Below are 72,089 nucleotides of genomic sequence, written 5' to 3'. Positions count from 1 at the left end.
TACACACAGACACATCCTTTGACAAAAAGTGAAAGTCTGTTCAGCTGTTTCATTCTTCAAACAAGGACACCATAACCAATATACACACAAATACAGTCTCAGTATATGCTATATGCACAATACATGCTGATATATAAAGACACTGATCTGACTGCAGCAGTCACACACTCACACTGGTAATACTAATCAATAATACCATACCAGTACCATGTCATTATGCATCTTCTACCTGCCATGGAAAACATATACAAATGCCAATAAAGCCATATGATATGGTAGAGAAACCACTTCACTTTACATGCTACCCCTTTGGATCCTTCCCTTTCATTGCAATGTTGCCAGAATGTACAGCTTCACCTGTTTGTCCAACTCTCTGATCTCAATACAGTTTCTCTTCAGCATCAGGGTGATTTAAAATGATGGATCTCCTTCATTTACCACCTGACAACACTGCGACTTGAATTAACTCTGCTACTACTATATCTACTATATATATGAAAAAAGGTTGAGTGTATAGATGAACAAGGAATGGACACAATAACATTTGCACAATGTGATGCAAACCAGGACAATAAATACTGCCTTTGTGAGGCGTAAAAGCTCTCACAAGTTGTGTTTGTAGATCAAGAGATCTAATATTTGAGGCAGGAGTGGTGTAGTTGTACTAGATTGTACTGTTTTGTAAAGCAAACCTGTTATTTTGTATCAGATACAATGTAAAGTTTGGTACTACATTGTGTTCAATACTTCTACCAGGACAATCCCGTGAAGATGTTAACCACTTTTTTCAACAATAACACACACTTTGTTTGGCTCTATTCCAAATGGGACCCCTGAAGTGTCCAGGATACACATTACTGAATGAACAAACATATGTGCAGAAGGAGGTTGTAGAGGTGCAGTTAGTGCTGCAACTAACGATTGTTTTCAATATTGATTAATCTGCCACTTTTCTTGATTAACCGATTAATAATTTTGTATATAAAATGTCAGAAAACAGTGAGAAATTCCCTTTGCAATTTCTCACAGTCCAAGGTGTCTTAAAATGTCTCGTTTTGTCCAACCAATAGTCCAAAGCCCAAAGATATTCAGTTTACTGTCATGTAAGACAAGCACAAGCATAAAATTATGACATTTAATTGATTATCAAAATAGAAGCAGATTAAGGTTCTGTCTATCAACTAATCGATTAATCAACTAATCGTTGCAGCTCTAGTACTGACTAGTTGAGAGGTCATACATTTTTAGAAGGTGTTTGAAACATGATACTTTAAGACAACTTCTGTGCCTGTCTGAACTACTTCAAAGCATCCAGGCTGCTTCCTTTACAGGAAAAATAATGTTTGACTGGGCAGAGGAACGAAAGCGTCATATTGATATTGTATTACCAATAGAACCCAGTGTTCCTTGGCACAAAGGTCAGTTGTCAAGGGGCACGAAAATAAAGGAAATGGAAGACATATGTTTTGCATCAACTGTCACAGATGTCTCAATGTGAAACCTAAATGGTGACTGGAAGGACGGACAGAAATATAAAATTACTGAAACTCTGTCAAAAAACGGTAATAACAAAAATGAAAGCAAGGCAAAGGATGAAAACAGCACCAACAGAAACAAAGCAGAAGGATGAAGACACAGGTCAGGAGTAGCCATATTGTGGAGATGTAGCAATGCTCAGCTTCAGATAAAGATGGACTGAGACATTCCACGCACTCATACACAAAGATCATCAAAGTCAAGTTGAAGCCAGACATCAAATTTCCTGAGCAAGGGGTTGCTTTCATGATGGTGTATTTGAATGTGTGTCAGATCACTCAACACAACACAAACTAAGTACTGACAACTAAGAAAACTTCCTGTTGTATCCCAAGGCTAAAACACAGAAATGTACTGTACATATAGACTGAGCAGCAAAGTTGACAGACAACGCCCTACAAACCCCACTTTTGCTGCAGGGTGTGTGGACTGTACAGTAAGTTGTGTGACCAATAAAAACACTCAGGTGTGCAACTTCTTTCAGTTTCTGTAGTCTTTTATTCTGGATTTTTTTTTTTGTAATTAGGCTTCCAGCTTTGTTTTTCTCAAAAAAAATTATCTGTTTGTAGTGTTTGTTGCCCTGTGACAAAGTGGGTGAGAATTCTGCCCATTATCATTTTCTACATGTGTTTATTTTGCTATAATTTACCATTGCTTTTGTAACATTACCTTTATTGAGTTGCAAGTTTGAACATGGTTTAACTGTTTGGTCCTTTATTTGGGCCCAGCATGCAGGACTAGTGTTTAAGGAGAGCCTGCCCAGAATTACCTGATTTTTATAGTGTTGGTGATGTCATGGCTGACATCATTGGGTCAAACCAAATGGAGGGGTTTTCTTTTCTGTAGAAAGGTTTTCTTTTGTTTTTCTTATACAGTCTAAGTAATGTTTTAGGAATTATTTACCATCAAAGAGCCATTCGGAAGGGTTAATGAGCTGAGGTGTAAGCTTGTGAATGGTGTTTGATTTTCTGATTATAAGGTCACACACTTTGGGGGTTGCTGGGGGATTGAGATTTGAGGCCTTGCTGCCATTCAGATGTGCTGTTAGTTTGAGTTGCAATGAGCTAATTTTCTTAGTTTTCATTCTATTTTTTTTCCTATTTTTTTGAGTTGCATGTAAATGGAAAGCACTGTCAATAAAAAAAATTGCCTCTGGGAAATCCTCATGTCTGCTGAGTCTGCCTACCTACCACCTTCCTAGACACTTGAGCCAAACTATCTCACATGCCCCAAGACTGTGATTTGATCAATGATGAACAATATCATAGGAATAATATATATAAATATATGTTTTAGAGTGGACACATATTCTCTTGTAGCAGAATATATCTTACATTTTACATTATGGCCCATCAAATCTTTGTTTTTAATATGACTCCACCTGCACTTAAATTCCACGGTCACAGGAGGGATGGGGGAATACAGAAGACTGCAAGAGAACAAAGCTACTCATTTACTGCACAAGACATAAATCAATGTGATGTGGTTGAATGTTGACATCCACATGTGCACACACAGAAGGTATTGTAGGAATAGCATTCCTGCAGTTTTTTGTTTTGTTTTGATGTTTTGACATGGATGCTATTTCCTCAATAAGGACAAGAATGCCCACTCATCATTCAGAATCAATCGCACACACAAACATATAGTAAGACCTGGAGAAAAAGACATCCAGACAGATATGAAAACAGAACTTTTACCATTTCTGCCCTCGTCTTCAAAGAAAACTAACTTCTCTTCTGTTTGGTGTATTTTCACAATGTATTTCTGTACTGTGCTCTTCTCTTTTTCTGTGCTCCCTCTCTCAACTGCTCTATCAATATTAGGTGTGAATGTTATATGCATGATTAGTCTACTCAACTGGCTTGTATTGCAACTCACGAGCACTGTCACTTATTCTACAGTGGCACACTCTGAATTTGGACTAGCACGCTTTTCTTTGATGATTTTCAGCTCATATATGTCTTGTCATATAAGCCTTGTGCTACACGTGATATGTTGGATTTGAAAGCTGTAATGTGCTTGCTGAAAACAAGATAAATGGCACACACACACATCACTTGTTTCATGAATTCTTGCAGCACACAGTGGAATTTGTGTCACCACCTCCAAAATGTTGACGGGACCAATATTATCTTATTGAAATGAACTGAATAATGACAAAGCCATACCTGCTGCAATACTTTTGAATTGTTACCAAGACATCCCAAATATTGTCCCTTTTACGTAACTTTTTTTCCCTGTCTTTTAATTAAAATTTTTTAAATGTTGTTGTTGTTCTTGAGAAATGGACCCAACCGCTTTTACTGGCATCATCTTGACCTCTGGAATTCAGCAGAAAAACTTCTCAAACTCAACTTTGGCCTGGTGGTGGTGCAAGAGAGATTATTCAGACTTGGGTGTCTTCTAAGTAACACTAATTCTGAATGAGGGCGGCGATGATGAGATATGGCTCACTTCCTGTTGCGCTGTCACCACCAAATTTTTATGAACAAGCAAAGAAAGTAATTCATTCAGTTACGCCCCACCTTTGGGTGGCTCTACGGGGCAAACAAACACTCCACCACTAACCCAATCAACCACAGAGTAGACACCTTTAAAGCAATAGCAAATGTATTAACATAAAGACATACAAACAACCAAGACACTAAATCAAGACTACCAAAAAGTCAAAACACAACAGCCACACTATATCCCAGGATGAGAGGCAGCAACACCAGCAGTCGCCACGCCAGAAGCTTCCCCTTCTGATGCTGGCGCAGGAGCTTTACAGCGCTTCATTCCCAGGCCAGGTGCACTCCTTTGAGCAGTCAAGATGTAGCACACCTGGGCAGAGCCAGAGGGGACAGTAGAGGACAAGGGACAAACAGCATAGGGAACACATACAGCCGTAACACACTCGCCAAGCCATTGAAAGCAACCCTGGTGTGAAAAATGTGTTTTGATATTTGAAAGGGTTCAAAATGTACAGGTCAAAACTCAAAATATGTACCTTAATTTCTTAAAACAAACGCTTAAAACTGAATCGTTTTTTATATTACAAGCATCTTGGTGCCATTTGTGTTCTGTTTCCTGTTGTGTTACAACAACTGCAACACTGTACTGAGAGCAGGGGAAATAATCACAAAGAAATGTGAATAAAATCTGAGATTTTTCCCTTAAAACTACAATTGAATTAATCCCAGCAATGATAAAAGCTATTGATATTGTTACTTTTTACATTAGCCCCTTGATGATTAAGTTCATGCTAAAATCTGAAGTCAGATGGAAAATGACCCAAAAGCAGTGTGTAATTTAGATGAAAAAAAATCAGTGTATGAAAAGGGGAAAATAATGAGAAAATATGGGCAAAGACAGCAAAACTAGACAAATTGTAACTTACAAAAAGGAAGGAAATTGTTTATAGGAAAATACAGAGTGAGAGTTACTGTACAGTCACTGAACCAACAGTCACTATTTGCACACCTTGGCACAGAACAGCATGGTCATATAACTATTCATAGTGAGAGTAATAGTGAGGAGGGATTGCATCATTGGGACTAGAGTGCAAAAATAAAATCCAAGACCCCAGTGAAGACCCCAGTAAAGAAAAGCATTTACTTCCATATGAAGTCATGCTTGTTGACACAGATATATAAATATCACACTGGAGAGTTATCATTATTAGTTACATTTTATTTTATATTTGCAATGTGGCAGCTTGGCATGCAGTTTTGGTAGTGAGTGCAACAGCAGATGCTTTGGTTGGTTTGGTTTGTGTGAGCTTTGTTGGAGCGAGGTTTCCTGTTTGTGTTTTGAGTATTGGGACGACTTGGTTGGCTAGTGGGCCTTTTGTTTAGAGTTTATTTATGTGTTAATTCCAGTTTTGAGCATATTTGGTAGCTGGAGTTGCTGTGAAAACACGAGTATTGTGAATTTTGTTGCCTTGTTTACACACCTTGTCAGACACGTGTGATGAGCTTTGGGGCTCATTTTGAGCTCAGCATTGTGTGAACTTGGTTATAGAGGTTGACCTTTGCTTGTTCTGATCATACTTCTCCTATTTCTGTATTCCTGCAAGAACCAAAGCAGGTTCCAAGGTTGCTGGGTGGAGGAATTAGAGCTTGTAAGATCTCACTTTCTTTTGGTTTGCACCATAGACCACCTACTATACTAGCAGTGCGTACTGATTTGGCCAAAATGTAACATATAGTATGTAGTATGCAGACAAAGGCAAAATATGCAGGATGAAAAAAACACCTGGACGTCGTATTGATTTGGAAAAAATCTCAAGTATGCATCGGGCCAGTCTACCTCGCATACTGTGTCGTACAATGCAAAGGGCTGGCGGTGGATTGCCATTAATGTTGGATAAATGTTAACTCATTTCACCTTAGCAGTCCACCAAAACCTATTTCTGAACAAATTTGAGGCAAGAAATAAGCAACCCAATTCCTGAATCTTCACTCATATTAGATCTACAAAGCCTAATTTAAAGGTTTGTGGTACATACTGCATATTGCATTTGTTAATAGTATGTAGTAGAATACAGCCTACGGTTTGTACCTTCAACATCTCCAAAGCAAAACTGCAATTGAATCCTGGTAATGATAAAAGCTAATGAAGAAGCCACTTACGATAGCCCCTTGATGATGATCATGTTCACTCAACGTGTATTTTAGATGAAAAAAATGAAATGGCCAAATAATGAGAAAATATGGACAAAGACAGCCAAACGAGACATATTGAAACTTACAAAAACTAAAGAACTTGTTTATGGGGAAAATAGTGTGCGAGAGCCCTGGAACATCCCTAAATTAAATCATCATTTGAAACAGCCACAAGAAAAACAGTGATGAGTCAACAGAAGACATTTTAAAACTTACAAAAGAGAAAGAAAAACATATAAATCTGGAGGAAAATACGTGCAGAAGGATGTAGGAGTCAAGCAAAACCTGTATTAGAGATCAGAGCTCAGGACAGAGTGAGAGTCACTGTGCAGTCACTGAACCAACAGTCCCTAGCACAGAATAGCACGATCATACAACTATTCATAGTAAGAGTAATCGTTTGGAAGGATTGCATCATTGGGACTAGAGTGCAAAAATAAAATCTGACCCCAGTGAAGATCCCAATAAAGGAAAACATTTACTTCCATGAAGTCATGCTTGTCGATAGAGTAGGCAGAATGTCAAAAATATCACATACTGTAGAGTTATGGGGTGCCAAGCAGGTGCAGACTGTGTTTCCATTACGTGAGTGCACATGCTTTTGACTGCACCTGCTAACATCCCACGTGCTGGGTGTGTTTTCAACACTGTGTACATGTGCATGCTTGCGATCTGTACAATCCAGCAAAACATGGAGACAGAAGTTTGCAGGAAGCTCCACAAAGAGCACCATTCACATAGAGTAGTTTTGCCCTCTGGTGGTTAACACTTGATACTGCAGGAACAATTACACCTAAACTGCGGTGAGGGATAAATGCCACATGGTGGAGATATTTGCCATGTAGCTGTCTGAACCTCTGCTAACAATCACTGCGTGCTGCAGGGAAAGGCAGTCAGATACAAATAATTTAATAAATCATGATGGTTAATGCTCCTGAAAAGGTACTAAAGAATCCTGGAGTCATTTAAATATTTAGCCAATACGACAGATACACCATTACAGGAAAGACACACCACTCAACTTTGGTCTCTGCAGCAAATGTATGAGGCTCCTCATCTTACGTCTCCCTTGTTATTACTAGAGAGTCTGAGCATTGGAGTCAGGTGCATAATCAATAGGATGTTTTCCGTTTTCCCAGAATTGATCTGGTACATTTTTGATTGCACAGAATGATGGCTATGATTAGCGCTGGCTATCCAACCTCAGTATTGTTTTGGTACAGACAGAAATGTGTCTCAAGTACTGAAAGCTGGCATTTAATGTCTGTACAGATCCGTGTTCTTCAGTCAGATACAGTAGTTCCTGATTTGCATCAAAGTTTTAGCCAATTTTAGACCAATTTGTTTTTAGACATTTAAGAAGTTTGGCCCCTTTCATTAAAAAAATATAGATTCAAATGTTTCTCAAAGTCAGGCATGGAAGAAGTTTTGTTTGTAGTATTGATACCAAAATTCGGGTATCATATCAGAGCTAGTATTGAAAAGCATATATTTTAAAATACTTGAACAAACCACCTCACACACAGGGCCACATTGTGTAGGGACTAACATCAGGCATTAAACAGAAGCATGTTAGTCTCACAGGTGACATTCGAATTCCTTTTGAACTATGACAAAGTGTCTTGTATAGTTCATATTTCAGGTCCAGGAGTGTGCAAAGTAGAGGAGGAAGTTTGAAGGGTGCTCCGAAACAGCAGCCAGAGTCACAAGGTGCATTGTCTCTGTGTACAAACGTACACAGAGACAAGACTGTTCCACTGAGGGGATTCACCACACTGAGAACGTTTGTTTATGTGTGTAAACACACTAATGAACACCATCTGTGTTTCTGTGCCAGTGTCAGTGTACTTTGAGGGACCATTTATTTTAGCAGTCTGTTGTGTTGCACTGGCATGAGGGTGATTACTGAACAGGTCAGGGTGACATGCATGTTAAATCTTCTTTTTGTGTGTGTGTGTGTGTGTCCACATTTGTGTACAAACTAAACTGTCTTTGCTTTTATTATCTGTCAGTCTCACAGTCTATTGGTGGAGAGATAAGAGGAGAGCAAATATTGGACTTATATATGTCAGGTGGCTAAAAAGACGACTCCAATGGAATGATAATGTTTAAATAGGGTAGTGTCAGCCACCAAGTTAGCATTAGCTAAAACAGCTTCATAACAAAATATAATGGGCTGTGTATCTATCAGCTTATTTTGGAGCTCTTCTGCCCCCTAGTGACCAGAATACTGTTAGTGCAGCTTTGATGTCATAAAGTTAAATTTCTTTGGTGCTTTGGGGAATATTTATGTATCAAGTATATATGTACATCAATGCATGTAGCCTGTCATGCGCTGTACAAAGTTAGCTACACGCTTAAACAAAGATCGAGCCCAAATTGTTCTATCATTCAAGTTAATCTAAATTTTAACCTCTCCTTAACAATCATGTGTTGTAGAGCTTCTGAATGATCACCCTCCATGTGCAGTTCAAAGGCTACTGAAAACATTTGCAGTAAGTTTTCCAAAACTCTGCTGGTTCAAACATCTCGACTGTGGTGCTTCATCATTTCAATCTGACCTTGAATCCAACACAATCCCGTGGATTTATGCTATCCAATTTATCCTACTTTTTGTCCAGACCTATGTACTAAGTACTCTAATCTGTGGTTGGTGAGCAACCCAAAGCATTCTTGTACTTGTCTTTGTATTGGTAGTCTTTTTATCAACTATATCAGTCTGGAGGAATCAAAAGCACAGCGAGGGAAGCAATGAATGTGTAATCCAGCAGCAGAGAAAAGCAGGCATTGTTCTTTGTGTTCATATCTCTCCCATTCCTTCTGATACTGAGGTTCATATCACACTGAAGCAAACATTGATTAGCAGAAAATGAAACCACCACAGCGAGGGTTTGATGAACTTTTATAAACCCTTCTTAAATCAGGCACACTCAGGTTGATGATTTGACTTCAATCATTCACTCTGTAATGAAGAGCCTAGCAAGCTCTTCGTTACCATTTACATTATGAGTCAAAATGGCAAATTTAATTGTATCTGTTGTCAGATAAATGCAGTCACACACAGGTGCCATCTGTGTTTAAGTTCTTGAGAACACCCACATGTCTTGTTTTTTACCTTGAAAAATAGGTCTCTACATCTTGTAGTGTTTGAGACCACTGGACATCTACGAGTGCTTTATGTACATGCTGTTCATTTTCAGGGTACTTAATGAACAATTTGAGCCAGAAAATCATCTTTTATGGCAGCATTTGGTCATTATGATGTTCAACATGCCTCCTGCTAAGTGTTTCTGTGTGCTGCACAATGTCACAAAGCACAAGATTTATAAATGACCATAAAGTCAGGAGATCACTGCTGTAATTTAAAACTAACTTGGTGCTTTGATTTGTTTTTGCTCTTGATTTGATGTACTTTCCTTCAAATTTTGGTAAGCTGATAATTCTTCTTCTTTAAGGGGCTGTCAATGTTTGTTTTAGCCTCATGTCATGTCTAAATAGACTTGGTTTCTGATATTCACAGTATATGCTCTGCCTTTAGTTTACTGTATTTTGATCCCTCATGTAGCATTAAATTTAATTTTGAAAATGTGTCTGGTGCTGCTCTCTGTCTCCCTCGCTGAATAAAACTGGGATTTAACTAATTTTCCCCACTAAATCAATTACAAATTCTTTGTGTACAAACACAAACAGGTTTTAATTAAATACAAATAATAAAAAGAAAATAGGCAAACAATTTCCATTTGTTCTCATTGTTTTAGTTTCTATTGCATTTGAATGACCATATTATCCACAGCATAAAGGCATTAATCTACATTTTTAGTTATATTTTTTTTCTATCATTCACACATGGCATTTCAAACAATAAAGTGCTTTTTCAAATAACCTTCTCTTCTTTAACCAATCTAAAAACACACTGAGACAATACCTGCGAACCTCTTTGAGACAGTGGAAATTGTCACATACATGTGCAAGTACACATTTACACACAAATACTCGATCCCACACACGAGCAGACAGTAGTTTGACCCTGTAGTTCCCATACAGTGTGTGCTTAACTCAGTGCTTTATACTGTAAATGGTCTTAGTGTACAGGTGTGTGGCAGAAGGTTTGTCTGACAGTGTCCACACTGGTGATACATACTGTTTCCATCTTGTTAAGAACAGGAGTCAAACTGGATGTGCATACAGGTTAATGAGCACACACACACACACACACACACACACACACACACACACACACACACACACACACACACACACACACACACACGGAAAACACACTCTGTTTCATCAAACCCTGTTTCGACCCCTGTCACCGGACAGCTTGCCTCTTGTCTCAAGTGTGAGTTGTGTATTTCAGTCATACAGAGAACACTACACATCAGTTATATAGAAAAGCTTTGTGTACTCTAGGTGCAGTCTTAAAAATCTGTTTCACACATTGCAACTGCTTAAAAAAATGAAATGTCCATGCTGGAGTCTTCAGAATTTGTCGCACTAACATTTTCAGGCTGCTGCAAAAGATTTTTTAGTCTTTCTTTTTAGCTTTTTTAGCCAGTTATTGTAAAAATTAAAAATTAAAAAAAGTACTAGAATACTTCCTGAACTCTACTTGGTGTGCTATACAGATTAAAACTACAGTTTAAAATTGTCCTCATGCAAGTCTTAAGTAACGTCCCTGTAATGTTTAGTTTTAGTGCTTGAGCCAGGACTGACTGAATGAGTGCCATAGGGCAACCTTCCACTGTATCATGGCCGACAACCACTTGCCTTTTCAGTGCCTCTGTCTTAACACTGACCACACATACACACTTGCCCACATCATGAGACAAGGGGACCACATCATGAAACAAAGGGATATAAGGAATATCAGGGACGACGCCACTGATTTGTACTCCTTGTTCCTCTTTTTCCCCACTGATTCATCATTTATGCTCCTTGAGTTTGAATTGAAAATGACACCAGAGCAGAGTAAAACAATGATTTCTCAATATATCACAACATCACTGTTAACTGAACAGGCAAAACTGCAACAAAATAAAATCAAGGAGTTCGTTTTTTGTTTTTTTTGTCAATTTCTTGTCTTCTTACATGATTCAGTGAGACGTCGAAGTTACTTTCCTCTTCTTTTGCCACGCTGCGTAATCCTGACCTCACCTTTTGCCACACAATCCAGTCCGTTGTGCTCTATATCTGCCACGTCTTTGATCAGCAGCCCAATCATGTGGCAGAAAAACATTACCACACAGCCCGTGACATGAATCTGACAGCTGACACTGTAGACGTGGCACGGAGCTGCGGCGATGACTGACAGTTTAATGGTGTCTCCCCTCTGTGATCACGACGTCCATTAGCAGTTCAGGAAGGCACATAATACTTTCGGAGTGCTCTCCAGTGATTAGATGAGATTTACGTCCTGCTGTTTTGAGTGACAGGCACTTGAACACCTTTCTGTCCTGTTGCTATGGACACAAGCAATAGAGAAAGAGCACGTTAATCACGTACAATATCAAGTTGCGCCAGAGGTGATACAGTGCATAAACCAGCTAGGAAAGTGAGTGAAACTGACATTGAACTGCGACTGCAAAGAAGCTCACCCAATCTGTACTTCTCTTTAGCTTCAGCTCTCTCTTTGGCATCAAAGTACCAAACTGTGATGGCATAGCTGTAAGACACAAGAAGGACAAATAGATCTTAATAACACAAACGACAAGAGCTAATCTCTTTTATCAGTACAATATATAACCCTGGTGAAAAAAATGAGCTGAAGTTTAAGCAAAATTGCCAAGGAAAGGTCCATGGCTGTGACATTAATAAATAAAGTCCCTAAAATCATAAATAAAAACACTGTTTATTTCCAGTTCAATTTGGTCAAACGTTTCTGTTTAACGGTCGTATATTCACACATAAATGTAACTTAAAAACTGTCTGGGATAAAGACAAAATTGCCCTCAAAGAATCAGATCAAAAGGGTAAAACTTGGTCTTTGAAAGATATATTTTTTAATCAACTTGAGACAACAGATTACGCATTAAAAATTGTCTCGTATGACATGTATTACTAAGTGAACAGCAGACTGCCCTGGGCAGCAGAGGGTTAATTCCTACAGCTTCTAGTCTCTCCTGTGGGGCTGTGTTGTTTATTCCTGTCTCTCATGTCTGTGCCTCTCCAGCACGAGTCCTGCAATCGAACCTTCCTCTCCTCTCCCTCCCACCGACCCCCTCAGGAAACACATACTTCCTGCCTCCGGCTCCACCTCGCCCCCCAGCAGTCAGATGGAGAGGAGAGGAGCGGAGGAAATGCAGCACGAGTGAAAGGGCATGTGTCATGTGCCCTCGCTGGATACGCAACCATTTGATGCTACGATGTAAATGACAGTACGTGTGCAAGTGCCTACACGAGTCTGTTTATGTACTAAGTGGGTCTATCTCACATGAGCAAATGTGGATCCTGGTTTCTTTCTTCATTAGAAAACAAGCATCCCTGACAAAGTTCTTGACTTAAGGAGAGCAGGAAAGAGGAAATAGAAGAGGCTAGAGAACAAATAGATCTCTTTCTGTCTGTGTGGGCATCTTTGTGCTATTTATTTTAGTAAAAATCATGATAAATCTACTTTTGTTTTCAGTATGAGATAATTAATAATAATCAACTCATTTGCAGTTTGTTTACATTAAAAGTACATGTATTTAAAGTATGCTGTATTGCTGTATGAGTGCTGGATATTCACAAATGGCAACATTGGCAGTGTACCCCGTCTCTTCCCATACAATATAAAATCATGGCATAATATGAGTGTGAGTGCGTGTGTATGGTATACACAAGACCCCAGCATGTTTAAGAGTTTCTAACCGAGTGGCGTAGGCCGGCTTGACTTCGTGTGGGTTCCTGCGGTCAGACCAGAAGATGAGCAGCCGGTCAAACTGAGGTTCGATGTTGGCTACCACATTTTTGCCTTCAGGGTAGATCTGCAGCAACCCTCCTTGTTCCTGCAAATGCACATGCACAAAGCACACAACACAGTCACACACGTTATTAAAAACAATTAAAAACAGGGCCTTTACAAAGCAGTCTCACTGAAAGAGATCCAGTATTATGATACCAGATGGACATTTTAGCCTAAATACATTCTTTTTGTGATGATCCTCAATTAGTCTGACATGTACTCCTGTTCTTCAAAAGTAAATTAAATTTTCATTTTTCAAAATAAATTATTTTCTAAATGAAACTAATATTGATCTTATATATGTACCTTGACATCCCAGTTCTTGTTGAGATAGTAGATACACGTGATGCAGCGTCCATCACCGTTAGGGTTGTCAACATGGCGGACGTACCCTGCCCCGTTACCTGGGTAACAGGCAACCATGGCCTAAAAGCAGAAGAAATGGGATCGTTATTTGTGCATTTGTGTCCACCTTAAAAAAAAGGTTTGACAACACGACAACATGACAACTAGCTTTTTTTATGTAGCTGGTGTTCAAAAGTGAATTGTGTCATGGATTATTTGAAAAGCAGAGGCAGGGGAGGGGATGAGTCCACCTCTCTTGAATGGCTACAGTTTGAGGAACTACAGGTGACCAATCAGCATTTAGAAATTTCAGCCAGCGCAAGTAAGATGCAAAAGACACCTTTCCGTCTGCTCTACCTTCAACTTTCCCACTGCTCCACAATAAACTGTTTCCCAGGCGGACTATTGGCATACTTAATATAACACTCCATTATGTAATTTGTGAAACACACACAGTCACGAGAGGGAGAAGGCCCAGAGAAATGTGTCAGAGTTCAGCTGCTGTTCCCAGCTACAAAATGATCTGCAGATAGAGTATCCACGTTCAAACAATGGCCTTGCGCTGGTATTTCCCCTGCTTGACGTCTATGTGTTGGGAGGCTGTGAAGCAGGAGAGCGCTGCTTTCTCTGGGGAGTCCAAGGGAACCGGGACCTGCGTAAGAGCTCTTCAGTCAATGCGCATTTCAGACCAGGGCCACTGCAGGACCATGTGCCTTTAAATGTACTGCACCAGGGTGAAAATGAGCTGAGCTGTCACCATGACATATCAGTCTGAACCACAGAAACATGCTCATGTTTCAGGCCGGAGTCGTGTGAATAGTTTCCAAACTGTCTCCACTGTGTAGCAAGCGCTCAGTCTTTACTACTGATTCACATACTGACTGACATCAGCCTATGCTGGCAGGGAGAGATTCTAGATGCTGATAGCTGGCTCTCTCTCTCTCTCACTACAAAAGGAAGATACTGTCACTGTCTTGACTTATATTGTTCTGAATGGGACGCAAAAGTTACACTGCATCGCTTCAGCTCAGTTCTGGGACACTATCATTCATGGCATTCAACAAGTTCTGCATTGCTGCAGGATCAACTTAACCTGCCTGGCGCTATCATTTAAGCTCTCGTACTACAGTGTTAGAGGAGGACATCAAACAGCGCTCACGTAGATTTCAAATAAAACTCAAACAAAAGTGACGTTTTATGTAGGAAGGCTCCTGTCAGAGAGCAAGCTGCCCCCCTCATCCTCCTCCTCCTCCTCCTCCTCTTGTGGTGTTTCCCTCCTCATTCACAGCCAAGTGAGTTTGGTTGAGCTGTGTATGACTCTGTTCAGCTGCCATTGTCCGCTCTCATTACTGACCCACGCTCGCAGTCAGAGCTCATTAACCTCCGGACCTTTTGCTCCGGGCTCCAACTGACAACCAGACCTGCTGCGTCAAAAGGAGCACATGAAATGTATGAAAAGACAAATACGTGTGTAGACATAATGACCATTAGAAACATTAATGTAATCCCGATGTGATTTAGAGTAATTAGAAGTTGTCACAGGAGATCAGCTGATTATCTGATTTGTCAATGATGGGGTTATGAAGACTGTAGGAGAAACACTGTGAAGTTCCTTTAATTTTAGCAAACATTTGTCATTTGGTCTCTTCATTTATGTGTTTTTTTCACATTACAGCAAGATTTCAGTTAAAGGTACCGTGTGGAGTTTTTAACCACTTGCTGGAGCAATGTTTTTAAGAGCGGTTCTCGTTTGTATCTGAAGCATGCACACCAGGAACGCACATGCACGCATGTGTGCATACAGGCAACATGATAGACAGTCCTGACTCTTGTTTTATATTATCCCACTGACTGACAGCTGGTGGCGGTAACCTGCATAGAAATGTAGCAATGCGCCAACAAAGGCAAGGAAGAAGACGACTGCTAGCAAACAATGTAAACAATGGAGGTTTTAAATTCTCCAAAAGTCGTCTTTGCAAAAACCTCTGCAGGGACCTTTAATATCAGTCCAATTAATCACCTGACCAGAATTTCAGATGACAAAGAACATAAACTTATCCCCTGATACCCCTACTTGCTAACTCTGCAATGTCATCACAAGTGGTGGCAAGAACAAGTCTACTCTGAGAGTACTCTGCTTTTAGCGCACTGCTGTCAGGGTCAAGTTCAAATTTGACCTGCTGTTGCGGATCTTGTATAAAAACTGATAACAGCTGATACTCTCTTGTAGGGATAGTTGCCCTTTTGTGCAGACAGGAACTTGTTTTGACCATTTCTGTTTTATGAAAATGTATGTCGGTGTTCATGCTCAATATTTAAGAATCACATTCAAAACACACAAGGAAAAACATCCTCTCTGTTCCAATGATTGTTACTTTAGTATTATAAGGTTGTTAGATTATTGTAACCCTACTACATTAGAAAATGTCAATACTGAGGGTTAAAGGGTTTTATTTTCATGACAGCAATCACTGATTGCTTGAACAGTGTTCAAGGATGGGTGTGCATGCATTCAAAGAAGTGTGCTTTCCCAGCAAATAGCTTTTTTTCAAGCTGGTAACAGACTTAAAAGCTGTAATTAACCACAATTAACATGTAATATGCCACACCAGACAACTCAGCCCTAGCCTGCAGCATAAACACATCACACACACAAACACACACACATAAACACACCCAATGTCTATATTGGAGCTTACACAAGACATGCATATAATTTAGGAGGCGGGTTATGTTATTTATTCTCAACCAACCCCAGGTATTTAAAAAAAATAGGTGTGAATTCATCACACATCGCTTGTATTCTAAACAGTTTCACATACATTCACATGGTTTCAATCGCCTTCTGTGAGCTTACGCACTCACACACACACACACACACACACAAAAGGTTCACACAGCGTGACACAGCACGTCTCGATCCTATCTGTCACTTCTGCCCTCCTCGCTCCTTCATCTCTGCCGAGATCTGTGCCCACAGCAAGTTAAAGTCTAATTGGCACCAACCACCTGTCTGCCAGGCACCAGCAGTAATGGCCTAATGGCATCACTGGGTAGATCCCGGGCTGTCAAGGTGACGGCCAGGCAGGAAGAACAGACTGTTCTTGACAAGAACAAAAATAAACTCCGATGCTGCACGCATATTCTGATAAGAGGGATGATGGCAGAGAGAGGAGTGAGGAGGGGAGAGGGGCTAGATAAGCTTGAACAAATACCTCCATTATTGCTTGTCAAGGAGAAAGAGTGAGGGGAAGAACATATGTACGTTTGTGGGGAGGGTAGTAGGAGTTAAAAAGTACCTAGAATGCTGCAGTTTAAAAAGTCTCTTATTTGAATCTTTATATCATACGAAATACTGAAATAGAGATGTCAGATGTTAACCTGCTTGTAAGCTATAGGCTGTTTAAGAGGCTAAATTGATACTACATTAAAAATCACTGTAGTGTGGTCTTTTGTTGGGCTGAGCTCTTCTCTACTGTGGTGTGTGAGGACTGTGCTCAGCTTTAAAAAGAACCTACGGATGGTAAGATAGTCAAGACTCACACTTAAGTGAGCCGAACTGGTTCTATTTGAGGGCCACTAGATAACAGTTCAGACAATCTAGGGACAAGAGAAAGATATTTTTAATTAGGGAACCAATCCGACTTTTTTCTCTCTCTATACCAATTCCAATACCTCAACATCCTCTCATCTCATTTTTATGCAAGGTAAGATGAAGCCACGAACTGCTGTGCTGCTAAAAAAAATGCGTTGGCAGCCCGCCATGACTTAATTAATGTAACTGATAGTGGAATAGCGGATAACGGATCAATTCTGTAATAACAATGATGAAGAAACTATATTTAATGTACCTAGATCACGTGTGCTACTTTTGCATGTGTGAGGACTTGTCAGGCCATATGGTTCCCCTCCATGGACATACTATTTTAAATGTTGCCACACTATAACCTCCATAGGTGGCCTACATTCTCTTCTACTTGACCCCGTATGTCAGGCTAGAGTGCAGGGTCAGCTACAGACCAGCAGCTCTGGAGCTGGTAGAGATCCACTGGTCCAGTCCCAGTGTCCACCATGACCCTACTGAATCTTAACAGAACTAAATTAACATTACCTGCATGATCAGCAGAAATGTGAGAGTACAGAAAGACTGTTCAAAGGCTTCACGAGGGCCGAGAAAGAAAGCTTGTTACCTGGGCAGAAGCATCTCTGTGTCAGAAAAGTGTGGAGCTTAAGTGGTTTAAGAGTGTTTACTAACCACTAATGCGTAAAATAGTTTGATCAAATTAGATGAAAACAAATCAATGTGACCGTGCCATCACAGAATAAAGAAGTAGACAAAATGACAACTTCTTCAAGCAAACTCTGCTACATTGCAAACTTATGAAAAGTGTGTGTTAACAGGCTCAAAAGGTCTGTGAGAGAGTCCTCCAGCTCCTCCCAAGTTCACAGTGGGACAGCCCTGAGTCCTTGTTGGTTATCGGAAACACGCATCAAAGTCCCTGAGGGTGATCGTTGGGAGTGTGCCAGTGTCTTGTGCAAGGATACTTCAGCACGACAGATGTTTGCCATTTCCGGGGATTGAAACCACTTGACTCACTAACTGTCAAGCAGCACTGCCATCTTGCTTAATTTCCACAGCTGATTACTCACAAGTGGCGTGAGTGACACAGGGCATGATATAAATCAGGATCAGCTATTATTAATAAGTTGCTAACAGATTGGATTTGAGAAAAGTGAAGGAAATGATTCAGACAATGAAGGTCAAAGAGTGATATCTGCTTGTGTGTGTTTATGTAATGTCCATAGGTTGGTAGTGCATGGTTTGCACAGATTCAAAAGGAAAAGAGGCTGAAGTACTTTGAAGTTACTGCTCTGTTTGCTGTTTTTGGCAGTCACCATATTTGGAGAAGGCGCTGGTATCTGTACCTTTAATGAGGGATAGATGGTGGAATTAGAAACACGATCAAATATTCAAGCGTTGCCTGTATTTTTTATGTGAACATGAAACAAAACAAAAAGTGGGAAAGTGAGTCAGTCATGCTATGGCCCCAGAGGCACTCATTATGCATGAGTCACCATCAGTGTTAGAATGGTGAAACGCAGTGTGTGTGTTTCTGTGGGTTGAGTGTATGCATGTACACAATAAGTTTGCATTCGCCTTGAGATGTTCAATAATGCTTCAAATGATGCACATACTGTAAATGTATTTTGACATATACCAACAGCAAAACACAATGGAAACAAATATGACATCAAAAGGAATTTGGGGTATCAAGGACCATACTTTATACTGATTCTAACCACGTTTGAATTGAAATTGCAGGTGGAGTCAGAAAACATTTGGCATTTTTGCTTGAAAGACAATGGACACAATTCATTTCTTTATCAAAATAGTTAATTTTCTGTCAATCAACTGATATATCAACTAATCATCATGCATTTAGACTGTAAAAAATTAAGTTTACTCAAAAACACAAACTGATCCAATTTTTGATTGTAATACTGATTGACACGAATGTCCCACAATGCCATGCATGACAAAAATTGAGGCGCTGTTCACAGATTATTAAAATGTTCAAAATATCACAAGGCGGTGCAACCGTTTCTTGGCACTGCACCAAGGGAATACCCAGATAAACACAAATGATGTCATTAATACCATCTTGACACTGGTTCAAATGTATCTGTCTGTCTCTCCATCATCCATCCTAACAAGCTAGCTAGGAGGTCTTTAGCTGCATTGTGTGTGTGTGTGTGTGTGTGTGTGTGTGTGTTAGCGTATGACGTCTAGCTCCTGCCTGCATGGTGGCACCGCTGCGCTCTAGGAGGGGCATGTGAGGATACGTCGCTGCAGCAGACATTCCCGTTGTGCCGAAGCTTCTGCTGCATCGCCCCTTCTCACTTGCTCAACACTATCCACCCACTCCTTACGCTCTCACTTCCAGTCTATCCCCTCCCCCTTCATGTGTCTCGTTCCCTGCGCTGAGTTGTTTCTCTCTTCCCCTTGATACAAGACTTTCCCCGCTTCACCTTCCACTGTATTAACTGAATTGTCATCCCATAGTTAACCCTCTCATGCTTCCTACTGTATGTCTCACAGGCAGCATAACCTGGCTCCTGCTGACTAACTAAGGAGATATTACCCACTGCTGGTGAGGCATTATTTCGGGCATTGCCAGCCCCTCTCCTTCTCTCTCCATCTCTTTTGTACACAATGCAGAGCTCCACTCTGTATGGGCCTGTTACCAAGGTAACGGCTAGGAAATATTTTGTCCAAGTAGTGAACAAGGGGGTTGATAAGATGAAGGAGAAAGGGGGTGAAGTAAAGGACAAATGAAAAAAGAAGGAGGTAAATAAAAGAAATGACGAAACGGGTATAAAATGAATAAGGTTTTGAGGATAACTGTCGCTTGATGAAGACGAAGAGGATGGAAAAGATGCAGTGACCTTCTATCTCTGGATGTACTCTTCCCTGATCCTCCTCTTTTCTTTTCCTATCACTTCTTCTCTCTCTTTCTTGTGCACTCCATCATTGAACGTACCGCTACGCTGTCCCCCTCACTTCTCTACAGGAACGCCCAGCCAGGACATTTTGTACTGTGCAGCACTGAACTTTTTTTTTTAATGTACTAAGGGCAAACGGACATATCTGATATTTTTTTACCAGGCAATCACTCAGTTAGTCATCGCCATGCCAAACGAGAGAATGTGAATAACTTAGTGAGCAATCCTAATACGCTTCTGGAAGATAAAGACAGACATATAAACATAGAAAACAATCTAACAGAAGGTCCTTAGATTCTGCACTCTAAACTACAGGTTTGCTGCAGAACTAGAGTATAAAAACGATCTTGAAAAATGAAACATATGTTAGCTCACACGCTCCATTAATGTCACTTCACATTCCTGCTTTGCTGTCTTTTTGTCAGACAAAAGACATAGGCATGACTTTGAACACAGCTCAGTCAGCCCATACACAAGAGAGCAAAGGGTGCTGATGTGAGGTATGCCCAACCAGCTGCTGTTTAAACACTACCTCGAGCTTATGTAAATGACTAGACGTGCACAGAGGGCAAGGTGCTACTTGTGGGATGGGATGAATGAGGTTGTGGGGCAAATACACTGAGAAGAGAGGGGAACATACTGTGGATGGGTACAGAGGACGACACAAGCCACACATGACTGATCATATGGTTTCAGACAAATTCTCACATCTGTGTGTTCATTCAGACGAAGTTATTTAATTTGAATAATGGCCACTTTGCTACTAAAATGCTGTGTGTATATTTCTAAACATTTACTCAACAGTCTCATTGATAGCTCTGTTGATTGAGGAAAGACTACAGCCGTTAACCTGGGGTGGCCAGCTTGCAGGTTTCACAGCTTTCACCTACTTTCCCCATGGGGAGCGCTACTGTTGTGTCTTCTTCTCAGATCAGATCAGACGTCGAGAGCCCTCCTGGATGCATTTTCCACATGGGACATAACCGCATACCTGCGTTTAACCTGTGTAAAACTGACCTGTTCTGAAAGTAAAGCATTATAATACTAATATATATATTCTAATAACTCACTTTTTTATCATTCAATGTTGATTTTTGAATCAACATTTATCAAGACCTGATACTAACAAATGTTTCAAACCACACAAATCTGCATTGTCTAAATCTGTTGGACTGTAAATCTTTACTGAACTAAGGGGGGCTTCTAAAACCCCGAGAACGTGTTGGGTAACAGTCTCGACTGACATGTAATGGTTAACCCAGAGCTGATAGGGAAAAAGACAGTGATAGTTAGAGAATAATGAGAGCGAGAGAGACAAACAGGTGGAGAGACTGATGATCAGGTTACTTAATCTGAGGGTATTGCACTGTTTTTCCATGTTACACTGGAAAACATTAACGCAGGAGAGTGTAAAAATAGATTCAGGATGGGGAATAAACCTTCACTTAGAATGGGCCTCTGACATTACCTGGGACAGACAACCCAGGACTGCGTCACTACAGGGTGGAAAGTGTGGGGTTTCTCTGTCCTGCACGCAATGCACAATGTCGACGGCTTTGTGCAGAACAGAGAAAACGACTGCCTGCCAGGCCTTCAGTGGACTTTGACGAAGAGGAATTAAAATAGTTATAGGCTGTTTAGTCCTTTAGCGTTTAGAGCACTATCTTAAGTAGCGTGCATGGCATTTGAAAAATATCAATGGAAAAGAGAAACTGAGGCATGCAGTGCAGTCACGGTAAAATAAAGAGAAAACATGACAACAACGTGAAAGTGGTGATAGAAGAAGTTGTCTTCAAAGGCAGAGATATAGTGATGGCAGAGGAGATACAGCCCCGGAGAGATTTTCTTCTGGCTACCTGTGGTATGAAGGCAGGGACAGGGGCAAACTTAGGCAGGCCTCAACCCAGGCACAGGGCCAGTTTAAGAGGAAGGCTCAGCCCCGCAGCCCCCCTTATCAAGCTCATATGTGCCAGAAACACAGCAGGGATCATCCTGACATCCTACCTGACGCTCAGCTTGCTCTCCCACTGTGGTGCGAGTGTGTGTGTGTGTGTGTGTGTGTGTGTGTTTGCCTGTCTGCATGTCGGCATTAGAGAAGCACAGATAGAGCAGAGCAGACAACCAACTACTTGCTCAAAACGTAATGATGTCATCAGACTAGGCTTTGTTTTCTCTGGTATATAGATGGAAAACATACCCCTGACACCACCTGTCCCCACCCTCTTACCTTAGTGCGTCCATTGATGACACAGTCCCCCAGCTGTCCACTGGCAGCGCTGTACATGACGGCCTCGTCAATGTGAGCCATCAGTGCCCCGATGCTCTCGCACCCGGGCTCTCTTCCCTCCACCCAGGCGATCTGGTCGCCCCGGATGCTCCGAGAGGGAATGCTCTTCTGGCTCACCAGCTGCCCACCCCGAAATTTCCCGCTGCGGTTTAGGACCTCCACCTCCTCCAGGACCCTGTCGCCCAGCTGAGGACCCAGGAAGTTGTCCTTCACACAGATGCCATAGTATTTCATGCAGGGGACGATATACTGCTGGGCTATGCGCTCTGCTGACCAGGCAGCCCCTGCAGAAGGCGGTGGGGTCGGGATGCAGTTACCCTCGACCGGGGGGGTCTGGCTGGGTGCAACTGGCGGGCCTGGGGATGCCACATTATGTCCGTTGTGCTGGTTAGTATGAGGGGCAGGATGGGTGAAGGGAGATTGGGGAGTGACACAGTGCACATGATTGATGGTCATTTGGTTGCTATGGGAACTGTTGCTGCAGTTGACTGTGACCGAGAGCGGGGCGACAGCTCGGGCCACTCTGGAGGCCTCTGAAGATTTGTGAGCGACACTCCCATCTGCCAACCTTCTCCGCTTAAAGTCTGAGTCTCCCGAAGCAAAAAGCGGGTCCACAGAACCCCCTAACCCCGGTGACCCTATTATGAGGACATTAAGAGTTCCTGACCCCATGTCCCGGTTCTCCCCACCTCTCCGTTTTTGTTGTTGCACCTGTCTGGCTCTCAGGTCACCATTGATCCTCCTCATCACTACAGGGCACTTCTCATGAGCTGTCCGGTCCCCGTTCTCTACCAGACAGGCTCTGCTGGTGAGGGGGTACATGGGGCCGCCTGTTGCCCCCTCCACCCCCTTTATTTGTGCGGGGTAACCGTTTGGTGTGTGAGCCAAAACGCCTGCGTGGCTCCCCTCCACGGTGGCAGATGGAGACACCACCCCGCCGTTGTAGAGAGGCACGCCGGTTTTGGAGTGCTTCGTCGGGGTTGTGATTGCAGGGGAGTCGGTCTGAGAGGCCAGACCCGCGAGCAACTCCGCCGCCGTTGGACTCCCGACCGGCGCCGCGCAGAAGCCGTTGAGCCCCATGTCCGCTCGGTACGTGTGGTGAATCTCTGCCGCTCCACAGACGAGCTGCTGGCCGCTCGTCCTTCTCTCCTGCGAGGGCGAAACAGCGACTGATCCGCGGGAAGGGCTTGGGTTTAAAAGGTCCGTGTGTCCCAAGCTCTCCATTTCATCTCGTCATCTGCTGGATGCGCACGTAGCTCACGTCCTCGCTTCATTTTCTAGCTGAGCCACTGCTTTCTCTGATGGAGAGGATCGCTGCCACGGCCACTACAAGTTTCATGTCCAAGTCCTCTTCTGCCGGCTTTTAATTTTTACTCCTCACTCTCATTTAATGCTCTCGAGCTGCGTATTTGTTTGGATCCGTTGTTGGAACATTTTGAGGCTGTGGAGGATATCTGTGGAGAGTGAAATTATATACTTTAGGTCTATTAATAGCACAGTGCAGACCACTTGTCACAGTGAGCTGAAGTAAACAAATCGACAGTATTTATAAAGGTGTCACAAACGTCCTATAGGCCTTCAGTATTTATATAGGTCTACTGAAAACACTTTAAAGTGGGGCAAGAAAACAGTGCCACATAACAGCCTGTATAATCAATCAAAATGAAGTGCACAGGCTACATTATTTAGGCTATTACAGATGATTTTAATCATTAATAAGAATGAGAAATGCCGAGGAATGAAACAAAAACTCACTTTTACTGACAGCCATACTATTGAAATTAGAGACTGGTCATCACATACAACATTGCTGCTGTAAACAGGCTTCTACAATTAGCATTCATATTCTACTGCTGGGAAACACCCATTAAAAGACTTAATATTTCGTCTTTATTGATTACCAACTTAGCTGTGATCAGGTCGCTCCTTACCAAAAAAATGAGCATAATATGACACCAACGTATTCATTCAGTTGTACCACATACTATTGAGTGTAAAATGCGTCAAATGTGCAGATATAGCGTCTCTCCAGGAGACCGCAGTCCGCTGCTCACCTACGGCAGCCTACAGCAATGCAAATCCACAGTGAGCGTACGTGACAGGCTGAGAGTACGCATGTTATTTCCGGGATTGTCTTGCCCGTGTGTGCGTCCCATCCAATTTACTTGTCGGTTATAAATAATGTTGAGGGGGTGACGGCCGGCCTCACACATAAAACTCACCCGCGGGACGGAGGGAGGATGCTCGCAGCCACACAAGGTCCCCTCGTTCTCCAGAAAAAAAAAAAAAAGTGCTCTCCGTTGTGTCGGCGAGTGCCCCCACTTTCTGTCTGTCTCCCCCACCCCCTGCTCCTCCTCCCCCTCCTCCTCCTCCTCCCGCAGCCCGCTCTCTCTCTCTCTCTCCACACCCTCCCGTCAGTTACGTGCACACAGGCCGTGTGACCACGTGCTACTACGGCCGACCTTCAGCTGCACTGCGAGAAGCCGCCCTGCAACATTATAGAAAACAACCTTTTATAACGACACCGAACTGCAAAGACTGTCATTCTTGAACATTACTTACTGACTGACTTACAGTGGTGGAATGAAACTAAGTACATTTACTCTTAAGTACTGTACTCTACTTGAGTATTTCCACTGTATGTTACTTTATACTTATATTGTACTTTTTACTCCACTAAATGTATTTGACAACATCAGTTACTTTGCAGATTCAAATGATTATTACAAAATATTAATCAGTATATAATAAATCACCAGCTGCAACATTAGTGATTCTTACACATGAATGAATTACTAATTATAATCCAGTCATATAATGTACATTATTCTGAAATGGGCCATTCTGCATAATGAGTACTTTTACTTTTGGTACTTTAAGTACGTTTTGATGCTAATACTTACGTAGATTTTGAATGCAGTACTTTTACTTCAGCAAAATATCTGAGTACTTCTTCCACCACTGATTACTTACATATAGTTTTAACACAAGTATAAATTAACCTAAGTATCTGTGTATCATAAAGAGCTCCCTCCATGTTTCTGCAAATTTAATTTATACACATGTGAATATCGTAAAAGCAACCATTGCAATGCAGTCCCCCACAATAAAAACATTCTTTTATTTATGCCACACTGTGAAAATACTTTTTGAAATACATGATATTGTACAGGTGTTGATTTTATTGTGTCTACTTATTGTAGTTTAGGAATTGTAATATTATTATTGTAGATGTTTCAAAAGATGTTTGTTGTTTAAAATGATCCATTGTCTTTTCTCTTGGCTTTATGATCCAAAGGATCATGGCATCATTAGTAACAACAGGCTGAGTGCAAACATGAGCACAGCATGTCGCCATACTGTGTGACATGGACAAAATCTTCTCTCACAGAAGTGAAACAGTGGCTCAAACAACAACAATCATGGAAACACTTAATACATTTTGTATGAATTCACTAGTCACATGCACGTGCACCTTCATATACATATATTCACACTCACACACATACACACTCTTTCATCTTTATACCACATGTCAGTGCAGACACAGTCATGTACATATACTGTATACATATGCACAAAGTCTGTTCTGCTGTTTGTATTTTTAGTCTGTCTTGTCCATTTGATTGTTTAGCTGTTTTAACCAGAATTTAAAAGTGTAACCAGGGATGTGGGCTGCAAATTAGTTAAAACTAGCCAATACGTATATACTGTATATACATATTTAATCTGTCTGTTATCATTTCTTCTTCCTATGTAACATTTTTTATCTTTATTGTTCCTTGTTAGATTAACAAAAGTTCCTTGTTTGACAGAAAAAATAATTCAGTGAATGCCTGACAAATCAACATACTTCCTCACACTGAAGCAAAAATCCTGTTTATCTGATATTGCAATTAATCAGTCCTGCTCATTCATTTTCAGCTCTGCCCATAATGGTCTGATACAACATGAGATATTAAAAGGAAAACTACCTTGTTAGTTTTAGCTAAATATCTACCAGTTTCTATTGTCTCACAATATATATTGACATATTGCCCTATAGGACGTGTTTATTAGAGGGCCCTCTGTTGTGTAGTGTGTAGTCATTTATGTCATTATTGGGAGTGAGTGATTTTTGATTTGTCTGTTGCCGAACCCATGAAGTCAGGCTTTCTCTGACCTCAGCACCAAACTGAGCCACTTAACTCTGCTCACATTTGACATTATTGTCCCACCTATATATTTGTGTGGCAGGAGGAAGTGAGGCAATGTGCTGTTATAAAGCCAGGCCTGGGGTTAGGATGCTGGATTAGCGCCTCACCCTGAGGGATTAGAGGCAGAGAGTATTGCCTCAACACTGGCATGCCACATCCGTCTGTTGCTACCAGTGCAGCCCTGTCTCAGCCTATACAGTGCATCCGGAAAGTATTCACGGCGCTTCACTTTTTCCACATTTTGTTATGTTACACCCTTATTCCAAAATGGATTAAATAAATTTTTTTCCTCAAAATTCTACACACAACACCCCATAATGACAATGTGAAAAAAGTTTTTTTGAAATTTTTGCAAATTTATTAAAAATAAAAAACTAAGAAATCACATGTACATAAGTATTCACAGCCTTTGCCATGAAGCTCAAAATTGAGCTCAGGTGCATGCTGTTTCCACTGATCATCCTTGAGATGTTTCTGCAGCTTAATTGGAGTCCACCTGTGGTAAATTCAGTTGATTGGACATGATTTGGAAAGGCACACACCTGTCTATATAAGGTCCCACAGTTGACAGTGCATGTCAGAGCACAAACCAAGCATGAAGTCAAAGGAATTGTCTGTAGACCTCCGAGACAGGATTGTCTCGAGGCACAAATCTGGGGAAGGTTACAGAAAAATTTCTGCTGCTTTGAAGGTCCCAATGAGCACAGTGGCCTCCATCATCCGTAAGTGGAAGAAGTTCGGAACCACCAGGACTCTTCCTAGAGCTGGCCGGCCATCTAAACTGAGTAATCGGGGGAGAAGGGCCTTAGTCAGGGAGGTGACCAAGAACCCGATGGTCACTCTGTCAGAGCTCCAGAGTTCCTCTGTGGAGAGAGGAGAACCTTCCAGAAGGACAACCATCTCTGCAGCAATCCACCAATCAGGCCTGTATGGTAGAGTGGCCAGACGGAAGCCACTCCTTAGTAAAAGGCACATAGCAGCCCGCCTGGAGTTTGCCAAAAGGCACCTGAAGGACTCTCAGACCATGAGAAACAAAATTCTCTGGTCTGATGAGACAAAGATTGAACTCTTTGGTGTGAATGCCAGGCGTCACGTTTGGAGGAAACCAGGCACCGCTCATCACCAGGCCAATACCATCCCTACAGTGAAGCATGGTGGTGGCAGCATCATGCTGTGGGGATGTTTTTCAGCGGCAGGAACTGGGAGACTAGTCAGGATAGAGGGAAAGATGAATGCAGCAAAGTACAGAGACATCCTGGATGAAAACCTGCTCCAGAGCGCTCTTGACCTCAGACTGGGGCGACGGTTTATCTTTCAGCAGGACAACGACCCTAAGCACCCAGCCAAGATATCAAAGGAGTGGCTTCAGGACAACTCTGTGAATGTCCTTGAGTGGCCCAGCCAGAGCCCAGACTTGAATCCGATTGAACATCTCTGGAGAGATCTGAAAATGGCTGTGCACCGACGCTTCCCATCCAACCTGATGGAGCTTGAGAGGTGCTGCAAAGAGGAATGGGTGAAACTGCCCAAAGATAGGTGTGCCAAGCTTGTGGCATCATATTCAAAAAGACTTGAGGCTGTAATTGCTGCCAAAGGTGCATCAACAAAGTATTGAGCAAAGGCTGTGAATACTTATGTACATGTGATTTCTCAGGTTTTTTATTTTTAATAAATTTGCAAAAATCTCAAATAAACTTTTTTCACGTTGTCATTATGGGGTGTTGTGTGTAGAATTTTGAGGAAAAAAATGAATTTAATCCATTTTGGTATAAGGCTGCAACATAACAAAATGTGGAAAAAGTGAAGCGCTGTGAATACTTTCCGGATGCACTGTACATGGACCTGGAGAGCAGCCACATGAAGAGCTGGGGGGGCCTACCACACATCATCAGGTGTGCATACAAGTATGCTGTCTGTGCAAATGCACATACAAACACATACAATGGCAGGTTAATTAAAATGCAAATAGAGAGGTCATCATCTTCAGCAAAGGCAGTCACCCACAATGAGGCTTTAGAACATATAATAGACTATAAACACAGCATTCACAGGCATTTACAGACATGTAAGTAAAGTGGTGCAACAAATACTTATACTGTAAACTGTACACATCAAGATATATACATGTATAACAATGTACATCACATGCATGCACAATAAAAACACAGTGACTATCAGGTGAACTCAAAGGAATAGCTCTAGTAATTTGGGGAAATACGTTCAGCCGCTTTCTTGCTAAGAGATAGATACATGTCTGATACATCTCTCATGTCTGTACTGAAGTCTTGTCGTTACTGTGAGGTTGCCAGGAAACCAGTGGAGACACCAGGAAGTCACTGCACTCAGCCAAGAAATAGTGTGGCACATAAGCCCAAAACCAAAAATGGTCATTTTTCCACTTTGTTTTTTGAAAAGATTAATGATACAAGATTAAACTTGTTAATTAATGAGCTTTCGAGGTGCTGGTCGGCAGAATTTGTTACCTTTGGACAGAACCAGGCTATCTGTTTCCCCCTGTTTCCAGTCTTTGTGCTAAGCTAATCTAACCGGCATCTAACTCTCAGCAAGAAAGCAAATAAATGTACTTCCCAAAATGTTGAATTATTCCTTTGAGCATTCTTCATAAGGAGGAGGACGAACAACATGGAGTGGTAGTGAAGCTGAAGAGAAGTTGGGGTTAAATATGTCGAGGTTTATAACAGACCCATCAGGATTTGGATCGAATGTGTCTGACTGCATGTCTGCCGAGTCATTGAACTCAACCAAGCAAAGAACACTTTGCAGTCGGAGATCAAAACGTGATTCTTTTATTGCACCTGTGTAGGTGAAAATATCATCATTTGGCCAAGATGCTGGTCATAACTAGATGATATAACAGCAGGGGGATTTTCATACTCACTATAGCAGCACAGAATAAATATACAACTAACACATGATAACGTAAAATCAGCCAGCGAGCAATTCTTCATGACATGTGTATCTGATGAGTTAACTTAGTAAAGTAAAACTCTAAATTGGTAAAGAAATCACACAGGAAACTAACAAAGATTCATCAGTCATTGAAAAGCTGTCACGCTGTGTAAATACTTTTACGTTTGTGGTTTGCGGGTGGGCACAAGAAAAAGGAACAAATATTTTAGGACCAACATGAAAAATAACACATTGTTTGGCTTCAGGGAATAGGGAACTTGTTCTTTGTTGTTTCTGTTAATCACCTCAGCACATGACCACAACAGGTAACCTTAATGATGGCTGCAATCACCATGCAATTCTACCAGTGTGCAGATCAAAGCTCATTTTATTAGCATTTTATTGGAAATGGAGCTCATGTGCCCGTGAGTGCTGTATGTTTTATTGTTGGAAATGTGACATTTTTATTGGTGTTGACTTGGGAAAGTGACCAGTAGTGTGACTTTAGCTTTTCCTCCAGAACACAGTTGGCCAAAGGTTGACCCTAATTAAGGAAAGGTAGCGTGCTTAAAGGGACAAAGGAAATTCTTACCACCAATGTTTGCCAGAATGAGTTCATTTTCAAGTCACACAGCCTACACAGTGAGCAAAGTTGACAGGAAATAACACAATCTCTCCATGTTTTTCCACTGCCAGGCAACCAGAACAGTTAGATACTGATACTGTAAGAATGATGATTCATTATTTGGTTTTGATCATAGTGGAGAATCAGTACAAAGTTTCCTGCATTGCCCGAGGTGGTGTTTGAACAGCCCACAAAATATTAAGTCAGGCACAGATCTTAACGTCAACTTGATCACAGCAGACATAGGTGGTGATACAACTCACGCAGACAAGCCCACACATGTGCAAACTATTAGCCCGAGATGTAGGCTCCAACTATGTCATCGCACACAAGAGTTATGGTCAGAGAAAGAGTCAGAGTTGCCTCAAAATAAATCAGGGCTCCCATGTACCAGGAGATCAAAGGGGAAGCTGTACCATAATTAAAGGAAAAAACAAGCTTGGAAACACACACCTGCAACATTAAATAACCCCGACAGCTTCCCATCCTGTATCCTGTAGCGTTGGTACATTATGATATTTCCCCTCAAAATAACTTACAATGCAGTTTACATAATGAAATATGACATAATTACATATTTTAGATTTTAAAAAAAACCCAGTATACTTGTGTATTCATAAAAGTTTTTTGTTTGATTTAAATTTGTATTCAGGCAGTTCACTGACTTGTTAAGCAGTAACTTCTTTCCTTTAATTAATGTCAGTAAATAATTTGTCTGCTGACCAGTTGACACTTGTGTCCAACACTTGTTTGTCCCAGAGACTGAAAAACAGTGTACTCTTTGCCAAGGTCAGTGCTCCCAACGCAGCTGGCTGGAATCCCCCAGACTGTGTAACACAGAGCTGTGCAGCTCTGCACGTATACACATCTCCTCCTCCTCCTCCTCCTCCTCCTCCTCCTCCTCCTCTCTATCCCTCTCTGTCTATCTGTCCCTCTCTCTCTTTCCTTTTTTCTGTTGACGCCACAGGAATCAAGCGGAGAGGATAACAAAGGGTTAACAGACAGTTGAGGCCTATAAGCAGATTCGCTTACTTTGTCTTTAGCTGAGCTGTCTGACTTTTGAAAATACAGCTTAAAAACATTCAACAATTGTGGTCTAAATGTTTTATTCACGAAACTATTATTGTAAACAAAATATTTGGATCCTCAACTTAAATTGTGTGTGTGTTTTTACTGTTTTATGATGTTATCCTGTGTGTGTGTGGGTGTGTGTGGGTGTGTGTGTGTGTATGTGTGTGTGTGCGTGTGTGTCAAAAGTCTGCACATTCAGGTTATGTGCTATAAGTAGACCATTACAAATGTATGGACGTTTGTCCATTTAACATATGATACCAAGATTAAGAATGAAATCGCTGCTGCTGGATGCATGACAACGCAAATAAGAAATATCATGCCAGTCAGATGACCATTTTAAAAATAAGCCGCAGCACTTGGGTGTCATGGATAATTTGTTTTTTATTTATTTAAGAAGAAGTGGGATGGGGAAAGCAGCAGTGTGTTTGTGTGTTAAAGCGAAAAGAAGAAAGGATGATAATGGGAGAGCATCAATAATTGAGTTGATCTCAAAGAGACAGATTTTCAAAACACAAAAAGGTGAGATTGGAAAAGGTGAGTTGGGAATTTGATTGATAAACGCTCCGCAGACAGTTTCTATCCAGTATTATCACCATATCACCATGCCCCCCTTTTGTTTGAACAAAATAATCAATAAAATCCCACAAAAAACACCACCATGCTGATGAAATCCAGTCATCCAGGCAAGAGAAAGGCAGGAGGAAGGGTTTGTTGAGTAAAACTGAGGAAATGAGAGCAAAGGGAAAAGAAAGTGAGTGACTGAGAGTGATACGGGTTAGTGAAGTGGTAAGACGGGGGAATTTAAGGATCAACTGTGCCGCTAACCTTCCTTAAAATAGCTCACAGAGATATAGAGGAAGTCTTCTGTCTGCAGTTAAAATGCATAAACTGTTCTGTCCACACTGCTGTTTATTAAAGCATCAAAAGCAACCATGAAATACATCAAATCATCATTAGTATCAACAGGATCTTATAAAAGAGTCGGTAAAACAGGTAAAATGCCAAAGGACACCGATTCAGAATGTGGTTTGAGTCTGTAATGTTTATAACCTCTTTAAGATGTGATTCCACCATCTGTTTGTAGGTGCATTACATTTGTACTTATGCTAATATCTGTTTGTTCATCAATCCACATGTTAAAATATCCACCTGTTTTATTGGTGACATTCAAAACATTGTGCCTAAACACACCGAACAAAGTCATGTTATAGGTATCTGGAATGTTTTTATCTTTTTGGATGCGTGTAGATACACTCCCATGGGTGCACGAGAACGCAGGATAACATGCTTGTGTTTAAGATAAACACACTGTTTAGGACACAGGTTGAACCATAGACGGTATAAAAGAGGGTTGAAGCTACACTGCCACATGTGCACAGTAAACATTCCCCACCTCCCTTCACAGAGACACACACATATACCCTTTACATTATCAGGAAATATCGTTTGTCCTGGACAGCATCCTGTTAAGCCTGGACCACACCCAGTAAACCTGTGTGTGTGTGTGTGTGTGTGTGTGTGTGTGTGTGTGTGTGTGTGTGTGTGTGCGTATGTATGTGTGCAGACAAACTTCAGTCTCCCATTGTGTTGGGGACAGTAGCGTGAGAGCGACCAGAGGGTCAGCTGCGCATCACATCAAAGATTTGGCTGTCTGTAAAAGACCCCACTGTCAACACACACACACACACACACACAAAAATACAAACTCCCCTCTGAGACCCCCGTGCAGCTCTCTGTGCTCCTCACACTAAACAATCAGGTATGACAGGCGTGGTCTTTCTGCATCCCAGCGGGCCGAAAAAGACAAAAGACCCTCAGGAAGAGGCCGTCCACTCATCCTCACTGAGGACGCAGATCTCAAACACACACACACACACACACACACACATCCACACAGGTTCACTGGGTATGAACACGGGGTTATACAGTATCAGTGTTTGTGCTTATTTGACATGATTTGCAAAGAAAAGGAGGAGGATAATAGATGTGAAAAGCTGAATCTCGCTGAAGCTTGATGGCCTTCCAAAACTCAGTGATTAAAGTTATGTTTTGTATTTCCTTAGTCTGGTAGACATGAACAAAGCCCATTTAATGAATCTAATTTCATTTGCCCATTGTTGCAGCTGGAAGGATCAATGTCCTTAAATCTCTCTGTTCTCTCATGATTTTTCAAATGTGTCTAAAGTCCCTAAGAAAAATGTGTCAAAGAAACTTTAAATTAAAAAAAGATTAATAACATATTGTAGTACCTACCTTTTTGAAAGTGTCCTCTCTATGACTAGACCATTTAAAGATGAAATCAGATGTGCATGTGCTCCATTTTATTATTTGTTTGACTTTATTCTTATTTTTAAGCCTTGCCAATCCCTTGTCAATGTTTACTATATATATATATATATATATATATATATATATATATATATATATATATATATATATATATATATATAGTTTATGTTGAAGTTGAAGGTATTTTATTTCCTTGTTTTCTGTCTGTAATGCACTGTTTGAAAGTTGCACTAATATAAATAAATAACTGTGAACATGTCAGAAACGATAGCCTTGTACTCTGGCGCCCTCATGTGGCGTAGATATGGTATTGCATGTCATTTTACTTGCTTCAGTGGGCAAATGTCAATATAAGCAAACGCACATGACAAAAAAAGAAAGAAAAATCAGCCGTGGTTTAAAATAATCTTAATTAGACTGTTCTATAATTCCGCTGTGTTTATTTCTCGTCAGTCGCATGATGGCGCTGTATTAATCCCGTTTACCTTCTCGCAGTATCTGCTTCACGGGAGACTCTTCCGGGTTGTCGTTGACCAGGTGAGAGTTCACAGGGCATGCAGAGGTCGTGTTGTGCTTGTGCTTTAGTTGTTGTTTTTTGTAGCTAGCCGGGACTAGTGATGTGATGGCTTTCCTGAGTTTGTTCATAAGAAGGCAGCTGCCGCCGGCCGTGTGTCACTTCGCCCGGACAGTGAAGCTGCTCCGGCCTCCCGGTGGCGGAGCCCCGCTGAGGAGGCTGCACGGCTCGACCCGGCTGCGGCTCGTGGAGAAGGGACCGTGGGGGAAGAGCCGGGGGCCGGAGCAGCAGTACCAGGTCACAGACCTCGACAAGGCGGACGCTTTGGTAGGTTCAGTCCGGGAGGAAAATGCTGTATATTCACATCATGGAGTGCGCCAGCTGCCTTTGCTTTTATTTCTCCTTAACTCTTGAGATAAATAACTACAGAGTTTGTCTCACTATCATTGTAAATCCACTATATACACGATGTTTTCTATAAGAAAACTTAAGATACTGACTAAATTAGAGGTTGATGTTCCTAATACCGTTCTTCTCTATTTTTTTGCAGATGCTGAGAAAGTCCCACGAGACAGGTAACCAGACTCAAGTCATGCAGGAAATGTAACTTTTGTGTTTTATTAAACCCCCAATCTCCTGAGGTGATATACACCTTCAAGAGTAACCTCTTCTGTTGTCTTTCTGGACACATCCCAGTTGGTGGTGACACATGTTCTGCCTGTGACAGCAGGTGCTTGATTTGACATCATTATTTGGGTGCAGCCCAGAGATTGAGCTCTTCCTGAAGCTTTTAAGTAGGTGTCTGTATTGAGTTAGGCATTTAGTTCAGACCAATAAAAAAAACAGGTCGTACTTTATAAGAAACCAATAGGAAGGAACAGGGCTGTGTGATGTGGTTGAAATCAATTTCACAAAATGAAACTGCAGATTATCCAATGTTGATATAAATATTAAACTGATTGCACTGATGTTGTTTGCAATGATCTGAGTTCCACTTCTGTGTGTTTCGTTGCACACATGTAAAACATAAATAACACGACTAATTTGATCACGTCATCACATTACAATTGCACTGAAAGTCCATTAACGGTAATATTGATTTATATTGGTAATATTTATTGCCCAGCCCTGGTGAGTACAAAGGTCAGGAGGGGGCCAAAACTATAAAATACCCAGAAAGATCTTGCTGCACACCTACAAAAACAAATCTATCAACACAACAAACGAATCTATCACACCTTTCTTTATCTATCAACATCTGAAAGCTCCTCCACGTCGTCTGTGCTGTGCATTGTGGATCAACAGCATACTGTCACTTTTCTAGTGTGAACACACCATTTACTCCAAACCTGCCTAGAAATAGAATGAAGTACGGATATCGTTTGCATGTAAACAGTGTGATTGCTTCTGGTCGCTGCACAGTTTTCTGGTCAGTTTGTAACGTGTCGGCTGTTTGACTGTTTTTGCAGGATTCCTCTCGTGGTTCAGGAACGGGATGCTGGCGACTGGGATCGGAGTGATCGCATTTGTGCAGAGTGAAGTGGGACGAGAAGCAGGATATGGTAGGTGCTCCAGCACTCTGTGCTGTGTACAGTAGAGCTGCACACCAGCTCACCTGTAGCTTAAGCTCTATGGTGGAGTAATAACAAACAGTAGCTTGTTATTCAGGTTAAGTAACAAATGGTTGCTGTCGTCCTAAATTCTTTAAAACTATTGGATTTCAGAAAAATAAAATAAGGCTGTGAATGCTTTCGAAAATCAATGAATGTCCATGAAATAACAAGATTTGTTTTTTCAACTGTAGCATCCAAATGCGTCAATATACCTCAGATATTTTTGTCCTAAAATCAATGCCTTTCTTAGAGAACCTTGATTTTATTTTTTGAAGTTTTAAAATGAATAATTTCACAAGGATCCCTGCAATTGACTTGAGTGAGCAAATAAGGAGCCGAGATCCTTGAGATGTAGTTGTAACCGATGTCATGGTTACCTGAAATGCCTTTTTTGAGTGTTACATTTTTTATTAAGTCATTAAAATTGAGTTTGATGCACATTAATGTGTGAGAAACAAAACTTACCAGCCATGGTGCTAAATTAAGTCATGAAGTTGACATTATTTATGTCAGAATAAAAGCATGTTATTTCTTACATTGACGATCAATCATGGGCACACCAGAAGAGATGAGGGCTCATACACTTGTATTCTGTTTAAATCATTTTGTAGACTCGGAAATATTCTGTTTTATCTTTTACTTTCACTCAAACAGTTAAGAGAACATGCAGACCCAACCTGCCGACCACTAATTACAGTGAGCTATGACGAATTGGGTCTCTACAATAATACCATGTCAATCTGTTTTTCCTCAGCCTTCTTTATCCTGGGAGGTGTGTGCGTGTCGTTTGGCGGTGCCTCGTACATTGGCAGCCTCTTTGCCTTTCGGAGGATGATGCTGCTGTCTGTGCCGGCGCTGCTGCTCCAAAGCGCCGTGGTGGGCAGCGTCGCCCTCTTCTGGCTCTGCGCGGTATCCCTCTATATCGGCCGCCTGGAGGTGGAGATCATCCACGAGGACGAGGAGGGAGAGGATGAGGAAGAGTGCCGGGAGTGCCGGGAGAGGCGCGAACACCGGGGCTACCGTGGCTCCCATGACAGCAGACACCATGACAGTGAGGACAATGACGGCAAGGGGCCGAACAAGTAGACACGTCGGATGGAGAGTGGAGAGGGTGTGTGTGCTGCTTTGATTCAGGGTTTCTCCTCATTTGTGTGTGTGTGTGTGTGTGTGTGTGTGTGTGTGTGTGTGTGTGTGTGTGTGTGTGTGTGTGTGTGTGTGTGTGTGTGTGTTTATGATGATGAAGATTATTGTTAAGGTGAAGAAAGACTTTTAGACCTTTTGGAAAACTGGTCAGAAAATTCTGACATTTTGGTAGTTTGACTACATTCACTTCTGGTGAATAAATCTGCTTTTCTTTTTTGTAAGATTTCTTATTATCAGATACATTCAAAGCTGCTTCACTTACATTATCAATCTGTCTGAAAATTATATTGCTTTTTTTTTTTTAATTATAATTATTATTTACCTCCTCACATTCACAGGCCCACCACAAAGAGAACCATCATACATTTCAGTTCAGTTTTACTTTTCACTGCACTGTATGCAGTCATTTTTAGGCCATTTCATTCACGATTAACTGTGATTGACTACTTGAAGTTTTCATTAAAGTCTTGAAATAAAAGAAGCTGGTTGTGATATGCTGTGAGATCTAGACAGAATCTAGGTACTATGTGCGTGTTTCAGGTCTTTTTTTATTGCAAATAAATGAGGGCTTACAATATATTTTTACAGAGGTTTAAGTTACCCTGTGAAGTTAATTTTTAATTTTCTTTTGTAAGGACAATAGCACTTTTGTCAGGTTTTGTTTGTCATTAACTCTAGACTTTCGGAAACAATATTTTTCACAGCTTTCTCTGTTTTGCTCTGTGTTGTTGATATACACGTACAGTACCTAAATGTAAACCATATTTACTATTGTACCTTTTTGAGTGAATTTCACACCATCTGGTGATCACTATAATTGCTGTCTTAATGGGTGTAAAGAATAGTTCATAGTATGGAAACTGAGATGATATTGAGTGTGTGGAAATGAGGTTCACTATTGTTTACTTTTGTTTGTGTGTGCACCACTTTCAGTGCACCCTACTACACATACAGTAATAAAGCGAGAAGAAATCTGCTGAAACAGAGTTAAAATTTCAGTGTGTTTTTTTTTGTTTGTTTTTTTACTTTCACATATTACATTTAAATAGACGAGTGGTCCCGAAACGATTCATGACCCGTCCAAGAAGTCACCAGATAAATGTGAGGGTTATCAGCAGAATAAAGGAACAGTTCTGCCCCACAAAATGATATATTATATATCTATAACTTTTCTCTAATATTATATATATATATATAAAACCACTTAAATAGACAAATACTGTTTTTTGGTAATTACATTAAATCCAAATTTAACAGGGACCACTAAAGCACAACTGAGGTGAGTCCTGATCTTAATTATTTGCTTACATGGTGCATATTCCTAAATAAATGAAATTACCACAAATTAACTGACACACAAAACCAGGGGCCATGTAGTATTCTTCCATTCTTTCTTGATCTCTGAGCACGTAAAGAAACTGCTGTTTGTAGCGAGCTGTGCGCACCGTGCATGATGGGAGCTTTGAGGTGAAAGAGAACGTACATAATGGACAGAAAGGCACCCCCTCCGGCCATGGAGACACCAAGAGATGGTTGTCCAAAGGTAGTCTACAGTCAGTCAAAAAATAGTGGAATTGGCCTATAAAATACTCACCACATGCACATGTTTAAATAAAGGAATGTCAACTCCCCCAAGTTTGAGGAAACTGATAAATTCCCAGAAGAAGTACAGAGGACGTGACCTCAGTGTCCTCACTTAGCTATTTGAAAGCAGCCGTACGGAGAACGCACACTCCATAATTAAATACCTGCATGCACACCTTCAAAAGCCGCCAATTATCAGCACAAACACAGACCTCTACCTGTAACCCAGTGCCTCATAAGAAGTTGTCATATTTTTTTGGATTATGCAAACAAGGTCCAATTGAATGTGTAAGTGCTGTCAGAGTCAGTAGTAACTCTCCCTACAGTCGGAGTCAAAAGATGTACAAACTGTCCACACACACGCTGTACATGCATAATTTTTATAATGAGCTGCTCATCTGCGAGCATGTATGAATATATGAACTGAACTGAGCAGCATGTGGTTGTGTGTGTGTGTGTGTGTGTGGGAGTGTTGGTGATGGGGGGGGGGGCTTTGTCTGTGATAACTATCACTGACTGGGTTAGGGCGAAGGTCTGTGATATCTCCCGGCCATCGACACACAGTGTTGCTGTTGAGACTCACCTCAGAGTCACCCTCTCTTCCTCTCTTCCTCCCCTCCTCTCCTCCTCTCCTCCTCTCCTCCTTCCCTCTCACTCTCCTCTCCTCCCACCTCTCCTTCGATGATTCCCAGGGCGTCTCAGTGCAGTTGTGTTTCACATGCAGGGTGTGTCGAGATGGCTGCTGCAGTGTGACCAGCACCCCACCTCCTCCCCTCGAGCCCCCCTCCACCCTCCTCTACTCTCTCCCTTCAGATCCTCTTCCACCCTTTCGCCCTCCAGTCCTTTCTTTCTGGACTCCTCCTCACGTTCGCTTCTCCTCCCCTCCCTCCTAGCCTCTCCTCTCCTCCGCGGCTGCATCTGACTGCACAGGTCTGTTTGGCATGCAGGAGGCTCCTGAGGCCTGGCGCGTCTAAAGGGCAGGGCGCCCAGAGGCAGGAGACGCGCCCTCACTGACAAACACCATCTACCCCGGACCCAGAACAACTACGGAAACCACAACACCAGCCGCAGCTCCAAGTACAGGTCTAGACACATGCAACTCCAAACCTGAGCTGCACATCTACGCTCCTCCGCTTATTTTGAGTGCAGATTGCTCATCTGCTCTCAGGTGTTAAATGCCATGCGTATGGATCAAAGGATCTGCCTTGAGAAGTGCATTAAGAATGGACTGGCCTTCTCCCGGATGAGGGGAGCAAGAGGAGATTGTTGGAAAACAATGACAAAGATGAAAATAGTAGAGGTGGCGGTGGAGGGATGGAGGAAAGAGAGTTGTGGAGGTGCAGTGAGCCCATGTCAGGTGAAAGCTGTCTGGGTGTCTCCCTCCATTGCTCACTCTATTATTCCTCCCCATATTTTTACTCTTTCAAATGCATTTACATGTGCTAAGGTATTTCCCTCGGGAGCACGACTCCAATTCAGGGGGTAAGATAAGCCATCAAAGTCAGTGACAGAGAGGGCATGTGGGTGACTCAATGACAGGCTGAGTAGAAGACAGTCAGGAGAGCTGCCATGATTTGCGCACACACACACACACACACACACACACACACACACACACACACACACACACACACATGCACATCAACATAAACAGTGCACAATGACTTCGACTATACAAGCCGCACCTTTGCTTCTCTATATTAAGACTGTTCACAGAAAAGAAGATATAAAGAATAAAGCAGAGGTTATTGTGCAGCTCCGTTCACACACACACACACACACACACACTTATACAGTACATACGGTTTTGCACGTACAATGGCATTTTCTCCCCAACAACTGCTCTTGTTTAGTATGCGCTTCCTTTGGTCTTGAGGAGGAATGATCCTCACTCTAATGAACTGGGGCCTGCCACTTGAATGTAAAACAGGATTTAACCCGTCTTCAATGTCAGAGCCCCTCCCTGGGGCTGCTTCAGACAACACACACACACACACACACACATTCGCAAATTCATGGAGATGCACACACACACACACATACACACACACACACACATTCGCAAATTCATGGAGATGCACACACACACACACAAGCAAACCACCAATGTACACACACACACACACACACACACACAGACGGTGATGCATGCCCGCATATAGTCTCTCATAAGTGAGACACTCTCCATGTTCTCTCTGTGCTCACAGACAAATTCAAGTCTTTGCTTGTCCTGCTTTGCGCCAGGGTCGCGCTCACCTGCTTTTTTTTAATTGAGGATCAATATTATTGTGTTTTATTATATTTTGTGAACTCCAAGATATATGCAAGATCACCGGCTTTGTTCATGACACATAATTTGCAGCAGCGCAGACATCTTTTATATATATATCCTACCACTGATTTGTCCCTTGTGTTTGTTATTCTTGGCTGTGTGTCGTTTGAATTTAAGTTAGGCTCGCACATATAGTGAAAGACTATACATAAACGTCTGTTATATGCCTGAAATATTGATGTTTCGTGAAGGAGAACAAAAGTAACGTATGCAAATGTAGCGTAGAACAAACTTGTTTACCTTAATGATCTATTTGAGTCACATATGAAACCTTATTCAACTACGTAAAACAGAAATTCAATCATGCCATTCCATATATCTTAATTGTTGAATTTATGTGCTGCACGAAAGCAAGAAAGAAACAACAAAGCCTTGAGTTGTGCTCCTCTACTGGAATATTTTATTGTTATCGTCATCTGTATCACTGTTTCTTTTTACATTTGTTCATTTTATTTGATGAGCGGGTGGAGTATTCACAAAGATGGGAGGATAAACGTTAGCTTCACAGTGATGGGCAAGGGGTTAGCTATTTAATTCAACCAAAAAAACAAAACAAAACATACACACTTGTACAAGCGAGCGCACACGCACACAATCATACACACACATTATACCGTCAAACACCCGAGAATATGCGCGCTCACACGTGTTTGTATGTGACAGCTACAGTATGGGTGTGTAGTGCAACGATTAGAAATGTTTTTTTTTTTTTTTTTTTTTTTTCTGTCAGACATCAGAACATCAGTAACTGAGCCCTCAGATCACACAGTCAACCATAATCTCAATCTGGAAGCAAAACAAAAACAGCGCACATACAGTGACGGGCATTGTGGCATCATTTTGAAGACTTGGTTTTCAACAGATTATATGACTTTAGATGTATTTTGATCACGATAGATCAATTTAAAGGACTTTAAGTGCTAGAGAATTATCTGATGTTTCTTTCTGAGTGTTTACATCATTTATTATTATCAAAATAATATGTGCTTGGCTGTATTGATACCAACGTTTTGTCAAAAAGGGTCCCATTTTTAAATGTTAAATATTACATTTTGGAATGAAGATTCTCAGTTGTTTGAGTATCTTTTCAACAACCAACAAATTGTTTGTGACAAAATGGGAGATGAAATATTCTGAGCACTAATATCATTTTCTTTTCATATAAAAATTGTTTTGTAATTGTTTTTGTTTTTTTCAGACCTGAGAGGAAATCCAACCAATCAGTGTGAAACGGACATTTAAAGAGTTTTATATTTCCACTTTTTGATTTAAAACTTTATTTCCAGTTGACTGAATTGAACTGACACCAAAGAATAAATGGTTGTTTTTATTGACCTTTAATGGTCGCCTTTTAATGACCGCGTATGGTCTGTTTACTTATCTGCCTTTTTAAATGACCAGTCATCCCCTCCACTACACTGTGGTCAGGCTATGATATTAGTGACCTCTCTTGCATTGTTTTCTGTTTTAACAGGATCACACAGCGAGTGTTAAGTGATGAAGTGCTTTGAGTTCACACCAGAACAAATTTCAGTAAGTGCTCAGAAAAAACACAGAGGTTTAAATGATAACAAACACTTCTGCCCAGCACCATTTCTCCTCCTAAAAACATTTTCAGAAATATCTTTTTTAGAGAACAATTAAAAAAAAACATATTTAGATGATATTGTACATTCAATAAAACAATATTATTTTGTCTGTCTAGACACATTTTTCACACCATCCTTCCATCTGTTTTATCTGGTGAAAAAAAAATCAGAAATCAATAAAAACCTTAAAAAAAACAAAAAAACAAACAAGAATATGGCTTTCATACACAAACACAACTGCAGCTTCATACACAATATACTATAATTAATTCTTATTAAACAAATGACCTTCCTATGATCAAACAACAGAAATAGCGTCCTGTCTGCATTGCATTTCCTTCCCTTATACATAATGGAATGTCTGGGACTACATTATTCATATTTTTGTCCCAACAGTGTGCTTTAAGTATGGCTGACTGATGAATACTTGGACCTTTTTTTTTTATTATTATAATTATTATTTTGAATCTCAATACAAAAACACCAGAGGGCTGTCTCCATCTATTTTAAGGGAAACCCTATAATCAAATTCTCACCTGGATCCCAGTGTAAGAGATTATTTGTATAATACTGCAATAATAAAAATGTATATTCCAAAGTCACTTTCATTCCTACAGACGAGTGTCCATCTCTTTCTACTGGCTTTAGGGTTAATTGGGTTAATTGGAGTGACAGTGAGGAGGATGTGAGCTGAGGGTCTTTATGGTTTTGTCTCTATATACAATATGGCTTCTCTGAGTGGAAGAGACACAGAAATCAACACAGTCATCTAGAGAAAGACACAGAGCAGAGTTCGTTATTGTTGTAAGAGACGGAAAGTCTTGAGGGACAACCAGTCAAAAGTTTCCATGTCCCGTTTTCTCTGAGTCACTGTCACTTGTCCACAACGGGCAGACACAATAATTCCCCGTGGCAGCGACTTGTCACATATTTTAGATTGCAGTTATTCAACTCATTGTCCAATTAGTAACGTCCTTAGAGGCTTAATGTCCTGCCACTTCTGTCTCTCCTGCCCTTTTCAATGTCTCTCTTTCTGGTCTGTCACTCTGCTCCGTCCTTCATTTTTGTCTTCTCCTCTCACCTCCTCCCCTCTGAGTCTCAGTCCTCCTCGGAGCCTGCAGCCCCCCTCAGTCCATTCATACAGAAGGGCAGGCCGGAGGAGAAAGGGCTGTCAGACGGGGAGAAACCGCTGAAGGGTGGCAAGCCGGCCAACCGCTGTAGGTGGGGGAAGAAGGCTGGCGGGGGTCCCTTGTGGTGGTCCGAGCGTAGCTGCAGGCCATCACTGTGTCCCGCGCTGTGGTGGTGGGAGGGGGGCAGCTCAGGTGGAGCGTAGCGGATAGTGCTGGGAGCGTAGAGGCTCTGAGGGCCCTGCGGGCCGAGGGCAAGGGGGTGGAAGAGGACCCGACCCGCTGCGCCGCCTGCAGCCAGTCTCTGGAGCAGCTCAAAGTCAGGACCGCCACCTGCACCACCACTGCTCCGACTGACCGACACAGCCCTCTCATCACGGGGCAGCGGGGAGGACACGGACATGGCGGGGGACAGAGCCGGGGACGGGGGAGTGAACAACCCTTTTGGGGGGGCCTCGCTGCTGGAAGAAGAGTCGGGGATCGGGGTAGTGGGGCTGTCACCATTGAGGCTGCTGGAGGGTGTGTGTGCATGTGAGGGTTGGTGCTGGGTGGTGTGTGTGTGCGAGGTGGAGGTTTGCGTGTGTGACCCCCAGCGCCCCCCGGTGGTCAGGGCTTCGTGTTCAGTCTTGATGCTGGGGCTGCTGGGCAGGGGAGACGGGGTCACTACGCTCTTCAGCTGCTGGATTACAGCCCGGCCGTTGTGCACCCTGCCCCCTCTCTCCCCTCTAGTCGGGGTGTCTCCCCCCCTACTCTGTTTACCTCCTCCCCCGCCGTCTTCCTGTTTCAATCTGTCACTGTCCCCTCCCTGATCCCACTCCGTCTCTTCCTCCTCCTCCCCCTCGCTTTCACTCGCCAGGTCAGAGGACGCAGATACGCTCTCCTCTGTGTGACGGAGCTCCTCCAGTCTGCGACGGGTTTCAGGAGGAGCGCCTTCGGGGTCGGACCTCAGCAGGCGCTTCCTCCTGTCCTCTGATTGGATGGCAGTAGCGCTGAATTTGTCTCTGCCTTTAGTGTCTGGGTCACTCTTCCCCACTGAGCTCTTCAGTGGCTGCGAGCCTGAGGAGGAGGAGAGATTTGTATGATAAGAAGAGGCGCAAGCAGGTGTTTCTGTGTGTCAGTGGGCATCATGGGAAGGTAGTAATGAGTGTGTGGCGTCCTACCTCGGGCCTGTGGGGAGCTGTCAGTGGGGGTCGAGCTGACTCGAAGTCGCTCTGCTCTTACGTTCTCTGGTAGCTGCAGTAGATCCAGGGGAGTGTCGGGCATCTCTACTCGACTGGATGGATGGATGTGAAAATGGAAAAAGGAGAAAAGTGGACGTATACACAAATGATCATCTACCACTTAAAACCACTTACAGCTTTAAAAAACACACACACACACACACACACACACACACACACACACACACACACACACACACACACTAGTGCTGCACTGATTTGAGTGAATACTTAGAGATGGAAACAACATATAATCAGCCTAATAACAACCTCCAATAGCCAAACTGCCTCACACCCTTCTAACCTCCACCTAACACATACCCAATTCTCCAAACAACAGCCCTTATCACACACACACACACAAGCACTGACATGCAAACAGACAGATAGGCAGACCCCGCCCTTCAAGACACACACACACACACACAGAAACACACACACACACTATGCCCCACTCAGCAGCCCACCTATACACAGTTAAGCTCAGACAAGGAGGAGGCTGTTGGAGAAGTTAATGAGCTCTTGTAATTACAGCACTAATTAACTAAAACACCATTCAGCCCCAAAATTCTGACATCCATTTGTTGTAATTATATAGCTTCAGTCCAATTAGCATTGAAATTCAGCCTACTCCTCTTGTTTTTTTTGTCTGACTGCTCCGTCGCTGTGCACGCATTTTTATCATGCACTGTGTGTGTGTATAATGTGTGCATGTATCTTCTGAGTATATTTGCATCGGTGTCTTGGTGACTACGCGTGTGTGCATACAAGAGGGAATACGGGAAAAGCATATTTTGACGAGGTGCCTGCAGTTGTTCTGTCTGTGTTGTAAATAAATAAAAGCCTATCACAATAGTGATACTGCATTTGAAAGGTCATTTAAACTGAAACAGAAACCAAGGTGCAGACTCTTTGATTTTGATCACGTCTGCCAGAGTAGTGACATTAAATAGTGAGACTCTTCAAGAGTAAGGATTTAAGTTTGATGAGTAATTTTCACTGCTCAAACATGAATAAATAAATATTATAATATAAGACATTTTAACTGGAAAAACAGTCGGAAATCAAACAAAAAGGGATTCACTAACTATATCTGTTTTTAAGGCAAAACTATCTCAAATTAATCTAAAATATATAAAACATAAGATGACTTAAGATAACTACAATTTTTGTCATCTTATACTATATCTAAAAGTTTAGTTATCTTCAATATTAATATAGAATGTAAAATAACTATTAGCTTTTTAACTATTTACATTAACTGGTAACGTACTTTGCTTTGATGTCACTATTTTAAAAGAAGTTTCCACACAAGTTGGAGGGAGTGAAACTTTTCCAATAATCTCCCTGCATTTCATCATCTATCCCTTCAAAGGATCTGTACACAGTATGGTGCCTGCATGTATAAACTCGGTTCACGTCAGCAGTCTTGGAGTAAAAAGCGTGGCTCTGCCGGGGTGTGTGCTGACCTCAGGACGTAGTTGACCCAGATGACGTTGCGTTCGTGGGGGGCTTTGTGGTTGATGGAGACAGTGGCGGAGGACTGGATCCACAGGTAGCCTCCTCTTCTCTGGAGCCAGCGGTAGTAACTGGTCACCACCTGGCCTTTCCTCAGCACTGGGAGGAGACGGGTGGATGGTGGAAAGAGAGGATGTATAACAGGACACGGGAGAGAGGGAGGAGAGAAGAACAGAAGAGTTTTTGGTTTGGCAGTTTCATGATGATGGCAGCAGAGGGCGCCTTTCATAACAGGACAGACTGAGATTTCAACAGGCTCTCCTTGATTCATCAAGCCCCCAAGTTCAGACACACTGTTCAAGACACTGTGTAGAATAATGGGGGTGAGGGTGAATTTCATATACTACATATGCATATGTGTTTGACTCACAGTCCTCATGGCTCTGCCGGAGGTTTTCCAGGTCTTCTACATAGATGAAGTGGTAACAGGTATGTCCCACCACCTCTGCTGGGGTCAGATCCATATACTCTGAGATCCTATAAAGAAATGCAACAAAAGAAAACACAAATTTGTCTACTAAGCAGGAGCAGATGTGTCTTCTAAAACCACCAACTGGCAGGCTACTCTGCCAACTACTCATGAAAAAACATGAAAGTGGGAGTGCTCCGAAAAGCAATACAAAATATATATATATGTAGAGACGCTTATTTGTATGTATTCAATGTCCTTACTGCTAAACTTCAAAACACAGACAAAACCCTCACCTGTTCTCACAATATGTGACCTGTAGGTCCATGTTCACTCGGAAGACAAACATTTGGCTCTCCATACGGACTTCATTAAGCGTGGAGGGCGGGAGCGTGTGCGCCAGTGCAACCAAACCCATCGGCCGACGCACTGAGCGTGCGGAGCCCGGCACGAGTGCAGGGCGGCAGCGGATTCGTCCCGTCACATGGATTACCTGACAAACAGAAGACAACAGTGTGTATTCCTCTCACACAAGGGCCATTTTCTTAAACAATCCAGGAAGAAGAAAATAACAACAAAGAGATTAACTCAGAAATAACATTCATCAATATACTTTTAACATAAACACAATACAAAGTCAGATTCTGAGCTAAAGAATGCAGCACTGGTATTACAGCAGAGAGTGCAGTAAACTGTTATGTGCAGCGGTCCAGTGTGAAATAAGGTCACAGCCATAAAACTCACTGAAAACGACCAACTTGACAGTGCTATGAAACACTGGCCGTGCAAAACTAAATGACAAGGGTCTGCTTGTTATTTTACCATCCCAGGAACAAGCGGGTAAATAGGAAACGTGTGCACAATACAAGGTGTGTTTTCAAATGATGGTAAATGATTTCCTCTGGCATTTCTACCTTGTATCCAGAAGACTTGACGTGCAGGCCTCTTTTGGTGAGCGTGGACTTCATGCGGATGAAGAAGCCGCGATCAGGGGGATCGTCAGCAGGAGAATGAGGACTAGATGGAGCTGTTGAGGATGAGAGAAGAAGAGGTAAAACTAATAAATTAAATTATCTTTCCTCTTGTTTTTGTTGTTTTTATGATGCAAATTGAGTTCAGTGAATGTTATATATAAATAATCTTTTTACTCTCTGTCTATGAAATGACAGTATAATCAATACCGGGTTCAGGCGTTCCAGCCAGGGAGGACGTGGATGCGGAGCTGGAAGCGCTCTCAGGGGTCGTGAGGCAGCCGGCCTCGGCCCTCAGGTGCGGCCTGATCCCCAGACGCTCGGCCATTTCGACGTGGTCCGCCGGGTGGATGTAGTCAAACACGCTGCTGCCGGTCAGCTCCACCTGAAGAGAAACACATACGCTGATCAAAAAAACAGAAGAGCACGAATACCTTCACATGTGTGAGTACACACACACACACACACAGAGGAAAAATCAATATACGTTATGACAGGAAAATGAAAGCACTGCTCTGGGTTACAACTCAACAAGGAGTGTGGAGGTTGTAAGACATTCCCACACAAGCACGCACACACACACACACACACACACACATACATTAAAGACCAGTCTCAGAGGACCAAGTGACTACAGTATTACACAAATAAAACCAGGGGAGATAAAAATCAATTGTATTTGCTGATTAAAAACAGGTGAACTCAAAGTATCTCCAAAGGTCACATTGCTATTCTTCTTACTCCTTCATTCAGTTACAGTCTATCCCGGCAGGCATAAAAGGTAACGCAACAGCTCATACAGCTCTATATGATCCTATCATCATAATGCATCATAGTCGCATCTCTAATCATTTAAAGGTGATAATGGCGCTGCTCTTGCATGGCATCCATAAAAGCAGCACAATCGGAGCAGATGTGATTCCATCTGAAGCTGTATAAATGAGTGTGTGAGCGTGAGAGAGCATGCATGCTTACACACATGTATGCAGCTTCTATTACATCTGTGAATGTGTGTGTCTGTGCATGTGTGCGCCAATACCATTCCATCTGATAAAGCCGTGGCTGCAGCAGCCTCACACCCTTGTCTGTAGGACACAGCCATTTATTACCGGATTAGAGCCATTTACTGCAAGCTTTATGGGAGCTTCAGCCCGGCCCTCAAGGACATCACAGCCGGGGAGAGGTGGGAACAGGGAAGGCGGGGAGCGGAGGAATGAGAGCGGTGGACGATGAGCGAACAGAGAGGGGTAAAGATGGAGGAAACCCCACAGAGTGAGGGAGGATAAGAGAGGGGATAGAGGTTCTTAGTCCCAGACGGGGGACGATGAATCTCTTGGGGGATGCCCTGTGTTTTGGAATTGTGCCACCTGTAATAAACATATTAAAATACTAGATTTGATAGGCACCATATGGAGTAATTTCCATGCACACTGAAAAAATGTGCTTCTACCAGACTTTGAAGACACGTGAAAATGGCTACCTACAGACATGTGTACTTTTCTCTAGGTCTATTTAGGTATTTTAAAGCCCAATATATAAAAAAGATTTTTTTTTTTGCCTTTATTTGATAGTGACAGTAGAGACGAAGACAAGAAAGGCAGGGAAAGAGAAGTGTGCAACATGAAAAAAAGGTCCCCTGCCGCAAATTATCCACGGAAGTTGCAGTCATAACGTATGCATCTAACCCGCTACACCACTGGTATACAAGTTTTAAAGGCATCAATTAAAATACTAAACTCAGTATGAAATGTGCAGACTTGCATGCATGCATATAGTGATTTAATTTCTAAGTTCTAATCCTATCTTCCTGTGTTCATTGTTGCGGGCTGGACAGCTAATGAATGAGCTGAAACTATTATTATAAGAATATTGATTATAGTTGCTTTTAAGATGCATTTAAGTTGTTTGGGCTGTTATTGCAGTGATTAATCATAGATAGCATTATCAAACAAAAGTAGTGCTGCTGCTCTCTCTTAAGAAGTATTACCGCAAATACAAAACTTTAAATGTAATCCATAATGTTCAAGGCCCTAAAAATAAATGTCCTGTGTATTTAAGGGGTTGCATGGAACACCCTGAATCTACAGGATAAGTGTTTGTTTGTTTTTTCCTGATCCCTCGTCAAATCAAAACTGACTCATTCATTAATGTTTTAATAATTAAGAGTTTGCATCTACACATTAAAAGGCTGGATATTTGATGAGTAAATAGACTGGGTTTGGTTTCTAAAACTCGGTTTCTAAAATATGGAGATCTATCTATCTATCTATCTATCTATGGTCAAGGTGTCTGTGTTTTATGAATAGCGATTCTTCTGCAAAGGGAATTCTTGTCGTTTTAAACAAGGACTAAATTTACCTCTGCTCAGAACACTGGACCGGCCCTCTGAAAGAGACACAATCCCCTGGCCCTGTGGTATTGGAAAACAAGGTAGAGAGACAAACAGGTCCTTATGGGCTTTACCGGGCTTAAGACCTATCCGAATAATATCACTCCATCACAAGCAGGAGGGGAGGATTGAAAAAAGATCAGACAGAAATGAGAAGATGAGAAAGAGACGGAGCGATTGAGAGGATGAGTCAGGCTCAGACATAAAAACAGGTATAGAATGTGGCGCGAAGGGAAACGTGAGGAGAGACCAAGATCATTCAAATCTCAAAGAGAGTGTGTGTGTGTGCGTGTGTGTGTGTGTGTGTTTGTGCGTGTGTGTGTGTGTGTTTGTGCGTATGCAAGCACACGGCGCGCCTCTGTTTCTTTGCGTATGTGACTAGACTGTCTGTTTTTGTGTCTCTGCGCGTCATTGTGTGTCATTGTTTGTGTGAGTTGTTGTCTGTCAGTGCATCTGGCTGAACGTGTGTGTGTGTGTGCGCGCGTGTGTGCAGACATGCACGTGCATGTATGTATGGCAGCGTGGTGGGGATGAGGGGGAGGAGGAGGGCAGCAAGCAGGGGAAGGAGAGACATGATATAAATAATAGCAGGGGGCTTTAATATGTATGAGGCATCCGGGCAGTGGTCCACAACACACTCTCAGCCCTCAGCCCTCTCTGACTGATGGGAGAGGAGAGAGGGAGGGAGGGGGAGCGGGGGCTGCATACTAACCATTCCCAGATCAATTCTCTCCTCCCTTAATCTACCATCCTTCCTCCCTTCTCTTTACCCCATTTATACCTTTTCTTTCTCCTCCCAGCCCCTTCTCTTACTTCTCCATCCTTTCCATCTGTCTACCCTCCAATTCTTCATCTTCTCCAGCCTTTGTCTCCTCTTCCTCCACTCCATCCATCCTCCTCTACTTCCTCTTTCCCAGGTTTATCCCCATGCTTCCGGCCCGGAGACCCGGTGAGAAGAAAAATTATACCTGGGGGCGCCAGGGGAGTGGGCGGCAGGCTGTGCCCTTGGTCAAGGTGCCTGACCTGGGCTAAGCCGGCTAAGCAACCCCCCTGTCAGGGGAGAAGCCCAGGGTGTAAGCCAGGGCAGAGGGGTCAGACAGGGGGGACAGGAGACGGCAGGGCAGGGGCGGTCCACAGGGGCGACATGCCCTCTAAAACAAACCACCAGTTACACTTTCTCACTCAGAACATCGTTTGTTTGTCTGTCCTTCCTCTCTCCCCTGTGTCCGCCACCACTCGCCAACAAAGTATATATAGAAGTGTTTTTGTCCTCTCCCTCCCTCCCTCCCACCTTTTCTGTCTGTCTTTTTGTACATTTTTCTTTCTCGTCGTATGTGTCCATAAACACACTATATGCTCCCTCTCATATACCCCCCTAACTCATCTCCTCAACTCCCAACTCTGTCTGCCCTTTCTGGTTGTCTCTCTTTCTCATCATAAACCCCCTCCATCCCCGCTCGCTCTCATCTTTTCGAGAAGGTAAACGTGGCGTTGTATGTTCAAGGTTTTGAACGTAATCTTCGATCATAAATAATTTCATTAGAATGCTGATGGCTTAGGCCCTGTTTGAGTAGATGTGATGGGTTAGGCCATCTGCTCAGCTGATAAGAACAGCTCTGTTTTATTAGCATCTCCACCAAAGCCTCGCCTGCCTTGTTTACCTAGGCAATCCCAAGGCGAATTTCATTCCTACTGCACATTTAAACTCTATTTACACACTCAGACTCTCCCTCTCCTCTTTACCACTGTCTCTCTTTCCCTCCCCTATTCCTCTCCTTTGTTTTCTTTCTCTCTCGTAATTGTCTGTCTGGTTCTATATGTTTCTCTCTGTCTCTCAGTATCTTCCTTTTTGTCCTGGCTTCTGGCTTCCACCACTCTATCGTACTGTTTTAGCTGGTTATCTTTTCGCCCTTATATGTTTGATCTGTGTGTGTGAGTGTGCATGTGTACATTATTTATGTATTTGTCTTTGCAAAGTGAAGACCCAAGAAACTCCATGGCAGGTTTGTATATTTCTAAGTCGTCGTAATACAATACTTAGATGCCCACATGTACATTTAAAGAGTTAATGGCCCCTATAATCTTTCCTCCTCTCTATACCGGCTGTGAACAGGTCTCCTCCTAATGTGACTTGTCCTAATGTGGAGCCTATGCATGCAGCTGCCGAAGCGGACTTGCACTTCTTCAAAAATGGCAGTGCACGCTAGAGCTGCCATATCTTGTAAGGCGAATGCAACATGAAACTGTGGTCACAGGTGCAACAGAGCACATCTCTGACCACACCCAACCACATTCTTTGAAAAAGGTTAGTCTTTGAACAAATCCCCAACTTATTTGGAAAAGGAAATGAAGGCAAATGGTAAAATTATAATAAAAAATAAATAATTATTATCATCAGTGATGCTGGGTGTGGTAAGAAGTTAAACAGGCTTGAAACCTTCAACCAAAGAGGACAACAAAACATTGCTTTTCTGCCTGTGTTAAGATATTCTTTAAGGAAGTTGAAGAAAGACTCTGCTCTGTGTCATAGTGAATGAAGGAACATAAAAACTACTTGCAGTAGTCTCCGATTAAGTAATGAGACAATGCGAACCTTTACATCGTTGTTCTACATCATATGATGCAAACAGTTACTGTGAGTAATATAATTAAAGAACAATATGTCCTGTACAATACATACATTCACTATACAATTGTTGCAAGGGTGCCATCAGTGGGTGAAATTCAACTATAAACTCTATAAATCAAAACCAAATGCTGTAGGTATCGATGGCGGGACTGATGTCAATTCAAGTATAAATTTAGTTTAAGAGATGGGGGACATAATCTACAGTCCTTATTCTGTGCAAAAATACCATGGCTCAGCAAGGAAGCACATTATATTCATACATACATTTCACACTAAAATGACTTTGGCAGATACCCACTTGATTTGTCTGCTCTACTTTACAAATAACTTTTACACAGATCAAGGACTGTGGATTTTGTCCCCCATCTTTTACAGTGTAGTCGCGCTGGGAGGTGGCCAGTATAGACCGGAGAAAAGATTACAGTGACCAATGACTCTTACATATAGCATGTGAGTATTGTACAGAGTAGAAAAAAATCCAAACCTATCCTTTCATGTTGCCAAGGGTAGACCCTCAATCACAGCAAATTTCTACATTTAAAAAAACACTCAGTTACTTCTGTTATTGTGCCACTAATTTCCCTCTTTTTCTCCCTCTCCCTCATGCTGTACCGATTCTTCTTACTTCTAAACATCTCTCTCTTATCACACCTCTCCTCCTTTCCTCCCCCTCTCTTTCTCTCTCCGGCTGTCTCTATCTATCTTCCCATCCCCCTTGGTGTTTTTCCCCCTCCCTACAATCAATGTGGCTTTTAAGATGCCTATCGATTTGTTCCCCTAGACAGGCCCAGCGCGCTGGGGCGACACTTTGATTGCTGGGCCAGTAATTACTGTTATTATTTATGCATCTGGGCAAAATGGCAGGACTTAACATTCACAGTACAAGAGGCCACAGGCAATCAACAGAGGTGAGCACCTGGAGAGGGAGAGAGGGCGGTAGAGAGAGGTAGAGAGAGAGTAGCATTGCCCCTGTGAGAGTTGCACTCCAGAGATGAGCGCAAAGAGTGCAGTCAAAGATATTCACACTCACACACAAACACACACACTCCTGGGAGGGCATATGAAAGCGTAAGCAGAAGATAGGCACATGTGTGCAAATGCACTTGTATACAAAGGATTATTCTAGTGTGTGTGTGTGTGTGTGTGTGTGTGTGTGCGCAATGAGGTCATCTTACCTGTGAGAGTCCCAGGTAGATGGAAACTGTCTCTGAGATGTAGAGGAACCGTCCCTCATGACTGACCACGAACACAAAGCCATCCAGAGACTGTGCACATAAAAAAAACACACATCACACCCACCGACACACACACACACACACACACACAAACATACACACATAAAGGCAAACAGAAACAAGACAGACAAATTAGAGCAATTAGTGTGTATCGAACAAATTACAATGAGCTAGAGAACAAACAACCCATCACCCCTCGGCCTCTTCTCTCAATTCACAAGTGCACTCACACACACAGACACACACATGCATAAATGTGAGCAGACATGAAACAAGTCCCATAGATGCAAGCTGCAGCTACACACAACAGCTGTCAACAAGACCCGCATTACTAAACACACAGAAAGCAGCACAGAGCCAAAAATGCCACATGTGCACACACACACACACACACACACACACACACACACACACACGCACACACACAGTCAGACATTTAGACAAGCTCACACACAAACATACATAAACAAATAGAGCAAAGAGACACGAGAAACTGAGCTTATAAACCAGAGCTGTTTCAATCAACTGTAATAAACTCAGAACCACAGCTTCGTCCTGGATTTCCGGCCACGCACACACACACACACACACACACACACACACACACACACACACACACACACACACACACACACACACAAACACACACAAACACACACCCAGACACCAGTACGGACACAGACACAGACAGAACCAGAGTCATTACAGCCTGCAGTGATTCTAATGAGAAGTGAAAGGTATACAGCCAGACCATTAGAGAGGACTGCTTCAGAGAATAATACTAATCGTCATAACAAGCATCCAGGAGTGAGCCGACACAGCCTCAGCCTCAGACACACACACAGACCAGGGCCACTTTGCTCTAGAAGAATGATTGCTATTTTGGCGGCCCAGTGCTTAAAGTGGCAGTGGTAATTTATGCAACTGACACATCCAGTATGCAAATGTGTGGCCGGGGTGTGGGGCGTCGTGTGTCGCGGCGAGGAGAAACCAGCCGCCTGAATGTCGGAGAACTAAAGTGCAATTATCAGGCTATTACGGCGGGAGGACGGCTGGGAGGGAAGAATCATACAGTTTTTCTGGAGCGTTAATTTGATTTCTATCAGCGCCGTTCCCTAAGCCTTCCTTCCTCTTTAAAATGCCGGAGGAGAGCAGACATATGTAACGTTTCTTTGTTTTACCACAACCTTTTCAGCCTCTATTTCCTTTTCTTTTTGTCTCTCTCTACCTGTTTCCACTCCTACCTGTTTCCTACTTAGTCAAGGCAAGGCACATTTATTCTTTCAACAACAAGGCAATTCAAAGTGCTTTACATCAGACATAAAGGCATTAAGATCCTTCAAGTCTTGCTCTCCCAACCACCTCTCCTCTCTCAGCCTCCTCCTAGTCTAAACTACAATCTGCAGTGTTACCTTCTTCGCACTTCCTCTGAGTCTTTGTCTCTACATCCTGCATTTCGTCATCCCTGTAGCCCTCCTGCCCCAGAATCCCCCTCAGGCTCCATTCATCTGTCAGTGCACAGGGAGGCATTCTTTGGCAGGCAACGATATCGTCCGAGCATCTGAGGTTTATGAGATGCGCGGGTGTCCGTGTGTAGTGAATGTGAGAGCATGTATTAGGAGTGAGGAGCTTGGAGCTGGTACAAAGTGTGATCACACACACACACAGAGCACCGACACACTGCAGCACAGTGCAGTCACTTATGAGACAAGTGTGCTTGTCTGTCAAGGAAAATACTTCCATTCTGAAAAACAAAACTTTCCCTTTCCCCATCTGTCCAAACAAAATCATATGTAGATTTTAAACTTTTCAGAGGGATTAAGAGTTCCTGTATGGGTTGAGAAAATTCTCCTACTTCTCAAGCTAAATAAACCATTTGAAAACCTGTTGGACTATCAGAAAAATGTCACAAAGCTGACACAGACTTTCTTAACTCGTGAAAAGTTTTTGGAAACACAGACACAGTGACGGAAGATTACTCTCGCAAACCCACTAGTATGAAAAATCTCAAACACATGATGTGAACACATGGAGTTACATGATATCACTAGCGCCATTACAGAAGAAGAAGGAGGGTGTGGGTGCTGTGGTGGTTACCTGCAGGAGGTGCGCCCCTAGGTGCTGCTCAAACATGTCAGTAGACAGAGAACGAGATGATCGTCTTACTGCAGAGAGAAAGTGGACAAACACACGTCAGACACAGACAATGACATCAACTTTTATTTGATAGTACAGAGAGGGACTGCTTTAACATCCCTAACACACACGTTATTTTGCAATGTTAAGTATAGATTTGAGACAGTACCTGTCCAACTAGCACATACTGTACTGCACAGACAAGACATCTGTTATTAAATCAAAAATATCTAAATATCTATGAAAGAATTTTGCTACGCTGTAAGATGAAGAGTTTTTTAGGGGGTGCCCTGGGAGGTTTAAGAAGCCTCAACTGCGACATCCTCAGCATGAGTCCTACTGTGGAGTTTAGTTGCATGTTGTTCTTCATCTCTCTCTCCTCTGATTGTCAACTAAAAGCATAATATGCCACAATTTAAACACTTCTTTGATTTGTTTGTATCCTTCCAGTTCAAATAGCTGAAAGTGTGAGAAAAATCATAACATGAAAAGAGACGTATCCTTTAAAATGTGGGGCTTGTTTTCTCTGAAACTTGAGCTCACTTTTCTGGATAAGGAAATAACAACAAGAGGTGAAAAAAAAGCTGCATATTGTAACTCTGTGGACATTTACCGTGACTTGTAGGGATCAGGAGGGTGATTAATAAACTTGGCAGTTACTCCACTTTCAGATTGGGTTAATGCAGCTTTTATTTCATTAGTAATCATACAAAATCATCTGTAAATGTTCACCTGTGGGGTTTTATAATCATGATGCTGTGACGCCTGCACTGAAATGAAAAGTGAAAGTTGAACCAATCACGTCTGATAAACAGAAGAATCGACCGAAGCGGCTGCATGTCTGCTATGTGACTCACACCACTCAACTGCCGGCAGACACACAAATAAACACACACACACACACACACACTCATGGTGTCTGCATCGCCACTCTTAATGCATCCCAAACACAAGCTATCAGAGCTGCTTCAGTGCCAAAGTGGTGCTGTTTACCAAGGCAATTACAATACAAATAGAGTTGGAGGTGGTTAGGTGTGGTGGGGGGTGGGGGTGGGGGTGGGGGGGGGGGTGAAGATAGGTAAGAGAGGAGCAGAAAGGGTACGGCCAGGAAAATGAGAAAACACTAAGGAAGGCGAGAGTGATCACTTTCTCCCAAGCAAATGTGGGCACAAGGAGCTGCAGTGACGCGGAAGATTAATTTAGCAATCAGCCGTATTTACTGTTTTATGTCAAAAAGACTATGTGATGGTGTGTGTGTGCACCTGCGAGCGTGTGATTGCAAAAATGTGGACCATACGTGAGAACTAATCTCACTCCAACAGGGCTCCTTTTGAACACAATGTTCCTTATCCGACAGAGACAAACTATGTGTGTGTGTGTGTGTGTGTGTGTGTACTCAGAATGTGTGTGTACGAGAACATATGAATGTGTGCATGTGTGTGCGTGACTTTAAGGATCATCGGATATCTGTGTGTGTGAGCATGTGTGTGTCGCTGCAAGGCTGAGGGAAATCAATACACGTTATGACAGGAAAATGAAAGCGCTGCTCTGGGTTACAACTGAACACAGAGGGAGGGTCGGAACACACACACACACACACACACACACATATATTGCCCAGCTGCCTGCTTGTGATGTGGGTTCGGTGAATAGAAGAGGGAGGCATTCCATTAGAGCTATAGACACACACACGCACACACCTCAGGAATACACACAGCAATGAATTCTCATGCACAGACTACACAGCGGCAACATGCCCTCCGATTAAACAACACAAATACCCGCGCACACAGACAAACTCACCCACACACACACACACACATAAATACAGAGTTGCCGGACAAAGCCACAGTGGCATTGTGAGATTGGGGTCCCCCTGTGTGACAGAGTGTGAATATAAATAAGGCAAGTCCATTCAGGGCTATGAAAGGGGGTCTGGTGCTGGGACCCTTCAGCCTAGCCAGTCGCTGCCTGGAGGGGGGATGGGGAACCCATCTCGCTCTCTGCCTGCCTATCGGGCTCCCTTGTGGGGCAGGGATGGAGCTGCAGCGCTGGGGAGTCTGGAGGAAGCAACCCCCATCATGACCATATGAGAATAAATCAAGAAGCATACACACACACACACACACACACACACACACAAACAACGTGATGTTAGTTTCTGCATGCCTCACAACTGAAGAGAAATACATGGAGTGTGTGTGTCCTGAGTTTCATGCCACAGATCCCTGGAGGAGTGAAGGTGATGTGGGTGATCAGTAGTGCTGAGTAGTGTCAGCGGGGCGGAGGAAACGTTGGATGTGACATGAGGCCAGGAGGGCTGACGGATGAGTCTACACACTCACACACACACAAATACACAGAGGACCATTTATTAAAGACTGCCAGGGTACAATAGGGCAGCCAGGAAACCAAAACACTGGACTTGGTGTGTGTGTGTGTGTGTGTGTGTGTGTGTGTGTGTGTGTGTGTGTGTGTGTGTGTGTGTGTGTGGACGCATGCACGAACGTGTGCACATGTGAAGAGAGAGAGAGTCTCATAGCGGTGTTGGTATCTCACCCCGAGAACAAAGATGCTTCTGTAGTGGTGCTGTGAAGCCCTACTTCTGTGTGTGTGTGTGTGTGTGTGTGTGTGTGTGTGTGTGTGTGTGTGTATGTGTGTGTGAGAGAGAGAGAGAGAGAGAGAGAGAGAGAGAGAGAGAGAGAGAGAGAGAGAGAGAGAGAGAGAGAGAGAGAGAGGGCCTTGCATGATTCTGTTTGTATCCTTGATTATTATCACTTCTATAATATCTCATCTAATTTAGTTGGTGAAAATAAATCACTTAAAGGAAAAATGTTGTTTTTTACAACTTGGGTCTTATTTTTTAGTTTTGGGCTTCACTCCTATCGAGGATAATAACATCCTCACCAAGCCGACTGCAGAGATTTGGGCAATACAGCAATACAGCAATGTCAGATGGGACAAGAAACATGAGCAGTCAGATAATCAGACAGCAAAGCCAGATTATCTAAACGTTTTTTTTGAGTTAAAACTGCAAATGGGTACACCCAAAATGTTGGTAATGATCCCTCATTTGACAAAAAAAAGGTGCATTGTTAATTTTGTACAGTTTTGTAAATCCTACTGAATGATTGAACATCTATGAATGCTGCATTATCACTAAAAACAATTCAGATGGGACCAGAAACACAAGCAGTTAGACGAGTTTACAGGTTCTAAACAAACACCCAAAGTAGCCAAACTTACTTGGAAGAGAAAAACGAAGACAATCAACCTGTTACTGTTCAAATTTGACCTATCGCACTTACCGTAGTTGTAAGTGCAAACACTTTTCATGCGCAATAGGCAGCGTATGAATTGGAATAAAAATGCGGGCATGAATCTCACCAAAATGCATCTGTGTGTATCTGCGTGTTGAATGTCCTTCCTCATAAAAAAAACTTGCAAAGCCAACATCATGAATAAAGTCGCACATTGTTTACACCCATGTTTGCTAGCTTGCCATTCTCTTTTTGGCTGCCCTTGCGGACATATTGCCACGCTTCTTTGCCGCGTTAACACCACCACCGATCGGTAGATTAGCAGGTCACCGGTGACATCGCTCCACAAGGCAACTCGTGGTCAGAAACTCCACAAGGTACCTTTAACTTGAGGGTAAGCATTGTAATATGGGTTATTACTGAATTGAATCATGTAATACTTCTATGTATAGTAAACTAAATTACCCCCGCTACCTGCTGGGCTCTGAAAGAGAAGAGGACTCAGTGGTGTAGGTAATCTGGCTAAACTGTTGTTGTTTACAACCTGTCTGATTGTCTGATGACTCATTCTTTGCCCGGTCTGACTTTGTTGTAGCATTGTTGCCATGTTCCCAGATCTCAGCAATTACTTTGAAGAGTACAATGTTATCACAGAAATAGTGGGCAAAAACAAGAAAGCAAGACTCAAGTTGTAATAAACTGGAATTATCTATTTAAAGTAGTTTATGTGAATATACGTTAATCTTTTGCTGCAGTGTACTACGCATGTAACATGTACATGCTTGCGTACAGACCTGGATGCAGATCTGCGTGTGTGCGCCTGAGGTCTCTGATCGCCCCTCTCAGCGTCACACTCCCGTTTCATTAGCTTCCCCGGACTCTGCCACGAGGTTTAATTTCATTGTGGGAATAGGAGACAGAATGGGACTGGCCGCGATCGGACACGTTAATTATAGTCTGACTCGCAGGTCAATTCTCGGGGTCTCCCCAGCGCTCCACGAGAAGAAAAGATAGAAATTTCATTTGAATGATTTTCATTATACCTCTGTCTAATACATAATTTAGTCCCAGTTAAGTCCATGAGTAATGGCCACACACACACATACCTAAACATCCCCCCACCTATAACCATCTACACGCTCTTCCCTTCCACCCCCACAGCATCAACCTTTTTAACCAGGTTAGGATGTTACCATGGGAACCAAACAGATAACAGACGCAGTGAACCCTCTTTCTGTCTCTTGAGCCCCCTCTCTCCATCTTCTTTGTCTCTCAAGTCCGGCTCCGCTGCCGTAGTTTCAACCCTTTCAAAACAAGAGCCTGATCACCTGCCAAGTTGTTTACTACCGTCCAAATGTGACGTTTCAGCTGTTCGACAGACAGAGAGAGAAAGAGTGACCCTAATCGCAGCGTCCCTCTCTGGTGCAATTATCTTCTCACTCTGACATCCATCCCTCCCTCCTTCCCTCTGTCTCTCCTCTATCTCCCCCCTCCCGTCGCTCCCTCGCTCCTTTTGCGGTCGAACATAATTTGAGTGCAATTAACTTCCCTTAAAAGCCACGGCTGTTTTAAACGCCGTGAATTAGAGGGGAGGCAGATGCAGGGAGAACGCGAGGAGGTGGGGGAGACAGACGGGAGGTGAGGGAGACAGAGGCAATGAAAGAAAGGAGAAGAGGGGAGAGAGAGGGAGCAAGGGGAGGCGGAATGAAAGTCAATGTCACCAACGCTGGGGAGGAGAGAGGTGTGTTTGACCTCACTAACAGAGACAGTAAAACACTTCAGCTGGCCCTGTTGCTGGCAGTGAGTTGTCATTGTACTGTACCTTGTAAAAGACTGAGGGGTTCTCCAGCTGCCGTATTGCACCTGTTAAAGGTCGAGCTGCTACAGATTTGTGGAGAGAGAGAATATATGCAACCAAAACTTTTACTTACATGTAAATTCTACAAAAATCTCATCTATAATAACCTGGGCTGCTTCATTTAAAATGCCCAAACTGGGGAAACTTGAACTTCGCAATATGAAAATTTTAAATTTCTCACATTCTGGTTCTGGCCAGAGCTTGAATCCATTATGATAAGATTGCACTCACCAACTTATACATCAGCATGGCTTATATTATTGATTACAGATACTAGCTTATCGCAGGTATCTTGGTATTAACTAATATGCAGGCTGATAAGAAACAGGAAATTGCACCACAGAAATGTCAAAGATATGTTTGAGCTAATTTAGAAACCGATTTGGCGTTACATAGTTTGTCCATCAGAGAGCACTGAAGGGTTTATCTTTTAGCTGTAAAATGTCCCTCTCTGTACATATGTTGGTCACAATTGTTTAATTACCACATTTAAGGGATCCTTATCAAATATGTTTGTTAATGTAATGTGTTTAATATTGGTATTTTCCTCAAAAGTCCAACACCGGTCAGGCTCTACAAAAAAAAGTGGATTCAGATGATCATACTGGTTTTAAAGAGCTACTTGCAATCTTGTTTATGCTGACCTCCAGTGGTTTAACTTCTCACCTTGCTGAAGTGATGTAGAGGCGTACTCCAGGGTATGTCAGTACCTGTTTGTGGGTGTGGTCAGAGGTGCAACAGAGCACACTTCTGACCACACCCACCCACTGCTCACTTTTGGTCTTACCTCCAAATCAAGTGGTTTAGCTAATCTGGCTAAACTGTTTATAACCTGTCGGACTGCTGTTTAGCAATGTTGCTGCTGTTCCCGGATTTCAGCAATCAGTGTGTGAGGTGAGTACAATGTTATCACAATCAATAGAAATGATGGACAAAGCTACAAAAACAAGGCTCTGGTTAAAATAAACAGGAATTATCCTTTAACTGGACATTTGAAAAGACAGGGAAACAGAAAAAGACAAATTTGTATACTAAAGCAAAATTTACCCAATATGGAGAGGTTTTGAAATATAAATGACTTCAAATAAAAAGGTTTATCCCTCAATGCGCTGTGCAAATAGGTACAAACACATACGCACACACACACACACTCACACACTGAATGGGAATGAACATCATGGGTCATTTTACTTTTCCTCCCTTCAGCCTTTCCTTTTCGTTTGCTCCTTCCTTCCATAATCTGTCTCTCTCCTCCTTCTCCCCCCCCCCTCCTGCTCTCTCAATCTCTCTCTTTCTCTCTGTGAAGGTCATGCAATTGATTTTCCTCTGTCTATTCATTTTTCAAGACTGGCTTTGAAACGTGGGAAGCAGACAAAAGCCACACCGGCCCCTCCCCTTCCCTCCATCCCTCTCCTCTCCTCCACCCTCCACCTTCTTTCCCTCTCCGCTGGCCCTCGCCCGTCCAAAAACCCTCGGACAAGGGGGAGAGTGGAGGAATGCAACCCCCACCCTTCCTCTCCTCTCTCCTCACACTCCTCTCCTTCCTCCTTCCTCTCCTCTTGCTCTCTTTATTCCTTCTACATTTGTCCCTTCCCCTCCTCTCCGCCCTCCGCACCCTTTCAGCTGGATCTCTGACCACATTCCACTAACGGAATTAAAGTCATGCATCACACTTAAAACCCTGCCAATGCATTGTGGGTAGACTTGTTCAAACTGATGTCCAAATTAGCATCGCATTTTCAGCCTTGGCCCCGCTGAGACTGTGTGACCTGCTTGTAAAAATCACCAAACATTTAATAAAATACTCCAGACATCAGATCCCGACCCAGTGGAAGAAATGTTCAGGATAATGTAATACCGTCCGTAGCTGGCGCACGATTCATTCGTGTTTGTCGAGTGCCTCACAATTTTCCATGACCTTCGCGTAGCTGCTGCAGGATCCCATATATTTACAGTTATGGCTCACGTTTGTACGAGTTGTGCTTCTCATTGTATCGTAAGCAGCATACCTCGAATTTGTCTTCCTAGTACACTTCCAGTTCATGCACAGGACAGCGCGGCTACCTGCGCACCTACTTCTCTAAACAGCAGGTATTTTCTATCAAGGCCAAGGAAAGCCGGGAACACTGGGGCAACACATTTCACTATGTGTACAGCTCAGTCAAGGCCATGGCTGTGTGTACGTGTGCTAATGTTCCTACACTATCACTCAAACATTCGGATTGTGCAGCACTGCATGGCTGATTAGATATCGATGGATCCCAATGGATTCACCTGTAACAATGTATATTGTGTGATACTATGGATACAGATAAGGGCTCACCATGGATGTATTATACAATATGAGTCGGATACTTTTGGTTTACATTGAGCTACTGCTATTAAATGGTCAGATACTTTTATCATTATGGCTGGATATCGAACCTCAAGAGTTTCTACACCGACTGAAACGACTGTGTAGCATTGTAATTGTCTTAATGAGATTATCACACTGTGTCTCAGTTCCATGCTACAAACTAAGTGTATACATCATGTACTTATACTAACTGTCATATTGACCGGTACTGATTTTGCAATTACATGTATACATATTACTACTCAAAACATGCTTGGAATTAGTACGTATGTATGAAATTGGTAGACAGCTTTAGAATTGTTTAGTTATTCTTTGGTCATTTTTGAGTATTTCATTCAGGCAAAGTTCTTTTATGGATGCTTATTATTGGAGAGTATATTGTAACAAATAAAAACATGTTTATATTCCTCAAATTAAAGGGGTAAGTGATTTAGTATAGCACTCCCATAAAGATCGGGAACTCACAAGAATCCCGTATTCTTATATATCCCGTAAGTATTTCTCATGTTGCAGCCAGTAGTGTCTCTTCATTAGAGAATCCCTGTCTGCTGAATACCGTGTCTTTCAAACTTGTAACACAGGTTTTCTGTTATAAATTCGTAGTGTGCAAGCACAACAAAAGACATCATACAACTTTTCACAGGGTGAGTCGTTCTCCACATGACCACTAAGCTGATCAGTAAAATCAGTGTTGTGTCCCTGTGGATTTTGAGAAAAGTATTGTTTTGGTATCGGTACCAAAACTCAGGTATTGCATTGGCACCACTATAAATACTCAGCCCAACTTATTATTACTATTTAATCCAGGAATCAGGAATGTGTGGTACATATTGTGGCAAAGCAAGCCACACAAACATGCTATTAACATGACTTTTTTTCTCACATTTCCTCAAATTAGACAAGAACAGGCACGAACACACACAGACACACAAACACACACCTCTAATTGTACTGTAGCTGCATCGTTTCCCCTCAGTAATAGTAGCAATTAGACAGGCTTTATAATTACACTGTCCTCGTTATATAGTTAATTTCTGTAATTACAAATCGCACCAATAGTTTCCTCCCTCTTTGTGTATCATCTATCTCCCTCTCTTTCTCACACCCACAAACACACACACACACACACACAAATTCTATTCAAACTCACACGAGCCCATGGAAAGCCTCCGTATGATTACTGTATATGCACATGTATGTTTACAGGCTTGTGAATGAACACGTGCTTGTGTCACACACACACACAGCACAAGTAATTATGGCTCGCTAATAGAGGACTGGATAATTGTCCTGGTTCGAACTGGCGTTGGGCGTCTCTGTGGGCGGGGGGTAAGTGGACAGATCGGACTGCTGACGATTGCTTTTGACTGAAAGAGAGATGCGAGTTGAAATATGGATTTCAGCGGTTCGTGTGCATTGGCTACGCACATCAGCATATTTATCTCTGCTGTATAATTTGTTTTATAGGCTGAACAGTGAGAATCCTGAGCCAAGAAATTATCTGTCACAACCATGTTTCATTTAACTATGCATGCTTTTTTTTTCGTGAACAATTGCAACAGCACAATCCATGAAAAGTGTAATTATAAAAATATTTCCTACCAGGGCTGTAGCCAGGGTTTTAAAGTTAAGTTAAGTACTGAGGTCATGAGTCCAAGTATCCCCCAACCCAAGAAAGCTTTGATCATTTTTTTATTATTTGGAATTTTATATTTTATGTAATTATTCACTAATTCGAAAATTTGATTACCTAACATGAAGGCTTAAATGCTGTTTCTAGCCCTCCCCAGGCTGCCAGGAATAAAAATCTGGTGGCAAAATTACTGTATGATGAAATGAATGACATATACTGGAATCACCCCATCAAATTTAGTTTTGAAATGCAGAATGTTAACTTCCCCAGGTTGCTAAAACCTGAAATTCTCAGAGGAAGTACCAAGGACATGACCTCAGTGTCCTCAATAGTAGCTACGGCTCTGAGTGCATACAGAGTAAATGGAAAGATGCGATTAGAAACAAATTCTCCTGGGGTGGCGTGGATTGACACAAAGACACATCTGTGCAAGTTGAAAATGTTTTAACTTGAGTGAAAAATGCCGAGGCTTTATGTATCTGCTTCTTAAATGTACAGAGACAAGAAGAAAAAGGGGAGAGACTGGATGGAAATAACAGAAAGGACCAGAGCTTCTGGCTTGTTCTGAAAGCAGTCAGAGGCTGAAGTCCGTTGTTTAGGGAAAATAAACACAAGTGGTCCAGCGGCCAAATTTGTGCAAATGACGCTAGGCAAGAATATGCTTTGCTATCTGTCTGAATTCACCTTTAGAATAGTTTTTGGATATGGTACATACTCTCTTCGGTGAATGTAAGTGAACCAATGCAGTTTTCTTGGCAGTATTTCTTTAGAGTAATTTTTCGTTTCTGATGTTTCCTTTTTGCTCACCTTTGCTGCAGTTGCTGTCTCCTTCCATCAGGGGGCTCCAGGGCGGGTCTCCCTGGCTGGCAAAGGTGCGCATGTGCAGGTAGCTGATGGTCAGCCGGATGACTGAGGCCTTGTCCAGCTGGCTGGTGATGGCCCCAGGCAGAGGCAGCATCTTGGCCAGCTCAAAGAACTCGAAATTCTCCTTCCCCCGCCGTGAACGAGCCGCATTGCGAGACTTCTCTTTACGCAGGTTCTGGAGACTGAGAGGCGAACAAGGGGAGGGTGTGTTAAGAGTGGGAAAGACAAGGACAAGGAAAAATAGTGTGGAGGTGCACAGATAGAAGTAAAATGGAAGAAATAGATAAACACAGGCGGGAGAGAGAAGGGCAAAGAAAACAGTCTGAATCAACACCGCGTAAGATGGGAGAAACTGGTAAAGGGTATCACACCATGGCCATTTACTGACCACCTGTTGATTGATGCTCTGTACAGACAGACCTGAGCATCAATCCAGAAAACTCATTTCATAAATACATATGATGGTAATGGCTCCTGCAGTTCAAGTGAAACAATCTCCATTCTGACCCATTGCAGATTGGCCTGGTAATTACAGACAAACTCCCTTCTTCTATCTGGCAGAGCAGAGTCCTAATAATGCCATTTGTTCCAAAATCCATAGTGAACACACATACACAATCTCTCGCCGCCTATCTCTCTCTCTTTCCCTCCCTTCCTCCCTCCAACCCTTCGCTCTCACCCACTCTCCCTCTCTCCCTCTCATCTGGTCCCGGGCTAGTGAGCTGAAGCCGTGATTGAGGGATCAATAGGAGAGGGAGGGGCAGAGTGACAGAGGGGGGCCGGGGCTCAGGTAGCCTGTCTCTCTGATTGGGTATTGACTCTCCTCAATGGGGCCTGAGTGGTGGAATTATGTTGTCACAGCCACTTCACAATTTGTGTCGGTGCTGCGCTGGAATAAAGTGTGTGTGTGTGTGTGTGTGTGTGTGTGAGAAAGAGAGTGAGAGCTAGAAGGGGAAGAAGAACACCAGCCTTTCTCCCTTGTGTCTGTGTTGTTGATTCTCATCCTAAGAAAGACCACCAGTGGTGTGTGTGTGTGTGTGTGTGCTGATGTGGGTGTGAGAGAAAGAAAGAAAAGAACAAAGAAAAGGGGCCGTACATGGTGTGTGTACATATGTTTATATCTTAATCAGCTGACGCAGCTGTTGTATTTCTCCTTGCTATTCTCTAATAAGTGAAAACAGTGTGTGTTTTTCTGTGTGTGTGTGTGTGTTGTGGACTCATGCTGCCAGCCTCTGTAACATCTCATTATTATACTGCCTCGACCCCAGCCACCGAGAACAATCAATACACACACATTGATTCTGCTTAGTTTTTATATCCGGCTGTAAATGACTGCCCATTAATAATTCCAGCCAAATTTACTTAATCTCCCACTAAGGGGAGGGGATTCACAGCTCTGACAGGATTGGCAGGTGAGCAACAATACAGGTTGTAGCACTGAGGAGATCAGACTTATGTCTTCTGAATCGTGTTTCATTGATAGGAAATTCTTCTTCAGGCTGTCACCTTGCAGAGATTAATTCACGGGCATGCACGCAGGCTTATACAGTATCAGCCTGTGTGTGTGTGTGTGTGTGTGTGTGTGTGTGTGTGTGTGTTGTGTCTCACCAGGGCAGGGTGGGAGGCTTGGCCAGTAGTCCTTGTAGGAAATCCCACTCCACACTCACACATTTCCCCTCGCTGACAAACGGCATGGTTGCCATCCTTCTCCCAATCACGTGCCGACGCCGCTGTTAACGAAGGCTCTGATTGGCTGAGGATGTGACAGACTCAGACCTGGAGATCCATGAGAGACAGCAGAGGAGGAACAAAAAGGGAAAAAAAGTACTGTAAGGTTGGTTCATTCATCAATAAAAGCCATAAAGTTGCCATGAACTACTTTTACAGGGGACAGCACACACGGCATTTTTGGGATGTCAAATTTAACACGCTTTGGGAAACCTTTAATTTTTTAATTAGAAAATGTGTTTCACAATTTATTGCATAATTTATTTTTCAACAAAACACTTTTTAAGCTTGGAGTGGGCACGAAGCCCTTTTTCAATAAAAATGATGACATTCTATCTCCATTTGCAGTTTCCATTCAGTCCTTTTAATTCGACGGAATATATATTTGCATTAAAATGCTCGGATGAAAAATCATCTTATGATTTCTTACTTCATCTACCTGAGAAATTGCGTTTCCGCAAATGCATATCAAGACTGGAGGTCTTATTCTGCAGAGAGCCAGAGAGAGAGAGAGAGAGAGAGAAAGAAAGAAAGAAAGAAAGAAAGAAAGAAAAAGAAAGAAAGAGGTGAGGTTGACAGAGAGCAATTAGGTACTGTATGTACTTCCCCACATAAAGGTCAGAGACTGTTCCCAAGGTAATAGACATAAGACAAAACACTAAGCCTCCTTTCAAGTCACAATTAAGCTGAAAATCACAGATCTCCAAATGTCTCCCCTCATCCCTGAGAGAATGTTCAAACTTGTCTGCGACCAGCGTTTAAAGCAAACATCTCCAAAGACAAAGCACGTGCTGTCCACTGCCTACTCCTCCACATCTATAGCCGCCTTCTGCCAGTCTCCAACAGCACCTTCCTCTAGTGGAAGTTGCCAATATTCTTCCCTGTCCTCAAACAGAGCCCCGCTCCTCACCCGTCCCTCTCCCCTCCCTCCCCTCTCTGCTGTGTTGACATTTAAAGGGCTGGTGTGGCCCCGAGCACCGCGGTGTCATGCCCTTGGGCCTGAGATGCCCTCTCTCTCTCTCTTACTTCCTCTCACTCTCTAACTCTCTCTTTCTTTGGCCCGGCTGGGTCAGCACAATCAAGTCAGTGGAGCTTTGCCGGGGCAGTGGAAAATGGATTATGTCTTGAGTTTGAGCATGGCTATGCTGACCTTGGTTAAGAGGGGTCAGCCGAAGCTCGGCAAGTTTGGCAGATATCATTTCACAAATCTTAGGCTAAAACAGCCAACATTAAATGTATGCATGAAAACGCCTTGGACCAATTTCAAAGGCAGCAGAGTCGATGAGGGATTCAACAAAGACAGAATAGTTGTTGAAAGGGGAGATCGGGTCATCCACTTACCTTTAGTAGTTTTAGGCAAATTCATGCTTTCTAGTGCTTACATGGTCCTAGGTCAGTGATAGAAACACTGGCCTCAATAAAAACTGTGGAAGTGGGTATAGTATGAATATTTAGCTTCCGATATCTCCTTCAACCATGCAATGTTTGATCAGAACGCTTGCTAGCACCACAGTTCAATAGATGATATACTTCAGTCTGAAGCAAAGTGCCCTACAGTAGCATATAACTGGAGCTGGGCAACATATAAAGTAACATCTGTATCACAATTAACTGACATGATTAATTACAGTACGACTAAAGTTTCCCGACTTCTGGACTGAACTGTTGGATGGTTAAATGTTTGGTTAGATATCAATGGTTGTTGTAGATCTTTAAAGTATTATATGGGTTCAGATAATTTACTATTACTACTACTGAAGTCGCTAATTTGATCAATCTGGTTAATTTTCCAGCCCTTGATTTAACCTCTTCCCAGGGCACGTAGATTGACAGAATATTTTGTATTTCCTACAGAATTATGTTTAAGGCTCGGGCTTCTTTCAGCTATAGGAAACCTACATCTACAAGCTTCCAGCCTGCAACATTGAGAGTCCTCTTTTCCGAGAGTCTGGTGAAGAGAAGACAGGGTCGAGCAGAGGGCAGCGCACCTCTGTCTAACAACTTCACCTCTGTCACCTTCCCTATCTCACCTGGATAAATGCACTACATGCCAAATTAGGCTGCGTACAGTAGGCCGGAGAGATCAAAAGAGGAGGCAAGGGGCAGGAAACAATTTACTCTCAAATATTCACTGCCTCGCAAAGGCACACACGCGCACAGCCTTTTTTTTCCATCCCATACCTGTATGTTTATCTCTTAATTGACCCTATCTGTGCTTATCTAATCTCTCCCTCCATCGTTCTGTCTAGAACTATCTCTCCATCTCTCTCTGTGCGTCTCCCTCTATCTGGGCAGACACAGGGGCGTAATGGACAGGGGCCTCCACAGTAATTATTCAATCAGCCTCATAACCTTGTCGCAGGTTGGGCGGCCCATTAATGCACTCACCCAAATGGACCCCCGCCACTTTGACTGCTAATGCTCCGGCTAGCTAGCAGCACAACAGGCTGAATGTCAGAAGTGTCATCTAGACAGAGAGTACGAAACAATGCGCTCAATAGAGCTGAGTCGACTTATTCTGTAATGGCACAGTGGGAAATATATGGAAAAGGAAAAGTGTGACTTCTGAGAGCACTGAGAGTAAAAATATACTGTGCCCACAGCTGTAGAGATCAACCTGTATCAAGTGTGACCGCAGGTGTTCACAATGTGTTGCTGCAGTGCTACATATTCATAAGCGTGGCGTATGTGTGTGTGTATATACGCGAGTGTGTGTTTGAGACCCCTACCCTATAGAGCTGTGCTCTCTTGGCACGGTCTCAGCAGCAACAGAGAGGAGGGCACTGCGGCTAGCGCTCACAGCCGCTGTTTGCCGTGCGTTTCTCTCTGGCTGCTCGTTTGGCTCCCGCTCTGTTTATTTTCAGCGGGGACGTTTAATTAGGGCCTCCAGCTGTCAGAGGTTCGTTAGCGCGCCCCTCCTCTCCCCGAGCCGCCCCTCCCCGTAGGGAGTCAGGGGCATCAGGCAAATGAACACATTTAAGTCAAACAGCACGCAGACAGACAATAGCCCCACTGCCATGCCACCAGCTCCCCTAGGTAGAGACATGGTTGTTTTATGCCTCATCTCCTCAACCCCTGGGGCCCAATACAGAGGCTGGCCAAGACTGTGAATGTGCAGTCAGAGAAGCTCTCATAGCCCACTGGAGACGACATGCACGCTGCGATCATGCAAAGGTGAAGCGCAGGACCAAGCCTATGCAATGTACAGGAGGAGAGTAGTTCCAGTTGTGAGGTATTTTTATGATTTTTGACAAATTCTGAGGGATTTTAGTCATCCTGAGAAAGATCCAAGAACTTGATTTAGGAAAAACAATAACTTATCTCTTTCCCTTCTAGCTAATAAAGGGAAGAAATACAGAGGATAAGTGTGTTTTCTTACATAGAAGTTGGAGGGCATCCATACTATGACTGTAACGTCCCTGAGGCCTGTTTCACCAAATTTGCAACATGCAAGCTGCAATTCTAGATCATTTCCTCTCCCGTTCATTTTGACATGTTTCACGCATCAAAAAAAAAAAAGCCTCCATATTTGCGACCCATACAAGAACATGCAAGAGCCTTGTAGGACATACTTATTGGCTATATGCAAGTGACAGCCATTTGCGATGTGCCTTTAGGCAGTGCTCACAAATCATACTGTAACTGTAAAACGGGACCCTGGTTTGGCTCGGGCATGATAACCCCCTCTCTCTCTTCCCTTGTTTCCTGTCACCTCTCAATTGTCCACTATCGAATAAAAAATACTAAAAAAGATGGCATTAGTTTTCACATAACATCAAAACTGTGTATACTAGACGTTCTGGTCATTTTTCAGTGTTTACTCAAATAAAATGCTACTGCTAACCGTTCTCAGACAGCTCTCTTCTCTGTTTCCAACCCCCACTCGTCTTTAATTACCTCCAACTAAAGGTAGAAGTGGAGTACACATACATGTGTAAGATATTCCTGTGAATAATATTTTATCAAATGGAGAACGCTCAATATCATGGAAGATGTAGAAAACATGGTTGGAAATAACATGAACAGAATATTTGATGTGGCTAGTTTTCTATCTTGCCTTTCATGTTGTTGAGTAGTTGTAAATGAGTGTCTGGAGCGTCCGGGGAGATGAAGTTTGGTATTCTGGTTGGAGGGCTGAAAACTACTTATCATGCATTACGGCCCTGGTTGGACCTCAGGATTTGGAAGTCAAAAGACTTTTTAATGTACAATTTTTCAGCCGCTGATCAATCGACAGCTGCTGGACATGAAGACCCCCCCCCCCCCCCTCTCAGTATTCCATATTCGGACTTGCTCGGTATTCTGCTTCTGTATCGGAGCGCCGGCTGCGGTTGACCTTGACGACTCTGGATCATTCCCAACCCAAGGTTCTCTCCAACTCTCAAGGGCCTTGGCGTCCCCCCCTCCCCTCCTCCAGCCCCTTCGCCTCTCCCATCACCCCCCCCATCTCTCCTAACCCCCTCTTTGCTCCTCCCTGGCCCTTGCCTGGGTCATTAATTATCTAATGGAATCAATACAGCGTTAGATTGGACCAGAGTGACCCCGCCCGCCCCCAGGTATCTCTTCGGTGATGAGGAGGAAGAGGAGGGTTCGGGAAGGGTGTAAAGGAATGATGATAATGTG

At 42.7% G+C, this 72,089-nt stretch overlaps 3 protein-coding genes across 4 annotated transcripts; 1 reads left to right on the top strand and 2 right to left on the bottom strand.

Moving 5' to 3' along the window:
• Positions 1 to 11,499: 11,499 nt before the first annotated feature.
• egln2 (egl-9 family hypoxia-inducible factor 2) lies at positions 11,500 to 23,488 on the bottom strand. Its single transcript, XM_070905430.1, has 5 exons — positions 22,205 to 23,488; positions 13,435 to 13,554; positions 13,035 to 13,171; positions 11,783 to 11,850; positions 11,500 to 11,647 (listed from the first exon to the last, which is right to left on the bottom strand). Exons 1-5 carry the CDS (start codon positions 23,486 to 23,488, stop codon positions 11,595 to 11,597), a joined length of 1,662 nt encoding a protein of 553 aa, XP_070761531.1. The 3' UTR covers positions 11,500 to 11,594.
• Positions 23,489 to 33,980: 10,492 nt separating this feature from the next.
• On the top strand, positions 33,981 to 36,685 carry tmem160 (transmembrane protein 160). The gene is made up of 4 exons (XM_070906519.1): positions 33,981 to 34,199; positions 34,423 to 34,447; positions 35,342 to 35,434; positions 36,240 to 36,685. Exons 1-4 carry the CDS (start codon positions 33,981 to 33,983, stop codon positions 36,569 to 36,571), a joined length of 669 nt encoding a protein of 222 aa, XP_070762620.1. The 3' UTR covers positions 36,572 to 36,685.
• A 6,546-nt stretch (positions 36,686 to 43,231) lies between these two features.
• npas1 (neuronal PAS domain protein 1) lies at positions 43,232 to 67,441 on the bottom strand. Of its 2 annotated transcripts, XM_070906139.1 has the most exons (12): positions 67,347 to 67,441; positions 65,682 to 65,920; positions 55,729 to 55,796; positions 53,572 to 53,661; positions 47,589 to 47,763; positions 47,322 to 47,434; positions 46,704 to 46,900; positions 46,369 to 46,475; positions 45,950 to 46,097; positions 44,420 to 44,533; positions 43,848 to 44,324; positions 43,232 to 43,772 (listed from the first exon to the last, which is right to left on the bottom strand). In XM_070906139.1, exons 1-12 carry the CDS (start codon positions 67,439 to 67,441, stop codon positions 43,232 to 43,234), a joined length of 2,364 nt encoding a protein of 787 aa, XP_070762240.1. The 2 variants fall into 2 exon arrangements, with proteins under 2 accessions (XP_070762240.1, XP_070762239.1); XM_070906138.1 differs by having other exon boundaries at positions 43,232 to 44,316; positions 44,421 to 44,533.
• Positions 67,442 to 72,089: the final 4,648 nt, after the last annotated feature.

The sequence above is a fragment of the Enoplosus armatus genome, chromosome 5, assembly GCF_043641665.1.
Source record: "Enoplosus armatus isolate fEnoArm2 chromosome 5, fEnoArm2.hap1, whole genome shotgun sequence".
Taxonomy (NCBI): domain Eukaryota; kingdom Metazoa; phylum Chordata; class Actinopteri; order Centrarchiformes; family Enoplosidae; genus Enoplosus; species Enoplosus armatus.
The sequence above is the reverse complement of the archived record's forward strand: the minus strand, read 5'-3'. Positions and strand labels throughout refer to the sequence as shown.

What these genes read in the sequence shown, in the direction of transcription:
- egln2 (XM_070905430.1), bottom strand. Translation starts at nt 23,488, where the DNA reads ATGGAGAGCTTGGGACACACGGACCTTTTAAACCCAAGCCCTTCCCGC. An exon ending in ACAAGAACTGGGATGTCAAG is followed by an intron (nt 13,172 to 13,434) that starts GTACATATATAA and finishes GTGCATTTGCAG; the next exon opens with GAACAAGGAGGGTTGCTGCA. An exon ending in TAAAGAGAAGTACAGATTGG is followed by an intron (nt 11,648 to 11,782) that starts GTGAGCTTCTTT and finishes TTGTGTCCATAG; the next exon opens with CAACAGGACAGAAAGGTGTT.
- tmem160 (XM_070906519.1), top strand. Translation starts at nt 33,981, where the DNA reads ATGGCTTTCCTGAGTTTGTTCATAAGAAGGCAGCTGCCGCCGGCCGTG. An exon ending in TCGACAAGGCGGACGCTTTG is followed by an intron (nt 34,200 to 34,422) that starts GTAGGTTCAGTC and finishes ATTTTTTTGCAG; the next exon opens with ATGCTGAGAAAGTCCCACGA. An exon ending in GAGAAAGTCCCACGAGACAG is followed by an intron (nt 34,448 to 35,341) that starts GTAACCAGACTC and finishes CTGTTTTTGCAG; the next exon opens with GATTCCTCTCGTGGTTCAGG.
- npas1 (XM_070906138.1), bottom strand. Translation starts at nt 67,441, where the DNA reads ATGGCAACCATGCCGTTTGTCAGCGAGGGGAAATGTGTGAGTGTGGAG. An exon ending in AAGCCTCCCACCCTGCCCTG is followed by an intron (nt 65,921 to 67,346) that starts GTGAGACACAAC and finishes TTCGCCTCTCAG; the next exon opens with TCTCCAGAACCTGCGTAAAG. An exon ending in TGGGTCAACTACGTCCTGAG is followed by an intron (nt 44,534 to 45,949) that starts GTCAGCACACAC and finishes CCATCCATCCAG; the next exon opens with TCGAGTAGAGATGCCCGACA.